Below are 53,165 nucleotides of genomic sequence, written 5' to 3' on the forward strand. Positions count from 1 at the left end.
TTCATGCTTCGTGGTGGGAACAACACATGCAGAGATCATCCGTTCACCTACTCTGCGTCTCACAAAGACACATCGGTTGGAATCAAAAAATCTCAAATTTGGACTCATCAGACAAAAAGACAGATTTCCACCAGTCTAATATACATTGATTCTGTTTCTTGGGCCAATCAAGTATCTTCTTGATATTGGTGTCCTTTAGTAGTGGTTTCTTTGAAGCAATTTGTCTATGAAGGCCTGATTCAAGCAGTCTCCTCTGAACTGTTGATGTTGAGATGTCTGTTACTTGAACTCTGAAGTGTTTATTTGGGCTGCAATATGAGGTGCAGTTAACTCTAATGAACGTATCCTCTGGAGTAGAGGTAACTCTGGGTCTTCCTTTCCTATGGCTGTCCTCATGAGAGCCAGTTTCATCATAGTCCTTGATGGTTTTGCGACTGCACAAGTTCAAAGTTCTTGAAATTTTACGACTTGACTGACCTTCATGTCTTAAAGTAATGATGGACTGTTGTTTCTCTTTGCTTATTTGAGCTGTTCTTGCCATAATATGGACTTGGTCTTTTACCAAATAGAGCTATCTTCTGTATACCACCCCTTCCATGTCACAACACAACTGATTGGTTGAAAAGCATTAAGAAGGAAAGTAATTCCACAAATGTACTGTTAACAAGGCACACATGTTAATTGAAATGCATTCCAGGTGAAGATGGTTGACAGAGTGTCCAAAGCTGTCATCAAGGCAAAGGGTGGCTACTTTAAAGAATCAAAAATCAAAAATATATTTTGATTAAACATTTGTTCTGTTATTTCATTGTTTTGATGTCTTCACTATTATTCTACAATGTAAAAATAGTAAACATAAAGAAAAACCCTGGAATGGGTAGGTGTGTCCACCGTTTTGACCCGGACTCAATATATAAGCAACATTTCTGCTGAGGTTTATTTCTGTCTGCAATAATCTATAGATTAGGGCATAATGAATTTATTTCAATTGACTGATTTCCTTCTATGAACTGTAACTCAGTTAAGTCTTAGCGTATATATTTTTGTTCATTATACCTGTATATGCTTTCCCATAGAATGAAGAAGGTATGATATGGAGCTAAGTTTATTTTGCAGAGTGCAGACTGTCATGTGAAGCTTTATATTTAGCTATCACCTCGTAAGTATGACTTTACATGCGTTGTTGTCTACTGCCTGTCAGCAACAGCACTACGCATTCGTCATCAACTTAACCACCCCCATAGTTCATCAGCGGATGCAGATTGGTCTGATGCAACTGTGATGGGAAAAGGCGGGATTAATGCTCACGCCTTTGCTGCCCTTCCAGACTGCAATCCTTGCAGCAACATTCCTGTAAGCTTGCGAGATCAGGCAGCTTAGCGAGGCTAGCTTTATTGTCCACTGTGTGAATTCTGGATTGACATGGAGGAGGTTCAAAAGGCCCTGCTGCCTGATTTCTCTGTGTGACTGGATGCCAGCCTTTTTGACTATACATAGAATGATTCATCTATGCAAATACTGATGTCATTATTAGACTGGTTACTGCAGAGAGAGAGATTAGAAACTGTGCAGATCAATTTTGTCATGTACTGTCATGTTGTGTCTTGTCTCTGTCCTTTCCCTTCACCCTGTCTCCCTCTGCTGGTCGTTGTTAGGTTACCTTTTCTCCCCCTCTTTCCCCCAGCTGTGCCTTGTCTCCTCCTAACCACCTCGTCACCCCTTTTCCCACCTGTTCCCTTTTTCCCTCTGATTAGGTCCCTATATCTCTCTCTGTTTCTGCTCCTGTCTTTGTCGGATTCTTGTTTGTTGTGTTTCATGCCTGAACCAGACTGTCGTCATGTTTGCTGTAACCTTGTCTTGTCCTGTCGGAATCTGCCGGTCCGTCTGAGCCTACCTATGTTTGGTAATTAAAGAAGCTCTGTTTAAGTTAATTCGCTTTTGGGTCCTCATTCACGCACCGTAACAGAAGAATCCGACCAAGAATGGACCCAGCGACTTCGGATCCTCTCCACTCAGCCGTCGGGATCCAGGGAGCGATGCTAGGCAGACACGAGCAGGAAGTGTCTGCTGCTCGACATGCCGTTGAGACCCTGGCCACCCAAGTCTCCAACCTCACAGAACAGGTTCACCATCTCCGCCTCGATCCACCGGCCACTTCCAGGGCTTTCGAATCTCCGGAGCCCAGAATCAATAACCCGCCGTGTTACTCTGGGGAGCCCACTGAATGCCGCTCGTTCCTCACCCAGTGTGATATTGTGTTTACTCTCCAGCCCAACACTTACTCCAGGAGCACTGCTCGTGTCGCCTACGTCATATCTCTCCTTATTGGACGGGCTCGTGAGTGGGGCACGGCAATCTGGGAGGCAAGGGCTGAGTGTACTAACCAGTATCAGGACTTTAAGGAGGAGATGATACGGGTTTTTGATCGATCTGTTTTTGGGGAGGAGGCTTCCAGGGCCCTGTCTTCCCTATGTCAAGATAATCGATCCATAACAGACTACTCTATTGAGTTTCGCACTTTTGCTGCCTCCAGTGGCTGGAACGAGCCGGCTTTGCTCGCTCGTTTTCTGGAGGGTCTCCGCGCAGAGGTAAAGGATGAGATTCTCTCCCGGGAGGTTCCTTCCAGCGTGGATTCCTTGATTGAACTCGCTATTCGCATTGAGCGACGGGTTGATCTTCGTCACCGAGCTCGTGGAAAGGAGCTCGCGTTCTCCGTTGCCCCCCTCTCCGCATCACTACCATCTTCCTCTGCCGGCTCGGGTGCTGAGCCCATGCAGCTGGGAGGTATCCGCATCTCGACTAAGGAGAGGGAACGGAGAATCACCAACCGCCTCTGTCTCTATTGCGGTTCCGCTGGTCATTTTGTCACTTCATGTCCAGTAAAAGGCCAGAGCTCGTCAGTAAGCGGAGGGCTACTGGTGAGCGCTACTACTCCTGTCTCTCCTTCAAGATCCTGCACTACCTTGTCGGTCCATCTACGCTGGACCGGTTCGTCAGCTTCCTGCAGTGCCTTAATAGACTCTGGGGCGGAGGGCTGTTTTATGGACGAGACCTGGGCTCGGGAACATGACATTCCTCTCAGACAGTTAAAGGAGCCCACGGCCTTGTTCGCCCTGGATGGTAGTCCTCTCCCCAGGATTCAGCGTGAGACGCTACCTTTAACCCTCACTGTTTCTGGTAATCATAGTGAAACCATTTATTTTTTAATTTTTCGTTCACCTTTTACACCTGTTGTTTTGGGCCATCCCTGGCTAGTTTGTCATAATCCTTCCATTAATTGGTCTAGTAATTCTATCCTCTCCTGGAACGTCTCTTGTCATGTGAAATGTTTAATGTCTGCTATCCCTCCTGTTTCCTCTGTCTCTTCTTCACAGGAGGAGCCTGGTGATTTGACAGGGGTGCCGGAGGAATATCACGATCTGCGCACGGTGTTCAGTCGGTCCAGGGCCACCTCTCTTCCTCCACACCGGTCGTATGATTGTAGTATTGATCTCCTTCCGGGAACCACCCCCCCCCCGGGGTAGACTATACTCTCTGTCGGCTCCCGAACGTAAGGCTCTCGAAGATTATTTGTCTGTAGCTCTTGACGCCGGTACCATAGTCCCCTCCTCCTCTCCCGCCGGAGCGGGGTTTTTTTTTTGTCAAGAAGAAGGACGGGTCTCTGCGCCCCTGCATAGATTATCGAGGGCTGAATGACATAACAGTGAAGAATCGTTATCCGCTTCCTCTTATGTCTTCAGCCTTCGAGATCCTGCAGGGAGCCAGGTTTTTCACTAAGTTGGACCTTCGTAACGCTTACCATCTCGTGCGCATCAGGGAGGGGGACGAGTGGAAGACGGCGTTTAACACTCCGTTAGGGCACTTTGAATACCGGGTTCTTCCTTTCGGCCTCGCTAACGCTCCAGCTGTCTTTCAGGCATTAGTCAATGATGTCCTGAGAGACATGCTGAACATCTTTGTTTTCGTTTACCTTGACGATATCCTGATTTTTTCACCGTCACTCCAGATTCATGTTCAGCACGTTCGACGTGTCCTCCAGCGCCTTTTAGAGAATTGTCTTTTTGTGAAGGCTGAGAAGTGCACTTTTCATGCCTCCTCCGTCACATTTCTCGGTTCTGTTATTTCCGCTGAAGGCATTAAGATGGATCCCGCTAAGGTCCAAGCTGTCATTGATTGGCCCGTCCCTAAGTCACGCGTCGAGCTGCAGCGCTTTCTCGGCTTCGCGAACTTCTATCGTCGTTTCATCCGTAATTTCGGTCAGGTGGCAGCTCCTCTCACAGCCCTTACTTCTGTCAAGACGTGCTTTAAGTGGTCCGTTTCCGCCCAGGGAGCTTTTGATCTCCTCAAGAATCGTTTTACATCCGCTCCTATCCTTGTTACACCTGACGTCTCTAGACAGTTCGTTGTCGAAGTTGACGCGTCAGAGGTGGGCGTGGGAGCCATTCTTTCTCAGCGCTCCCTCTCTGACGACAAGGTCCACCCATGCGCGTATTTTTCTCATCGCCTGTCGCCGTCGGAACGTAACTATGATGTGGGTAACCGCGAACTGCTCGCCATCCGGTTAGCCCTAGGCGAATGGTGACAGTGGTTGGAGGGGGCGACCGTTCCTTTTGTCGTTTGGACTGACCATAGGAACCTTGAGTACATCCGTTCTGCCAAACGACTTAATGCGCGTCAGGCGCGTTGGGCGCTGTTTTTCGCTCGTTTCGAGTTCGTGATTTCTTATCGTCCGGGCTCTAAGAACACCAAGCCTGATGCTTTGTCTCGTCTCTTCAGTTCTTCAGTAGCCTCCACTGACCCCGAGGGGATTCTCCCTGAGGGGCGTGTTGTCGGGTTGACTGTCTGGGGAATTGAGAGGCAGGTAAAGCAAGCGCTCACTCACACTCCGTCGCCGCGCGCTTGTCCTAGGAACCTTCTTTTCGTTCCCGTTCCTACTCGTCTGGCCGTTCTTCAGTGGGCTCACTCTGCCAAGTTAGCCGGCCACCCTGGCGTTCGGGGTACGCTTGCTTCCATTCGCCAGCGTTTTTGGTGGCCCACCCGGGAGCATGACACGCGTCGTTTCGTGGCTGCTTGTTCGGTCTGCGCGCAGACTAAGTCCGGTAACTCTCCTCCTGCCGGCCGTCTCAGGCCGCTTCCTATTCCCTCTCGACCGTGGTCTCACATCGCCTTAGATTTTGTCACCGGACTGCCTTCGTCAGCGGGGAAGACTGTTATTCTTACGGTTGTCGATAGGTTCTCTAAGGCGGCTCATTTCATTCCCCTTGCTAAGCTTCCTTCTGCTAAAGAGACGGCACAAATCATCATCGAGAATGTTTTCAGAATTCATGGCCTTCCGTCAGACGTCGTTTCGGACAGAGGTCCGCAATTCACGTCTCAATTTTGGAGGGAGTTTTGCCGTTTGATTGGGGCTTCCGTCAGTCTCTCTTCCGGCTTTCACCCCCAGTCTAACGGTCAAGCAGAACGGGCCAATCAGACTATTGGTCGCATCTTACGCAGTCTTTCTTTTCGCAACCCTGCGTCTTGGTCAGAACAGCTCCCCTGGGCAGAATACGCCCACAACTCGCTTCCTTCGTCTGCGACCGGGCTATCTCCTTTTCAGAGTAGCCTCGGGTACCAGCCTCCGCTGTTCTCATCTCAGTTCGCCGAGTCCAAACAGTATCATCAGTTACAAACAGTATCATACTCACTCATTCATCTTATACAACAATTAGATATAAACCTCATATCTGAGGCTATTATATAAACAGCGTTATGGTAATATGGCCACACCATCTCCCATGAGCTTCCCCAAGTTGTAACAAACGGACCAGTTCGTAGCTGGATTCTTCACCGATCTTTTATACTTTCTCCGGAACATGAAATTTGTTCGTACCTCAAGTTCTGTGAGGTGGACGAAATTCCTTTGTGCTCTATGAAAATTTACTCTGTCTCTTATACTATGTGGCCATGTGGCAGAGTCTTCTCTGGAATTTACAACCTCTCTCTGACCACAGCAGCCTAGTTGAATGCGACAAGGGAGAGGGGGATGGGGCCTGCTATACCCAAAGAGGGCAACGTCATGACAATTCATACCTGCTATTGGGTAAGGTTTACTTGTTACTTACTTATTACACTACCGTTCAAACGTTTGGGGTCACTTAGAAATGTCCTTGTTTTCCATGAAAACATACATGAAATGAGTTGCAAAATGAGTAGGAAATATAGTCAAGACATTGACAAGGTTATAAATAATGATTTTTTAATTGAAATAATAATTGTGTCCTTCAAACTTTGCTTTCGTCAAAGAATCCTCCATTTGCAGCAACTGCAGCAATTACAGCCTTGCAGACCTTCGTCATTCTAGTTGTCAATTTGTTGATGTAATCTGAAGAGATTTCACCCTATGCTTCCTGTAGCACCTCTCACAAATTGGATTAGCTTGATGGGCACTTCTTAAGTACCATACGATCAAGCTGCTCCCACAACAGCTCAATAGGGTTGAGATCCGGAGAATGTGCTGGCCACTCCATTATAGACAGAATACCAGCTGAGTGCTTCTTCCCTAAATAGTTCTTGTATCATTTGGAGTTGTGCTTTGGGTCATTGTCCTGTTGTAGGAGGAAATTGGCTCCAATTAAGCGCCGTTCACAGGGTATGGCATGGCGTTGCAAACTGGAGTGATAGCCTTCCTTCAAGATCCATTTTACCCTGTACAAACCTACCACGTTACCACCACCAAAGCACCCCCAGACCATCACATTGCCTCCACCTCTCACGGCCGTCCTCCTCTTCATCTGAAGAGGAGAGGCGAGATGGATCTGAGGACCAATACGCAGCGTGGTAAGTGTCCATGGTGAATCTTTAATAAAGAAAGACTGAACACTATGCAAAAGAGTAACGAAAACAATAAACCAAATACGACCGTGAAGCTACAAAATGAGACCTGTGCTGACACAAGCCACTAACATAGACAATCACCCACAAACAAACAGTGCAACCCAGGCTACCTAAGTATGATTCTCAATCAGAGACAACTAATGACACCTGCCTCTGATTGAGAACCATACTAGGCCGAAAACATAGAAATGCCCCAAAACATAGAAAAACAAACATAGACTGCCCACCCAACTCACGCCCTGACCATACTAAATAAATACAAAACAACGGAAATAAAGGTCAGAACGTGACAGTACCCCCCCCCAAAGGTGCGGACTCCGGCCGCAAAACCTTGACCTATAGGGGAGGGTCTGGGTGGGCGTCTGTCCGCGGTGGCGGCTCTGGCGCGGGACGCGGACCCCACCTCATCATTGTCTTAGTCCGCCTTATTGTCCGCCTCCGTGGCTTTCTCAGCATGACCACCCCTCTCAATGACCCCACTGGACAGAGGGGCAGCTCGGGACAGAGGGACAGCTGCTCGGGACAGAGAGACAGCTGCTCGGGACAGAGAGACAGCTGCTCGGGACAGAGAGACAGCTGCTCTGGGCAGAGGGGCTCCGGCAGCGGCGCCGGAAAGGCGGGGGGCTCCGGCAGCGGCGCCGGGCAGGCGGGGGGCTCCGGCAGCGGCGCCGGGCAGGCGGGAGGCTCCGGCAGCGGCGCCGGGCAGGCGGGAGGCTCCGGCAGCGGCGCCGGGCAGGCGGGAGGCTCCGGCAGCGGCGCCGGACAGGCGGGAGGCTCCGGCGCCGGACAGGCGGGAGGCTCCGGCAGCGGCGCCGGGCAGGCGGGAGGCTCCGGCAGCGGCGCCGGACAGGCGGGAGGCTCCGGCAGAGGCGCCGGACAGGCGGGAGGCTCCGGCAGAGGCGCCGGACAGGCGGGAGGCGGCGGGAGGCTCCGGCAGAGGCGCCGGACAGGCGGGAGGCTCCGGCAGAGGCGCCGGACAGGCGGGAGACTCCGGCAGAGGCGCCGGACAGGCGGGAGACTCCGGCAGAGGCGCCGGACAGGCGGGAGACTCCGGCAGAGGCGCCGGACAGGCGGGAGACTCCGGCAGAGGCGCCGGACAGGCGGGAGACTCCGGCAGAGGCGCCGGACAGGCGGGAGACTCCGGCAGAGGCGCCGGACAGGCGGGAGACTCCGGCAGAGGCGCCGGACAGGCGGGAGACTCCGGCAGCGGCGCCGGACAGGCGGGAGACTCCGGCAGCGGCGCCGGACAGGCGGGAGACTCCGGCAGCGGCGCCGGACAGGCGGGAGACTCCGGCAGCGGCGCCGGACAGGCGGGAGGCTCCGGCAGCGGCGCCGGACAGGCGGGAGGCTCCGGCAGAGGCGCCGGACAGGCGGGAGGCTCCGGCAGAGGCGCCGGACAGGCGGGAGGCTCCGGCAGAGGCGCCGGACAGGCGGGAGGCTCCGGCAGAGGCGCCGGACAGGCGGGAGGCTCCGGCAGAGGCGCCGGACAGGCGGGAGGCTCCGGCAGAGGCGCCGGACAGGCGGGAGGCTCCGGCAGAGGCGCCGGACAGGCGGGAGGCTCCGGCAGAGGCGCCGGACAGGCGGGAGGCTCCGGCAGAGGCGCCGGACAGGCGGGAGACTCCGGCAGAGGCGCCGGACAGGCGGGAGACTCCGGCAGAGGCGCCGGACAGGCGGGAGACTCCGGCAGCGGCGCCGGACAGGCGGGAGACTCCGGCAGCGGCGCCGGACAGGCGGGAGACTCCGGCAGCGGCGCCGGACAGGCGGGAGACTCCGGCAGCGGCGCCGGACAGGCGGGAGACTCCGGCAGCGGCTCCGGACAGGCGGGAGACTCCGGCAGCGGCGCCGGACAGACAGGACCACCTGCAGGGAGGAGACAGAGAGACAGCCTGGTGCGTGGGGCTGCCACAGGAACCACCAGGCTGGGAAGACCTTCAGGAGGCTTGGGGTTAAGAGGAGGCACCTGAAAGACCGGGCTGTGGGGGAGCACTGGAGCTCTGGTGCGCAACCTTGGCACCACTTCCCCAGGCTGGATAACCACTCTAGCCCGGACCGTCCAGAGTGCAGGCACAGGTTGAACCGGGCTGTGGGTAAGCACGGGAGATCTAGTGCTTACTACACGCACCTCTCCCTTCGGCTCCATTCCCACATTCGCCCGGCACGAGCGGAGCGCGGGCAGAGGACGCACTGCACCCTCCCAGCGCCCCGGAGACACAGCACGCAGAGCCGGCGCAGGATACCCTGGGCCAAAACTGCGTACCGGCGACCAGACCCGCTGAGCAGGCACCATACGCCCTGGCTCGATGCCCGCACTCGCATGACACTCTCGGGGGGCTGTCCTATAGCGCACCGGGCTATGGACACGTACTGGCGACACCGTGCGCTTAACCGCATAACACGGTGCCTGCCCAGTATCTCGCTGCTTATAATAAGCACGAGGAGTGAGCGCAGGTCTGCTACCTGGCTTAGCTCCACCCCTCGTGTGCCCCCCCCAAAAAAATGTTTGGGGCTGTCTCTCGTACCTGTCGCACTGCCGTGCTGCCTCCTCATATCGCCGCCGCTCAGCTTTCGCTGCCTCCAGCTCTGCTTTGGGGCGGCGATATTCCCCAGCCTGTGCCCAGGGTCCCTCTCCGTTCAGTATCTCCTCCCAAGTCCAGGAGTCCTGTGATACCGGCCGCTGTTGTTGTTGCTGCTGCTGCTGCTGTCGTCGCTGTTTTCTACCACGCCGCTTGGTCCTTGGTTGGTGGGTGATTCTGTCACGGCCGTCCTCCTCTTCATCTGAAGAGGAGAGGCGAGATGGATCTGAGGACCAATACGCAGCGTGGTAAGTGTCCATGGTGAATCTTTAATAAAGAAAGACTGAACACTATGCAAAAGAGTAACGAAAACAATAAACCAAATACGACCGTGAAGCTACAAAATGAGACCTGTGCTGACACAAGCCACTAACATAGACAATCACCCACAAACAAACAGTGCAACCCAGGCTACCTAAGTATGATTCTCAATCAGAGACAACTAATGACACCTGCCTCTGATTGAGAACCATACTAGGCCGAAAACATAGAAATGCCCCAAAACATAGAAAAACAAACATAGACTGCCCACCCAACTCACGCCCTGACCATACTAAATAAATACAAAACAACGGAAATAAAGGTCAGAACGTGACACCACCATGCTTGACAGATGGCGTCAAGCACTACTCCAGCATCTTTTCATTTTTTCTACATCTCACAAATGTTCTTCTTTGTGATCCGAATGCCTCAAACTTGGATTTGTCTGTCCATAACACTTTTTTCCAATCTTCCTCTGTCCAGTGTCTGTGTTCTTCTGCCCATCTAAATATTAAATTTTTATTGGTCTGAGATAAGTTTTTTTCTTTGCAACTCTGCCTTGAAGGCCAGCTTCCCGGAGTCGCCTCTTCACTGTTAAAGTTGAGACTAGTGTTTTGCGGGTACAATTTAATGAAGGTGCCAGTTGAGGACTTGTGAGGCGTCTATTTCTCAAACTAGACACTCTAATGTCATCTTGCTCACTCCTCTTCTATTCTGGTTAGAGCTGTTCTGTGAAGAGAGTAGTACACAACGTTGTACGAGATCTTCAGTTTCTTGGCAATTTCTCACATGGAATAGCCTTCATTTCTCAGGACAAGAATAGACTGACGAGTTTCAGAAGAAAGTCTTTGTTGCTTGCCATTTTGAGCCTGTAATCGAACCCACAAATGCTGATGCTCCAGATACTCAACTAGTCTAAAGAATGCCAGTTTTATTGCTTCTTTAATCAGGACAACCGTTTTCAGCTGTGCTAACATAATTGCAAAAGGGTTTTCTAATGATCAATTAGCCTTAAACTTGGATTAGCTAACACAAGGTGCCATTGGAACACAGGAGCGACGGTTGCTCATAATGGGCCGCTGTACGCCTATGTAGATATTCCATTAAAAAATCAGCTGTTTTCCAGCTACAATAGTCATTTACAACGTTAACAGTGTCGACGCTGTAATTCTGATACATTTGATGTTAGTATAATGGACAAAATGTTTTTATTTATTTCAATAACAAGGACATTTCTAAGTGACCCCAAACGTTTGAATGGTAGTGTATATGAAGAGTGCCTTGGTCCTCTTTTGTTTTTGATGACCAATTTACCCCTTTTACCAAAGAGCAACTTTTATCTACAAAGACCTACTATTGTGTACCCTAGCGGCACTTCCCTTTATTCTTTTTTCTATAAGGTTTTAAAGGTCCAATGCAGTCATTTTCATCTCAATATATTATTTCTGGGTAACAATTAAGTACCTTACTGTGATTGTTTTCAATTAAAATTGTAAAGCAATTTACAAAAATAGCTTTAAAGCAAAGAGCAATTTCTCAAGCAATAATTTTGTTAGGACTGTCTGGGAGTGATCTGAGCAGGGAGGGGAAAACTGGCTGTTGGTGGCAGAGAGAATTGGAACTCTTTCTTATTGGTCTATTAAATACACTGAACAAAAATATAAATGCAAGATGCAACAATTTATATGATTTTACTGAGTTACAGTTCATATAAAGCAATCAGTAATTTTAAATAAATAAATAATGTCCTAATCTATGGTATTCACATGACTGGGAATCCAGATATGCATGTGATGGTCACAGATACCTTAAAAAAAATAGGTAGGGGCGTAGATCAGAAAAACAGTCAGTATCTGGTGTGACCACCATTACCCTTATGCAGCGGGGGGCAGGTAGCCTAGCTGTTAAGAGTGTTGGGCCAGGAACCGAACGGTTGCTGGTTCAAATCCCAGATCTGTTGATGTGCCCTTTAGCCCTTAACCCTCTTGTAAGTCATTCTGGATAAGAGTCTCTGCTAAATTTACTAAAATGTACAGCTAAAACGCAGTGCGACATATCTCCTTCGCATAGCAAACCACTCACCTACACGATGCCATACACAGTGTCTGCCATCTGCCCGGTACAGTTGAAACCGGGATTCAAGAGCACACTTCTCCAGCGTGCCACTTGGTTATGACTCCGAACTGCAGTGAAGTCAAGACCCGGGTGAGGACGACAAGCACGCAGATGAGCTTCCCTGAGACTGTTTCTGACAGTTTGTGCAGAAATTCTTTAGTAGTGCAAACTCACAGTTTCATCAGCTATGGTGGCTGGTCTCAGATGATCCCACAGGTGAAGAAGCCGATGTGGAGGTCCTGGGCTGGCATGGTTACATGTGGTCTGCGGTTGTGAGGCCGGTTGGACGTACTGCCAAATTCTCTAAAACAACGTTGGAGGCAGTTTATGGTAGAGAAATGAATATTAAATTCTCTGACAACAGCTCTGGTTGACATTCCTGCAGTCAGTGTGCCAATTGCACACTCCTTCAAAACTTGAGATATCTGTGGCATTGTGTTGTGTGAGAAAAATTCACATTTTAGATTGGCCTTTTATTGTCCCCAGCACAAGGTGTGCCTGTGTAATGATCATGCTGTTTAATCAGCTTCTAATTTATTTTCAATAAACATTGTAAACGAAATACATGTTGTCAACAACCTAAGCCAACCCCGTCTGTTTTGCCCCACAGTTGTGCATGCGTCGGTTTTGTAACTAAACAACCAACACATCTATAGCGTGAAAATACATAAACTCAGCGAAAAAAGAAAAGTTCTCTCAGCGTCAACTGCTTTTATTTTCAAAAGTAACACTACTTATCTGGTGTGGCCACCAGCTGCATTAAGTACTGCAGTGCATCTCCTCCTCGTGGACTGCACTAGTTTTGCCAGTTCATGCTGCCCACTCTTCCACCAAGGCACCTGCAAGTTCTCGGGCATTTCTGGGAGGGAATGGCCCTAGCCCTCACCCTCCGATCTAACAGGTCCCAGACGTGCTCAATGGGATTGAGATGCAGGCTCTTCGCTGGCCATGGCAGAACACTGACTTCCTGTCTTGCAGGAAATCACACACAGAACGAGCAGTATGGCTGATGGCATTGTCATGCTGGAGGGTAATGTCAGGATGAGCCTGCAGGAAGGGTACCACATGAGGGAGGAGGATGTCTTCCCTGTAACACACAGCGTTGAGATTCCCTGCAATGACAACAAGCTCAGTCCGATGATGCTATGACACATCTCCCCAGACCATGACGGAACCTCCACCTCCAAATCGATCCCGCTCCAAAGTACAGGCGTAACGTGTAGCGCTCATTCCTTGGTGTAACGCTCATTCTTTGGATGATAATCGCGAATCCGACCATCACCCCCTGGTGAGACAAAACCGCAACACGTCAGTGAAGAGCATTTTTTGCCAGTCCTGTCTGGTCCAGCAATGGTGGGTTTGTGCCTATAGGCAACGCTGTTGCCGGTGATGTCTGGTGAGGACCTGCCTTACAACAGGCCTGCAAGCCCTCAGTCCAGCCTCTCTCAGCCTATTGCGGACAGTCTGAGCACTGATGGTGGGATTGTGCGTTCCTGGTGTAACTCGGGCAGTTGTTGTTGCCATCCTGTACCTGTCCCTCAGGTGTGATGTTCAGCTGTACCGATCCTGTGCAGGTGTTGTTACATGTGGTCTGACACTGAGAGGTTGATCAGCTGTCCGTCCTGTCTCCCTGTAGCGCTATCTTCGGCGTCTCACAGTACGGACATTGCAATTTATTGCCCTGGCCACATCTGCAGTCCTCACGCCTCCTTGCAGCATGCCTAAGGCACATACAGTGCCTTGCGAAAGTATTCGGCCCCCTTGAACTTTGCGACCTTTTGCCACATTTCAGGCTTCAAACATAAAGATATAAAACTGTATTTTTTTGTGAAGAATCAACAACAAGTGGGACACAATCATGAAGTGGAACGACATTTATTGGATATTTCAAACTTTTTTAACAAATCAAAAACTGAAAAATTGGGCATGCAAAATTATTCAGCCCCTTTACTTTCAGTGCAGCAAACTCTCTCCAGAAGTTCAGTGAGGATCTCTGAATGATCCAATGTTGACCTAAATGACTAATGATGATAAATACAATCCACCTGTGTGTAATCAAGTCTCCGTATAAATGCACCTGCACTGTGATAGTTTTAGAGGTCCGTTAAAAGCGCAGAGAGCATCATGAAGAACAAGGAACACACCAGGCAGGTCCGAGATACTGTTGTGAAGAAGTTTAAAGCCGGATTTGGATACAAAAAGATTTCCCAAGCTTTAAACATCCCATGGAGCACTGTGCAAGCGATAATATTGAAATGGAAGGAGTATCAGACCACTGCAAATCTACCAAGACCTGGCCGTCCCTCTAAACTTTCAGCTCATACAAGGAGAAGACTGATCAGAGATGCAGCCAAGAGGCCCATGATCACTCTGGATGAACTGCAGAGATCTACAGCTGAGGTGGGAGACTCTGTCCATAGGACAACAATCAGTCGTATATTGCACAAATCTGTCCTTTATGGAAGAGTGGCAAGAAGAAAGCCATTTCTTAAAGATATCCATAAAAAGTGTTGTTTAAAGTTTGCCACAAGCCACCTGGGAGACACACCAAACATGTGGAAGAAGGTGCTCTGGTCAGATGAAACCAAAATTGAACTTTTTGGCAACAATGCAAAACGTTATGTTTGGCGTAAAAGCAACACAGCTGAACACACCATCCCCACTGTCAAACATGGTGGTGGCAGCATCATGGTTTGGGCCTGCTTTTCTTCAGCAGGGACAGGGAAGATGGTTAAAATTGATGGGAAGATGGTTAAAATTGATGGGAAGATGGATGGAGCCAAATACAGGACCATTCTGGGAGAAAACCTGATGGAGTCTGCAAAAGACCTGAGACTGGGATGGAGATTTGTCTTCCAACAAGACAATGATCCAAAACATAAAGCAAAATCTACAATGGAATGGTTCAAAAATAAACATATCCAGGTGTTAGAATGGCCAAGTCAAAGTCCAGACCTGAATCCAATCGAGAATCTGTGGAAAGAACTGAAAACTGCTGTTCACAAATGCTCTCCTTCCAACCTCACTGAGCTCGAGCTGTTTTGCAAGGAGGAATGGGAAAAAATGTCAGTCTCTCGATGTGCAAAACTGATAGAGACATACCCCAAGCGACTTACAGCTGTAATCGCAGCAAAAGGTGGCGCTACAAAGTATTAACTTAAGGGGGCTGAATAATTTTGCACGCCCAATTTTTCAGTTTTTGATTTGTTAAAAAAGTTTGAAATATCCAATAAATGTCGTTCCACTTCATGATTGTGTCCCACTTGTTGTTGATTCTTCACAAAAAAAATACAGTTTTATATCTTTATGTTTGAAGCCTGAAATGTGGCAAAAGGTCGCAAAGTTCAAGGGGGCCGAATACTTTCGCAAGGCACTGTATATCCTCGTTATTATTTACATTTCTTGTTGCATTTTGATTAAACTTGTTTAGTCTTTAGTTTACTTAGTAAATATTTTATCAAATATATTTATTGAACTGCATTTGATTTCTAGTCAAGCATGCCTTTGTCTGATCTTCCCTGTTTTAGTTTTGCTCCACCATTTTGGTTTGCTTCCTGTCTTAAGTTTGGTGTGGGTTTTTATTTTTAATCTGCTTCTTCTTAGGCAAATTTAGTGGGTGCTCACGATGGGTGTCTTTCTAGGTTCCAGTTGTTGTTGCTACTCAACTTTCAGTGGACAACCCCGTGAGTGTCTTTCAGAACCCCTCCTAATACTCCACCTGTTTTTGTTGTCTGTGCCTCTTTGTACCTCTTAGCCTTTGTCCACGTGGGGACCTGGAGAATCTTCATCTCCATCTTCTACCTCTTTATGTTTGAAGCCTGAAATGTGGAAAAAGGTCGCAAAGTTCAAGGGGGCCGAATACTTTCGCAAGGCACTGTACATGAAGATGAGCAGGGAGCCTGGGCATCTTTCTTTTGGTGTTTTTTTAGAGTCAGTAGAAAGGCCTCTTTAGTGTTCTAAGTTTTCATAACTGTGACCTTAATTGCCTACCATCTGTAAACTGTTAATGTCTTAATGACCGTTCCAATGGTGAATGTTCATTAATTGTTTATGGTTCATTGTACAAGCATGGGAAACAGTGTTTAAACCCTTTCCAATGAAGATCTGTGAAGATATTTGGATTTTTTTTAATTATCTTTGAAAGACAAGGTCCTGGAAAAGGGACATTTTTATATCATATATATATATATATATATATATATATATTATTATATCACACAGGAAACTCAGTTCTATGTATCTAATTTCTATGTCCTTCCCATGCAGGTTGTCTGAAGGTGCAGCAGACGAGGGGCCGGTAGGAGCAGAGCAGATGCTCCAGCGACAGTGCGAGACTCCACTGTCGCTGGTTGTCCCGAGCCTCCCTCTAGCCAGGAGATGACTCATTGCTGTCCCCAGCCCACCTGGCAGTGCTGCTGCTCCAGTTTCAACTGTTCTGCCTGCGGCTATGGAACCCTGACCTGTTCACCGGATGTGTTACCTGTCCCAGACCTGCTGTTTTCAACTCTCTAAAGACAGCAGGAGCGGTAGAGATACTCTGAATGATCGGCTATGAAAAGCCAACTGACAATTACTCCTGAGGTGCTGACCTGTTGCAACCTCGACAACCACTGTGATTATTATTATTTGACCCTGCTGGTCATCTATGAACATATGAACATCTTGGCCATGTTCTGTTATAATCTCCACCTGGCACAGCCAGAAGAGGAATGGCCACCCCTCATAGCCTGGTTCCTCTCTAGGTTTCTTCCTAGGTTTTGGCCTTTCTAGGGAGTTTTTCCTAGCCACTGTGCTTCTACACCTGCATTGCTTGCTGTTTGGGGTTTTAGGCTGAGTTTCTGTACAACACTTGTGACATCAGCTGATGTAAGAAGGGCTTTATAAATAATTTTCATTTGATTTGCGCACATCCACTACCACACTCACTACCATACCTCAAATCTAAGGTAGCCTCCCTACCTCTCAGGTGTAGAGCTGGATCAAAGCTGTCTCCTTGAATTGTGTCTTTGTGAAACTAAGCTACTGCATGATTCGATAGAACATGTTGTAGGCCTTATTTACAGCACAACATAGTACAGTATGTGTTTGTAACTCAACGTCTTCTTACTCTGTACACTGTTTTTCTCCACTATAGAATTTATTTTGTCCTGAATTTGTGAAGATGATGAACGAGCCATGTGCTGCCTTAACTGTTCCTTCTTCAATAATGGTGAGACTCATTACATCAATGCGTTTCACACAGGCTACTGGAGCGAACTGATTAGAGAATGGTTGTGGAAGTGAGGGTTGTGTCAGTGGAATGGAATGGGTCCTTCCTCTCCTCTTCAGATCTTGGTTCAACCCGTATTTGCTTTTATTTGAATAATTTAGCTGTTCATACATACAGTTGAAGTTGGAAGTTTACATACACTTAGGTTGGAGTCATTAAAAATAATTTTTCAACCCCTCCACAAATTTCTTGTTAACAAACTATAGTTTTGGCAAGTCGGTTAGGACATCTACTTTGAGCATGACACAAGTCATTTTTCCAACAATTGTTTACATACAGATTATTTCACTTATCATTCACTGTATCACAATTCCAATGGGTAAGAAGTGTACATACTCCAAGTTGACTGTGCCTTTAAACAGCTTGGAAAATTCCAGAAAATGATGTCATGGCTTTAGAAGCTTCTGACACGCTTATTGACATACTTTGAGTCAATTGGAGGTGTACCTGTTGATTTATTTCAAGGCCTACCTTCAAACTCAGTGCCTCTTTGCTTGACATCATGGGAAAATCAAAAGAAATCAGCCAAGACCTCAGAAAAAAAGTCTGGTTCATACTTGGGAGCAATTTCCAAACATCTGAAGGTACCACGTTCATCTGTACAAACTATAGTACGCCAGTATAAACACCATGCTTTGCTGCAGGAGGGACTGGTGCACTTCACAAAATAGATGGCATCATGAGGAAAGAAAATTATGTGGATATATTGAAGCAACATCTCAAGACATCAGTCAGGAAGTTAAAGCTTGGTCGCAAATGGGTCTTCTAAATGGACAATGACCCCAAGCATACTTCCAAAGTTGTGGCAAAATGGCTAAAGGACAACAAAGTCAAGATATTGGAGTGGCCATCACAAAGCCCTGACCTCAATACAATAGAAAAGCTGTGGGCAGAACTGCAAAGCATGTGTGAGCAAGGAGGCCTACATACCTGACTCAGTTACACCAGCTCTGTCAGGAGGAATGGGCCAAAATTCACTCAACTTATTGTGGGAAGCTAGTGGAAGGCTATCTGAAACGTTTGACCCAAGTTAAACAATTTAAAGACAATGCTACCAAATACTAATTTAATGTACAGTGAGGGAATAAAGTATTTGATCCCCTGCTGATTTTGTACGCTCGCCCACTGACAAAGAAATGATCCATCTATAATTTTAATGGTTGTTTATTTGAAAAGTGAGAGACAGAATAACAACAAAAAAATCCAGAAAAACGCATGTCAAAAATATTATAAATTGATTTGCATTTTTATGAGGGAAATAAGTATTTGACCCCCTCTCAATCAGAAGGATTTCTGGCTCCCCGGTGTCTTTTATACAGGTAACGAGCTGAGATTAGGAGCACACTCTTAATGGTAGTGCTCCTAATCTCAGTTTGTTACCTGTATAAAAGACACATGTCCACAGAAGCAATCAATCAACCAGATTCCAAACTCTCCACCATGGCCAAGACCAAAGAGCTCTCCAAGGATGTCAGGAACAAAATTGTAGACCTACACAAGGCTGGAATGGGCTACAAGACCACTGCCAAGCAGCTTGGTGAGAAGGTGACAACAGTTGGTGCGATTATTCTCAAATGGAAGAAACACAAAAGAACTGTCAATCTCCCTCGGCCTGGGGCTTCATGCAAGATCTCACCTCGTGGAGTTGCAATGATCATGAGAATGGTGAGGAATCAGCCCAGAACTACACAGGAGTATCTTGTCAATGATCTAAAGGCAGCTGGGACCATAGTCACCAAGAAAACAATTGGTAACACACTACGTCGTGAAGGACTGAAGTCCTGCAGCGCCCGCAAGGTCCCCCTGCTCAAGAAAGCACATATACATGCCCGTCTGAAGTTTGCCAATGAACATCTGAATGATTCAGAGGACAACTGGGTTGTTCGATGGTTCGTTTGAGGGCATTGAGGGATTTCTATAAACGTCTGGATTAGTCTCCCGCTCCTTGAAAGCAGCAGCTCTAGCCTTTAGCTCGATGCGGATGTTGCCTGTAATCCATGGCTTCTGGTTGGGATATGTACGTACAGTCACTGTGGGGTCGACTTCGTCGTTGCACAAGGTGGTGTACCCCTCAATGCCATTGGATGAATCCAGGAACATATTCCAGTCTGTGCTAGCAAAACAGTCCTGTAGTGTAGCATCCGTGTCATCTGACCACTTCCGTATTGAGCGAGTCACTGGTACTCCCTGCTTTAGATTTTGCTTGTAAGCAGGAATCCGGAGGATATAATTATGGTCAGATTTGCCAAATGGAGGGCGGGGGAGAGCTTTGTATGCATCTCTGTGTGTGGAGTAAAGGTGGTCTAGGATTTGTTTTTCTCTGGTTGCTCATGTCACATGCTGCTAAGAATGTGGTAAAACTGATTTACGTTTGCCTGCATTTAAGACCCCGACCACTAGGAGCACCGCTTCTGGGTGAGAATTTTCACCATGGTTTATGGCCTTATAGAGTTGGTTGAGAGCGGATGCCATTTAGGACGTAGACTTTCTTTTGTGGATTCTCAAATCAACAGTCAACAAAACCTTTGTTTTAAAGGTAAATGTGATGTCAGCTGTATGAGATAAGATTCCATGGCAGCTCCATGGACACCTAGGAATGCTCACTGACTTTAATAGTATGTATATAAGCAAAATGATATAGTAAGTACACAATAATAAGGATCTTATTGCACGTCAACACATCTGCGTCATTTTTAAGAAACCTTTACTCCTCCCTTTCCCATATTATAGGATGTTAACATTATACGATGATCTATGAGAATGTATGAAATGCCTGTGTTTTATAAAGTGCCATATAAATGATTCTGCTGTCTACTGAGCTATAAAAAAAGAGGCGCTTATTAAAATAGGTTTGAATTGTAAGTGTAACGGATGTGAAACGGCTAGCTAGTTAGCGGTGGTGCGCGCTAAATACCGTTTCAATCGGTGACATCACTTGCTCTGAGACCTTGAAGTAGTGGTTCCCCGCGGCTTTTGTGGAGCGATGGGTAACGATGCTTCGTAGGTGACTGTTGTTGATGTGTGCAGAGGGTCCCTGGTTTGTGCCCGGGTATGGGCGAGGGGACGGTCTAAAGTTATACTGTTACATAAGGTATGTTAGATTCCAGCCATTTACAGCCATTTTGTTGGATAATGAATCAAACAGTGAGGGTCATATTAAAGTGGTCCAGTGTAAGCATTACCTCAGGTGACGGAGGGGCTCCATTCAGAACATGATGGAGTTGACACTTATACCCCATGATCTGCTGGTTCTCTGTGAACGTGTCTCCTACCAATACAAGGTCATGGGCCGGTCATCCTGCTAGGCTAACACGTCTGTCTGTTGTTTTGTCTGTTGCCCGTCTATTGCTGTAGCATCACCATGATGACAATTTCTACAGTTCTTGGTATGGGTATGATGCCTCTGGGTCTGTTCGTCTACACACACTCCTGTGTGGAGGCAGGCACCATCAGAATACCTTACTTTAATATTGGTAATGACCTTTTGGTTCTTTCACATTTCAATAAAAAAATATATTATTTTTTGCCACCTTGATGGTTTGAATCTTCTCTCTCTTCGGTCTCACTATTTACTTCTCTCTCTTTCTCTCACTCTCTTTCTCTCTCACGTTTTCCATCTGAATCTTTAACCTTTTAACATTGGAGAGCGCAGTGTGATAAACTCTGTAGGTCAGAAATCGTAAGAATCGTCAAATGCATTGGAATGGAATAAAAGTTCACCAGCAGCCTATGATTAGGGCTTGAAACGAGGGCTACATAAAATGTTGGAGATTTGGAGTCATACTTCTGGTCTGATGTTATTCAATATGTATTAGCTGCCATGTAGGCCTATGTATAAACATATTATTTTTTTAGGCATCACTTTGATCACCTTGGTAGTCCCTGTAGCATTGGGTGTATTTGTAAACTACAAGTGGCCCAAAGAAAGATCTTGGGGGTATGTCAAATCTGTCTACTTTTTAGTATCTTGTTATTGTCATGCTACAAATCCTCAGACACTGGTTTACTGGCATCCCTGTCTGTCTATTTCACGCTCTCTGTAGGTGGGTACTGTGGTTTGAAGTCTTCTCCTGATGGTAGTAGGAATTGAAGGGGCTGTTCTCTACCGAGGCTCATGACATACAGACACCTCCATTCATTTCATGAGTCATCTTCCTTGTGTTATACAACGAGTAGCCAGCAGTTGAAGCTTACATTTTCAGTAGAGCCTCTGTCTGGGTGGAAAGTTCACTTGAAAGGGCCATGCTTAAATTCATTAGGATGTCTACGATGTAATTATTTGCAAACAAGACACTCTAGTTTGACACTGAGAAATATGGTAAGAATGTCTATATCTCTCTCCATTATTTCCTGAAACTTCTATTTTGTGTGGGGTAGGGGTTTGCATACTTTTGTCTTGCCTAGGGCGGCAGAATGTCCAGGACCGGCCCTGTCTAGGACCTTTCTAGAGGAAGTATTTACGAGCAAACCCCGAATATCAAACCAATATCCAAACTAAAAAGAAATGTAATGCGGTGTATGTGTTTAATTTATAAGATGTACTTTTTTGAAGTAATAGATAACGCATGTATTATTTACTGTATCTTACAATGTTAACATGTTTCATATGATGACAACTGCGCTGAGCTGGAAGTCGACCACATCTCCCATAAAGCATTGCAAATTACAACATCTTTGCTAAAACGAATCGAATTGGTTATTTCTTCACTGCAAGAAATGCAATTGGATTGAAGTGTGCATGGATTTATACAAGCTGAGGTAACAGAAAAAAATACATTTGTTTCATGTAGATTGTCTCAAAGTGTCCATGTATTAAATGTGCAGCAAGGCTGGCATTAATTCGTTTCCTCCACATCTTGCATTAGTGATTTGATGTCAACAAGTTCAGGATATTGTCAGCTAGCAAGCTAACGTTGGCTAACTTTCCTTGTTGTTAGCTAGCAAAAATATACGGCAATAGCTAACTATTATTTTAAGTTTCCCATACTACTACGGACTTACTTGCACTGCAAAATAAGAGAGACGCAGACTTTTTGACATCTAACGTTAGACGCTTGCAACCTGTAAAGTTAGCTAGCCAATGAAGGTAACGTTTGCTAGCTAGTTTGCTCTAGCATCCTATTTACCTAGCTAGTATTAGCATGTTAGCTAGCGCAACAATAAACATAACTAGGTAAGCTTATTTGGTTAAACACATAAATATGGAGCAGGTGGATAGTTGGCTAGCTATGGTTTGGTTGGTTGCCAAAGACTAACTAGCATAGTAAGCAAGGTGTTGGTTGTCCAGAAGGTCAACTTTAGCTTCTCAATGCCATTTGTCCATAAGCCCTGAGACATGCTGTAATTGCTCTCTGGCCATGTGTCACTGAACATACGGTCATACTGTAACAACAGTGCTGTTTTTTTTTAACTTATTCAGTCTTCAACCTCATTCAGAGAGATATTTATTGTTCGATGGGTCAGGGTAACTTTAACACATGGCATTGGGACACATCTGCTTAGTAAAATCATGGTGGATGAGACTGGGCAGCCTAATTAACCTATTGCAGAGAGACTCACATAGAGAAACATGGCTCTAAAAACTGAAGATGTCCTTTTTCAGTTCTGGGAAGTAGATTAAGTAATTAGATATGACAAAAGTAGGTTGATATGGTGGCGTGTTTGCTTTGTGTGTGTCTCATCATGGCTACACATGTCACTTTGCACAGTGGAAATCCCTGATTCAAAGCTGGCACACTGTCAAACAGTTGGCAATGAGCCTTGTCTCTCTCTCTCACACACACACGGATAGAAAACCCCAACTGTTGGTGGACTGAATTTGAATAAGGGTATGGGTGCAGTGCACTTGCTTTCAACCCTAGTCAGTTAATTTACAGTACCAGTCAAAAGTTTGGACACACCTGCTCATTCAAGGGCTTTTCTTTATTTTTACTATTTTCTACATTGTAGAATGAAATGAAATAACACATGGAATCATGTCGTAATCAAAACTGTTAAACAAATCTATATATATTGTTAGATTTTAGATTTTTCTGAGTAGCCACCCTTTGCCTTGATGACAGCTTTGCACACTTGGCATTCTCTGAACCAGCTTTACCTGGAATGCTTTTCCAATAGTCTTGAAGGTGTTCCTATAAATGCTGAGCTTTTGTTGGCTGCTTTTCTTACACTCTGCGGTCCAACTCATCCCAATCCATCTCAATTGGGTTGAGGTTGGGTGATTGTGGAGGCCAGGTCATGTGATGCAGCACTCATCACTCTTGGTAAAATAGCCCTTACACAGCCTGGAGGTGTGTTGGGTCATTGTCCTGTTGAAAAACATATTCTAGTCCCACTAAGCGCAAACCAGATGGGATGGTGTATCCCTGCAGAATGCTGTGGTAGCCATGCTGGTTAATTGTGCCTTGAATTCAAAATAAATCACTGACAGTGTCACCAGCAAACCACCATCACACCACCTCCATGCTTCACGGTGGGAACCACACATGCAGTTCGTCTACTCTGTGTCTCACAAAGACACGGCGGTTGGAAGCAAAAATCTCACATTTTGACAGATTTCCACCGGTCTAATGTCCATTGCTTGTGTTTCTTGGCCCAAGCAAGTCTCTTCTTATCGGTGTCCTTTTTGTAGTGGTTTCTTTGCAGCAATTTGACCATGAAGGCCTCATTCACGCAGTCTCCTCTGAACAGTTGATGTTGAAATGTCTGTTACTTGAACTCTGAAGTGTTTATTTGGGCTGTAATCTGAGGCTGGTAACTCTAATAAACTTATCCTCTGTAGCAAAGGTAACTCTTCCTTTCCGGTGGTTGTCTTCATGAGAGCCAGTTTCATCATAGCGCTTGATGGTTTTTGCGACTGCACTTGAAGAAACTTACAAAGTTCTTGACATTTTCCGGATTGGCTTACCTTCATGTCTTAAAGTATTGATGGCCTGTTGTTTTTCTTTGCTTATTTGAGCTGTTCTTGACCTAATATGGACTTGTTTTTTTACCAAATAGATCAATCCTCTGTATATCACCCTGATTGGCTCAAATGCATTAAGAAGGAAATTCCACAAATTAACTTTTAACAGGGCACACCTGTTAATTGAAATGCATTCCAGGTGACTACCGCATGAAGCTGGTTGAGAGAATGCCAAATGTGTGCAAAGCTGTCATCAAGGCAAAGGGTGGCAACTCTCAAATATAAAATACTCTTTCTTTGGTTACTACTTTTTGCCTTATTATTATTCGACCATGCTGGTAATTTATGAACATTTGAACATCTTGGCCATGTTCTGTTATAATCTCCACCCGGCACAGCCAGAAGAGGACTGGCCACCCCACATAGCCTGGTTCCTCTCTAGGTTTCTTCCTAGGTTTTGGCCTTTCTAGGGAGTTTTTCCTAGCCACCGTGCTTCTACACCTGCATTGCTTGCTGTTTGGGGTTTTAGGCTGGGTTTCAGTACAGCACTTTGAGATATCAGCAGATGTACGAAGGGCTATATAAAATAAATTTGATTTGATTTACTACATGGTTCCATTAATTTTATTATATAATGTAGAAAATAGTAAAAAAAAAAAAAAAAATAGCCCTTGAATGAGTTGGTGTCCATACTTTTGACTGGTACTGTATGTAATTTTCAATACACTCATTGCCTACAGTTTTATCAGTATATGTCTTTTAGACAGACTTAGATGGGATGGTTTCTAGATTTAACGAGTTGTCAAGGAAATAAAGAGCCTTTACATTTTTATTTTATTTAACTAGGCAAGTCAGTTAAGAACACGTACTTATTTATAATGACGGCTTACACCAGCCAAACCCGGATGACGCTGGGCCAATTGTGCACCGCCCTATGGGACTTCCAATCACGGCCGGTTGTGATACAGCCTTGATTCATACCAGGGTGTCTGTAGTGACACATTTAGCGCTGAGATGCAGTGCCTTAGACCACTCTGCCACTCGGGTGCCCTTTGACCACATTATCTCTGCAGTATATGTCTTCTGCCCTTTGAGCTCGGTAGAATACTGAGGCTTTGTGTTGCTGAGGTGTTGTCACATGGAATCTATTCAGTGCTAGAAAGCTCACTAGAGGCCACATAATCTGTCAAGTGTGGGTGGAAATGTGTTCTCGTTTGTGATGCTCCATTTTCAAGCTGTGCCATATTTGTTTGGCAGGAGAGAGACCTCCACACTTGGCTGGGGCTCAATGGCATCTGTCCTACATCTCTCTATTGCCAACAGTGTCATCATACATTGAGCCTCCTGTGAGAATTAGCCTGACCTCTTTTTCCATTGAGTGTGCACTTGTGAGGGAGAGAACAGAATAGACTCAACTTGAGCATTTGGTTGGCTGTAGGCCAAATGTACTGTTCTAAAGTCCTCTACCTTCTCACAAGCTTCCTGAATTGTCCTGATAGGGCAATTCGATAGTAACAGAATTGTGCTGAGACTCAGATTGTTCACTTTTAAAATGTATGCCAAACAAAAACTATTGATTTCAAAGTTCAACAAACCATACAACTCCATGCACAAGGACTACTTTTAACAATTCACATTTTACAAAAACACATTTACTGGAAAAACTGTGTAATGCAAAATGTGCTAACACAATTTCTGTAAAATCTCTCTCTGACCACGTTTTCCAATTAAAGATTCAACAATGTCTGCAGAAATAATGGGGTGTCAGCCAGGATGTCAGTTAGCCGGCAATTTAGCCTGCAATTTGTCATCTTTCGGACTGTTTAAATAAAACTGTTGCCGGCCAAAAGTACTGGGAGGAAAGAAAATACTATTGCAAAATAATGCTTTTTATTCATTAATAGAAAACCAGTTGACTTAAATACCATCATGTTTATTGTTCTAATTTGCATAATTTAGTGGAGTTAAATTGGTCTGTGTATTTTTGTTAGTCATCATGTCCCATTCAAGTCCATGCAACAAGCTATTAGTGCGTCACCCACCACTACAATGTGAGCTGGAGGCAGTATGCATTTTGAGATCATTCTTAATTGTTTGAAACTTGAATGTTTTATTTAATGGTATGAGGCATGTCTTACCTTGCTTCAAAGTAGCTTGTAGGCAAAATCCAACCATGGAAAATATTTTTATTTTCATAAAGACTTCATAAGCTGTTCTGCGTGCCAGTTATTCTTTTCATAAGCACATTTTCATGGAACAGTTTAATTTCAATAATAATTGTTTTTATTTCTCAATCATTGTCATATGGGTAATAATAAAAATCGGAATTAAAATGGTAATCTGAAAGTCTAATGCGGGATCACCAGCCTCTACCATATGGACACATCGATACACTGGTCCATTGGCAGCTAAAGATATGAGCGCATGGAACTCGTAGCCATTGCTCATTCACACCGAGGATTAGAGATTATCGAGGTGGAGCCAGAAGCATACCACCCTGCATCCCACTGCTGGCTTGCCTGGGAAGCTAAGCAGGGTTGGTCCTGGTCTGGCCCTGGATGGGAGATCAGATGCTACTGGAAGTGGTGTCGGAGGACCAGTAGGAGGAACTATATCCTCCGGTCTAAAACAAATATCCCAATCCCCCAGGGCAGTGATTGGGGACATTGACCTGTTTTGGGTGCCGTCTTTTGGATGGGATGTTAAACGAGTGTCCTGGCTCTCTGTGTGATCTTTAGTGACCATGGTTCTTATTGTAAAAGTAGGGGTGCTAACCCCGGTGTCCTGGCTAAATTCCCAATCTGGGCCTCATACCATCATGGCCACCTAAACATTTATTTTTTGTATTTTTATTTATTTAACCATTTATTTTACTAGGCAAGTCAGTTAAGGACTAATTTGTATTTACAATGACGGCCTACAGTGGGTTAACTGCCTTTTTCTGGGGCAGAACAACATTTTTTTTTTACCTTTTCAGCTCGGGGATTTGATCCAGCAACCTTTTGGGTTACTGGCCCAACGCTCTGTTAGGTTCTAATTCTCAGAGTAAAAACTCAACGGGCACATTGAAAGCTCAACCCAAGTTTATTCTTCCCAGAGGGTCAATACAGCTGCATTAGACAAAGACATGGTTTCACCCGTGAAAGTATACAAATGCCACTTTGGGTGGAGTTTCCTCTTTATCGCTAAACATTGCATCATTATTGCTAGGGAGGGGGCTGAGTGTTAACGGTTCCTCCCCTTATCAGTATTGCCACGTGACCATTTTCCCTGCACTCAGCCCCTCCCAAGCTTCATTATGGCACCCCTAATGTCTCTTTTATAACTATTGATTAGGGATGCATGATATATCGGAATCGTCCGACATTAGCTAGAAATGCCAACATCGGTATCGGCCGACGTTGTCTAGTTTATTAACGCCGATGTGCAAAACCGATGTGAAAGCTGACGTGCATACCTAAACTCAGAAAAAAAAACCATCCCTTTTTCAGGACCCTGTATTTCACAGATATTTTGTAAAAATCCAAATAACTTCACAGATCTTCATTGTAAAGGGTTTAAACACTGTTTCTCATGCTTGTTCATTGAACCATAACAATTAATGAACATGCACCTGTTGAACGGTCGTGAAGACACTAACAACTTACAGACGGTAAGCAATTAAGGTCACAGTTATGAAAACTTAGGACACTAGAGAGGCCTTTCTACTGAATGAAAGACACCAAAAGAAAGATGCCCAGGGTCCCTGCTCATCTGCGTGAACGTGCCTTAGGCATGCTGCAAGGAGGTATCAGGACTGCAGATGTGGCCAGGGCAAGAAATTGCAATGTCCATACTGAGACTCCTAAGACAGCGCTATAGGGAGACAGGACACAGCTGATCATCCTCGCAGTGGCAGACCACATGGAACAACACCTGCACAGGATCGGTACATCTGAACATCACACCTGCGGGACAAGTACAGGATGGCAACAACAACTGTCCGAGTTACACCAGGAACGCACAATCCCTCCATCAGTGCTCAGACTGTCCGCAATAGGCTGAGAGAGGCTGGACTGAGGGCTTGTAGGCCTGTTGTAAGGCAGGTCTTCACCAGACATCACCGGCAACAACGTCGCCTATGGGCACAAATCCAACTCCACTGGACAGCACTGTCAAAAAGTGCTCTTGACTGACGAGTCAAGTTTTTGTCTCACCAGGGGTTATGGTCTGATTTGCGTTTTTCGTCGAAGGAATGAGCGTTACACCGAGGCCTGTACTCTGGAGCGGGATCGATTTGGAGGTGAAGGGTACGTCATGGTCTGGGGTGTCTGGGGTGGTGTGTCTAATCATCGGACTGAGCTCGTTGTCACTGCAGGCAATCTCAACGCTGTGCCTTCCCCAGAAATGTCCGGGAACTGGCAGGTGCCTTGGTGGAAGAGTGTGGTAACATCTCACAGCAAGAACTGGCAAATCTGGTGCAATCCATCAGGAGGAGATGCACTGCAGTACTTAATGCAGCAGATACTGACGGTTACTTTTGATTTTGCCCCCCCCTTTGTTCAGGGACACTTTATTCCATTTCTGTTCGTCACATGACTGTGGAACTTGTTCAGTTTGTCTCAGTTGTTGAATCTTGTTATGTTCATACAAAATTCAAATATTTACCAATGTTAATTTTGCTGAAAACTTAGGAAAATAGGATGTTTCTATTAACGTACAGTAGCAAGAAAAGGTATGTGAACCATTTGGAAATACCTAGATTTCTACATCAATTGGTATTAAAATTTGATCTGAACTTCATCTAGGTCACAACAATAGACAAACACAGTCTGCTTCAACTAATGACACTAATTAAACACTGAAGGTGCTGGAGGAAACGGGTACAAAATTATCTCTAGATAATATCTAATAATATCATCAACCATGTGTAGTTAACTAGTGATTATGATTGATTGTTTTTTATAAGATAAGTTTAATGCTAGCTAGCAACTTAACTTGGCTTACTGCATTCGCGTAACAGGCAGTCTCCTTGTTGAGTGCAACGAGAGAGAGGCAGGTCGTTATTGCTTTGGACTAGTTAACATGTAGCAAGATTGGATCCCCCAAGCTGACAAGGGGAAAATCTGTCGTTCTGCCCCTGAACGAGGCAATTAACCTCTTGAAGCTAGCTATTTTAATTTTTGGAAAAATAACGTTCCCAGAGAAAATGGCCTATTCCTCAGGACCAGATGCTAGAATTTGCATATAATTCTGTCGTAACCGGCCGCGACCGGGAGGTCCGTGAGGCGACGCACAATTGGCCTAGCGTCGTCCGGGTTAAGGGAGGGCTTGGTCGGTAGGGATGTCCTTGTCTCATCGCGCACCAGCGACTCCTGTGGCGGGCCGGGCGCAGTGCGCGCTAACCAAGGTTGCCAGGTGCACGGTGTAGCCTCCGACACATTGGTGCGGCAGGCTTCCGGGTTGGATGCGCGCTGTGTTAAGAAGCAGTGCGGCTGGTTGGGTTGTGTATCGGAGGACGCATGACTTTCAACCTTCGTCTCTCCCGAGCCCGTACGGGAGTTTTAGCGATGAGACAAGATAGTAGCTACTACAACAATTGGATACCACGAAATTGGGGAGAAAAAGGGGTAAAAAAAAAGTAAAAAGAAAGAAAAAAAAAAAAGAATATGCATATAATTGACAGCTTGGGATAGAAAACACTTTAAAGTTTCCAAAACTGTAAAAATATTGTCTGTGAGTATAACAGAACTGATAGTGCAGGCGAAAGCCTAAGAAAAATCCAATCAGGAAGTGACTCATGTTTTGTAACTGTTGTATTCCTATGCACCCCTATTGGCCATTGAAAGGGATATCAACCAGATTCCTTTTTCTACGTATTCCCTAAAGTGTCTACAGCATTTTGACGTAGTTTCAAGCCTTTATGTTGAAGAATGAGTGTAAACGACTACATTGTGTAAGTGGCCAGCTGAGGGCTCTATTTAATCTAATAACAATTAAACAGATAATGATTTGATAAATAGCATTCATCACATTAATGATAGTCAAGTCACGACAGTGCTCATGGGTCCTTTAACATGTAAATGACAGATTTATTGTTTGAGAGCATTTTTTATCTCCCATTCTTTTTGACCTCTCTTCCCTAGGTTTGGCTCCCTGTAGACGGTGATGGCCCCAGGTGATATGGTGCCGGAACATGCCAAGCAGCATAAGCTCAAGCAGGAGAAGGAGAAGCTTCAGAGCACCACCAGGCCTGATGGAGACTCTGAGCCAGATGGATCTTTTGTCTTTGAGGCCCACGAGGCATGGAAGGACTTCCACAACTCTTTGCGCCAGTTCTACGAATTGGGGGAGCTCTGTGATGTTACACTGAAGGTAGGCAAAGTATGGCCCTGTTGTCACAATACTCTTCATACTAAGTTAGCCATATCATGGTAGGAAAAGTAAGTAAACATGAAACCGAAGTGTCATTTTTGACGACAAAGCCTTTTCATGTCTGTTTTTGTGAAGTTTAATGGAGACCAGTTAGGCCTATTGAATCAAATTAGTTTGAATCGTTGAATAGTTGGTGAAAGCCCTCGTCTCTTTTTTTTTTTTTTTTAAAGGCTCAATTGAACCAACTGAAGCTTGTGGAATGAATAGCTCAGGGAATTAATAACTTTTGAGCTGACATTAACTTGTTTCTGCCCTTTCTCCCTCCCTCTCCCTGTCTTTCTCTCTGTTCTCACCGTGTTCAGGTGGGAAGCAGGCTGATACCATGCCACAAGCTGGTGCTGGCCTGTGTCATCCCTTACTTCAGGGCCATGTTCTTGTCTGAGATGTCAGAGGCCAAACAGGACCTGATAGAGATCAAGGACTTTGACGGAGATGCCATCCACGACCTGGTGCGTTTTGCCTACTCCTCCCGCCTGACCCTGACAGTGGACAACGTGCAGCCTCTTCTCTATGCAGCCTGTATTCTGCAGGTGGAGCTGGTCGCCAGGGCCTGCTGTGAGTACATGAAGGCACACTTCCACCCCTCCAACTGTTTGGCTGTCCGCACCTTTGCCGAGAGCCACAACCGCGTCGACCTGATGGACATGGCGGACCGTTATGCTTGCGAGCACTTCCGGGAGGTGGTGAACTGTGAGGACTTCATGTGCGTGTCGCCTCAGCACCTGAGAACCCTGCTGTCCTCCAGCGAACTGAACATCCACTCTGAGACACAGGTTTACAATGCTGCTGTCAAGTGGCTGAAGGCCAACCCCCAGCACCATGAGGCCTGGCTGGACCAGATCATGACTCAGGTCCGATAGTAGTCGCACACATCTCAGTCTTTGCATTTTAATGAATTCTCAGATGTAGGTATGTTTGTTGGTGCTTATGTGTTTCTGTGTGTACATTGACTTTGTTGTCTGTTTATGGAGTTTTTGCATTACTCCTGTGTGTGGTGTTTGAATCTGTGCTGTGTTACCCGGCTGCCCTGCAGGTGCTTCTGTGTTTTATGTCCGAGTGTATGTTAACTCTGTGGTATATATGCGTGTCCTGTAGGTGCGCCTCCCCCTGCTCCCAGTAGACTTCCTGACAGGCACGGTGGCCAAGGAGGAGATGATCAAAAGAAATCTGAGCTGCCGGGATCTGCTGGATGAGGCCAGGAACTATCACCTGCACCTCAGCAACAAGATGGTGCCTGACTTTGAGTACTCAGTCCGCACCACACCTAGGAAACATACTGCAGGTAACAGACTGGTTGCCTGTCCAACTATTAAGCAATCAACTACGTAATAGGGTTGAGCTTGTACAATGCAGAACAATGATCAAGAAAAAGCTGGAATTCCTGCAATTCTTCTTGTCACAAATAACAAAACCTTCGGTCTTTTGATTCCTCTGAGTGTGTATTTATATGTTGAGCTGGCATTGCAGTGTTGTTTTTTTCACTGGTCCTGCTCTGACCTTTGCCCCCCAACTCTCCTCAGGTGTATTGTTCTGTGTTGGTGGCCGGGGAGGTTCTGGTGACCCGTTCCGCAGCATCGAGTGTTACTCCATCAGCAAGAACAGTTGGTTCTTCGGGCCTGAGATGAACAGCAGGAGACGCCATGTTGGAGTAATTTCTGTAGGAGGTGAGAGATGGAGGGATGAGAAGGTGAAAGGAGAGATGGTGAATAGATGGATATAGGATTCTAGTGGCCAAAAGCCTGTTTTAGCATGGGTAGCGCCATTGAGGACTTTCATCATTTTGAAGGAGTCAACAGGGTGGGACTTCCAATGGGTTAAGGAAGGATCAAATGACTCCAACTGGGTCATCAAGAGGGATCAGCCAATTAATTACACTTGTGAAGAAGAAAATTGGAGATGGCCTCAATGGCATTGTCCATACTCTGACGCCTTAATTAGACGGATACAGTGATGCGATGTCTATGGTGTTGGGAGAACATGGATGCAGCGACTCACCGATACACATCGGTCCCCAGTTCAATTGTTTAAGATGCAAGCGCATCAGTATGCGGAAGCCAAAACCGATCCAAATGACAACCGATTACAATGTTACGAATTGCTGGTTCACTAATGTTTTTTACTCATTCTTTTTTTTCTGCCTTATTCCAAAAATACTTATTTTTGAATTGAAGCGTCCTCCTTCAGCTTTTTGAACTTTTATGCATGTAACTGCGTATGACATTGATCTACAAGTCAGATAACAACTGTTTGTACAGTGTGGGAGATGCAGCTGCTCATGCCAACAAGAGGTAGGCCTACCCTATCCCTTTTTCAAATATTCGTAGGCTATGTCTGCGCGGCACCTTTAGCATTGATGTTTTTAAAATGGCTTTTGCAATATTAAATCATGGGCTTTATTAATTGAGGGATAACCCATGTAATTTGCTGAGTCATTGTTACCAATATGCTGTGTAGGCTACCGGAGTGGACACATCTCACATCTTGCTGATTGTACCTCTAGCTGCTGATTGGGACTTTTTGACTGCCAGATTATCCATATGAAATGTTTTTGGTAGTTCTCCTTTAAACAGTCATTTTTACATGAACAGGGTAAAGGTGTAATTTCATAACAAGGACAGCAATCATTTTTGCAAGCCGTACTGGTCGGAACCGGAAAAGACAGCAGCTCTCCTCTGTAAAGTTCCAAACGGTCAAAACCATTTGCTTTTGAGACAGAGGTGAAATCTGAAGCTGTTATAAAAATTGTTATTTAACAGTCAAAAGTTTGGACACACCTACTCCATTCAGTTTTTTTTACTGTTTTCTACATTGTAGAATAATTGTGAAGACAAACTAAGAAATGACATGTATAGGAATCATGTAGTAACCAAAAAAGTGTTAAACAAATCAAAATATATTTGAGATTCTTCGAAGTAGCCAGCCTTTGCCTTGATGACAGCTTTGCAAACAATTGGCATTCTCTCAACCAGCTTCATGAGGTAGTCACCTGGAATGCATTTCAAATAACAGGTGTGCCTTGTTAAAAGTACATTTGTGGAAAGTACACACTTTTTCATTTCCCCGCTGTATCAGACCAAAAAAAAAAACATATCAGTATGGCTCTAGTCATAATTTCTCAAGGTAAGTGTTGACATATTACTAGGTCAAAATTGTTTTATCTGCTACATGACAAGTTAATCAGTGGGTGATGAGGATTTCAGATAAAAAGTGGGGGGATGAAAACAACTTTCCCATCTTATAGTGGTAGATGGTCAGTCTACACTATTGCATCATACATGCAGGCGCAGCATATGTTTTACTATTGTTACAGGCTTTGGTTTTTCAATTATGTTTTGAGGTTGGACTTTAGCACGTATGGCTCGTTATCACTTAGGGCGCACCGATTGGCTTCACCTCGTTAGTCATTATGTGGTTGCATCTTTGAAGCCTATTCTTGCTTTTGACAAACCTTTCAGCAGGGTTCTGGTGGATTGCGTTGGTCCTTTGCCCAAAGCCAAGACGGGTGGTAACCAGTTTCTCTTAACCATTATGTGTGCTGCCACTTGTTTCCCTGAGGCCATTCCACTGAGGAAAATCTCAGACTCCCAGTATCGTTAAGGCCCTGGTGAAATTATTTTCAACGTTTGAACTTTGTACTCTTTGCAGCGTAGGAAGTTGTTCAGGGATCTCTTGGTTTTAGTCCGAATGAACTTGTTTGGACATCATGTCAGACTTTCAGCACGCTTATAGGAAAGGACATTCAACATTTACAGCACTTACACAAGTGACTGACGATTGGTTGAGAGAAATTGATGATTAAAAGATTGTGGGAGCTGTTTTGTTAGACTTCAGTGTGGCTTTTGAAATTATCGAGAGTCTGCTGATGGAAGAACGTATGTGTTACGGGTTTAGACCCCCTGCTTTATTGTGGATAAAGAGCTACTTGTCTAACAGAATACAGAGGGTGTTCTTTAATGGAAGCCTCAAACATAATCCAGGTAGAATCAGGAATTCCCCAGGGCAGCTGTCTAGGTCCCTTACGTTTTTCAATCTTTACCAATGACATGCCACTGGCTTTGAGTAAAGCCAATGTCGTGACTTTACTTTCATTAATCCAATGACTGTTATTTATCGAATCAGCAAACTATTTTAAAATAGTAATGTAATAATTAACTCATTACGAATTTGGGGCACCACGAGAGCGGTTGTTTAGAGTTACAATCTCCTGAATTCTCTGAATGTCTTTACTTATTACATCCATAAAAAACGTATTAATCATATTCTGAACAGTCGTAAACTCCTGCATCTGCAAAATCCCCAGCCTTACTTATGATTCAGTACTACACAAATTGGTTTAATTATGAACTAAATGATAACACAGAATAAACATACACATTAGGAGAAGGTCCCTGGCAGACTGACACAACATATGGCAACTTGCTACACAACGACATGACGAGGGAGGGAGCTTAACTTCTTATGGCTGCAATCCCGTTAACGGGAGCGATATGACAACAGCCAGTCAAAGTGTAGGGTGCCATTTTCAAAACATCAAAAATCTCATAATTAAAATTCCTCAAACATTCATGTATCTCATACAATTTTAAAGCTATTCTCGTATTCTCATTGTGTCCGATTTCAAATATGCTTTGCAGCAAAAGAACCACAAACGATTGTTAGTTCACCACATAGCCACAGATAAACACAGCCATTTTTTTTCCCCAGCCGAAGAGAGGAGTTTCAAAAAGCACAAATAGAGATAAAATTAATCACTAACCTTTGATGACCTTCATCAGATGACACTAATATGACTTCATGTTACACAATACATGTATGTTTTGTTTGATAAAGTTCATATTTATCAAAATATGAGTTTACATTGGCGCATTACATTCACTAGTTCCAAAAACATCCAGTGATTTTGCATAGCCACATCATTCAACAGAAATACTCATCATAAATGTAGATGATAATACACATGGAATTATAGATGGAACGCAAGTGGGTACCATGAGGAATAAGCGTGATCAGAAAATGGCCGCTTGATAGACACCTGATGCATTCTGCTCTCATTCACTCCCACAACACCATAGAAGTCTCATTAAAATGTATATTATTGGTTGACATCTAGTGGAACCCCAAGGCAGTGCAACATCAATATCTCAAGGGGATTTCATTGGGGACTCTGAATACATACAAAGCTCAGATTTATCACTTCCTGTTTTGATTTCAACTCAGGATTTTGCCTGCCATATGAGTTCTGTTACACTCTCACAGACATCATTCAAACAGTTTTAGAAACTTTAGAGTTTTCTATCCAATACTAATATGCATATATATGCATATAATAGCAACTGAGACTGAGGAGCAGGCCGTTTACTTTGGGCAACTTATTCATCCAAGCTACTCAATACTGCCCCCTGCCATAAGAAGTTAACAGAGCTGCACTTAGTTCCATAATGGATGGCAAGGAATAAGTCGTAAATATTTCAAAAACTAAAAGCATTGTATTTGGGACATATCATTCACTAAACCTCATAAATCTTGTAATAAATAATGTGGAAGTTGAGCAAGTTGAGGAGTAACCCTGGATTGTAAAACTGTCAGTGTAGACATTGTTAAAAATACCTAAAGTTGTATTACAAAAGTAGTTTGAAATGTTTTGGCAAAGTTTACAGGTAACTTTTGAGATATTTTGTAGTCACGTTGCACAAATTGGAAGCTGTTTTTTTTCTGGCTCAAACGCGCCAAATAAATTGACATTTTGGATATATATGGACGGAATTAATCGAACAAAAGGACCACTTGTGATGTTTATGGGACATATTGGAGTGCCCACAAAAGAAGCTCGTCAAAGGTAAGGCATGATTTTATATTTTATTTCTGCGTTTTGTGTGGTAACTGCAGGGTTGAAATATGCTATTGTCTCTTTGTTTACGCTTGTGCTATCATCAGACAATAGCTTCTTATGCTTTCGCCGAAAAGCCTTTTTGAAATCTGACATGTTGGCTGGATTCACCATGAGTGTAGCTTTAATTTGGTTGTGTGATTTAATGAAAGGTCGAATTTTATAAAAAAAAATTTTATTTGGCGCTCTGCATTTTTCCTGGCAATTGGCCAGGTGAGACATTTGCATCCCGCCTATCCCAGAGAGGTTAATGTTGTAAATGACTATTGTAGCTGGAAACAGCAGATTTTTTATGTAATATCTACATAGGCGTACAGAGGCCCATTATCAGCAACCATCACTCCTGTGTTCCAATGGCACATTGTTAGCTAATCCAAGTGTATAATTTTAAAAGGCTAATTGATCATTAGAAAACCCTTTTGCAATTATGTTAGCACAGCTGAAAACTGTTGTTCTGACTAACGAAGCAATAAAACTGGCCTTCTTTAGACCAGTTGAGTATCTGGAGCAATATCATTTGTGGGTTCAATTAGTCTCAAAATGGCCAGAAACAAAGACTTTTCTTCTGAAACTTGTCAGTCTATTCTTGTTCTGAGAAGTGAAGGCTATTCCATGCGAAAAATCGGCAAGAATCTGAAATTCTCGTACAATACTGTGTACTTCTCCCTTCACAGAACAGCTCAAACTGGCTCTAACCAGAATAGTGGTGAATAGGAGTGTGAGGCCCCGGTGCACAACTGAGCAAGAGTACAAGTACATTAGTGTCTAGTTTGAGGAACAGGCTCCTCACAAGTCCTCAACTGGCAGCTTCATTATAAATAGTACCGGCAAAACACCAGTCTCAACGTCGACAGTGAAGAGGTGAGTGGCCTTTCAGACCGCTTTTTTCCACAGTTTGTTACGTTACAGCATTATTCTAAAATTTATTACGTATTTTGTTTTCCCTGAATCTATGCACAATCCACCATAATGACAAATTAAAAATGATTTTAAAGATTTTTTGCAAATGTTTTAAAAATAAAAACAAATGCCTTATGCAGATAAGACTCAAAATTGAGCTCAGGTGCATCCTGTTTCCATTGATCGTCCTTGATATTTCTACTACTTGTTTGGAGTCTAGCTGTGGTAAATTCAATTGATTGCACATGATTTGGAAAGGCACACACTTGTCTATATAAGGTCACACAGTTGACAGTGCAGGTCAGCAAAAACCAAGCCATGAGGTCGAAGAAATTGTTCCTATAACTCCGAGACAGAATTGGGTCGATGCACAGACCTGCGGAAGGGCGCCAAAACATTTCTACAGCATTGAAGGTCCCCAAGAACACAGGGGCCTCCGTCATTCTTAAATGGAGGAGGTTTGGTACCACCAAGACTCTTCCTAGAGCTGGCCGCCCGGCCAAACTGGGCAATCGGGGGAGAAGGGCCTCGGTCAGGGAGGTTACCAAGAACCTCATAGTCACTCTGACAAAGCTCCAGAGTTCCTCTGTGGAGATGGGAGAACCTTCCAGAAAGACAACTATCTCTGCAGCACTCCACCAAATCAGGCTTTTATGGTAGAGTGGTCAGACTGAAGCCACGCCTCAGGCACATGACAGCCCACTTGAAGTTTGCCAAAAGGCACCTAAAGACTCTCAGGCCATGAGAAACAAGATTCTCTGGTCTACTTAAACCAATATAGAATATAGATCATGAATTCCATGCATCACGTCTGGAGGAAACCTGGCACCATCTCTACGGTGAAGCATGGTGGTGGCAGCATGTTGTGGGGAAGTTTTTCAGCGGCAGGGGCTGAGACTAGTCATGATCGAGGGAAAGATGAACAGCGCAAAGTACATAGACTGGGGAGAACGTTCACCTTTCAAGACAATGACCCTAAGCACACAGCCAAGACAACACTGGAGTGGCTTCGGGTCTCAATGTCTCAACTCCAGAGCCCAGAGTTGAACCCGAAATAATTCTCTGGAAACCTGGAAATACCTGTGCAGTGACGCTCCCCATCCAACCTGACAGAGCTTGAGAGGATCTGCAGAGAAGAATGGAAGAAACTGCACAAATACAGGTGTGCCAAGCTTGTAGCGTCATACCCAAGACGACTCGAGGCTGTGATTGCTGCCTAGTGATTGCTCCCCAAGCCATAAGACTGCTGAACAACTAATCAAATGCCACCCGGACTATCTATATTGACCCCCCCCCCTTTGTTTTTACACTGCTGCTACTCGCTGTTTATCTATGCATTGTCACTTTACAAATTACCTTGACTATCCTGTACCCCTGCACATTGACTCTGTACCCCCTATATATGTATATACAGTGCCTTGCGAAAGTATTCGGCCCCCTTGAACTTTGCGACCTTTTGCCACATTTCAGGCTTCAAACATAAAGACAAATCAACAACAAGTGGGACACAATCATGAAGTGGAACGACATTTATTGGATATTTCAAACTTTTTTAACAAATCAAAAACTGAAAAATTGGGCATGAAAAATTATTCAGCCCCTTTACTTTCAGTGCAGCAAACTCTCTCCAGAAGTTCAGTGAGGATCTCTGAATGATCCAATGTTGACCTAAATGACTAATGATGATAAATACAATCCACCTGTGTGTAATCAAGTCTCCGTATAAATGCACCTGCACTGTGATAGTTTTAGAGGTCCGTTAAAAGCGCAGAGAGCATCATGAAGAACAAGGAACACACCAGGCAGGTCCGAGATACTGTTGTGAAGAAGTTTAAAGCCGGATTTGGATACAAAAAGATTTCCCAAGCTTTAAACATCCCATGGAGCACTGTGCAAGCGATAATATTGAAATGGAAGGAGTATCAGACCACTGCAAATCTACCAAGACCTGGCCGTCCCTCTAAACTTTCAGCTCATACAAGGAGAAGACTGATCAGAGATGCAGCCAAGAGGCCCATGATCACTCTGGATGAACTGCAGAGATCTACAGCTGAGGTGGGAGACTCTGTCCATAGGACAACAATCAGTCGTATATTGCACAAATCTGTCCTTTATGGAAGAGTGGCAAGAAGAAAGCCATTTCTTAAAGATATCCATAAAAAGTGTTGTTTAAAGTTTGCCACAAGCCACCTGGGAGACACACCAAACATGTGGAAGAAGGTGCTCTGGTCAGATGAAACCAAAATTGAACTTTTTGGCAACAATGCAAAACGTTATGTTTGGCGTAAAAGCAACACAGCTGAACACACCATCCCCACTGTCAAACATGGTGGTGGCAGCATCATGGTTTGGGCCTGCTTTTCTTCAGCAGGGACAGGGAAGATGGTTAAAATTGATGGGAAGATGGATGGAGCCAAATACAGGACCATTCTGGGAGAAAACCTGATGGAGTCTGCAAAAGACCTGAGACTGGGATGGAGATTTGTCTTCCAACAAGACAATGATCCAAAACATAAAGCAAAATCTACAATGGAATGGTTCAAAAATAAACATATCCAGGTGTTAGAATGGCCAAGTCAAAGTCCAGACCTGAATCCAATCGAGAATCTGTGGAAAGAACTGAAAACTGCTGTTCACAAATGCTCTCCTTCCAACCTCACTGAGCTCGAGCTGTTTTGCAAGGAGGAATGGGAAAAAATTTCAGTCTCTCGATGTGCAAAACTGATAGAGACATACCCCAAGCGACTTACAGCTGTAATCGCAGCAAAAGGTGGCGCTACAAAGTATTAACTTAAGGGGGCTGAATAATTTTGCACGCCCAATTTTTCAGTTTTTGATTTGTTAAAAAAGTTTGAAATATCCAATAAATGTCGTTCCACTTCATGATTGTGTCCCACTTGTTGTTGATTCGTCTTTATGTTTGAAGCCTGAAATGTGGCAAAAGGTCGCAAAGTTCAAGGGGGCCGAATACTTTCGCAAGGCACTGTATATCCTCGTTATTATTTACATTTCTTGTTGCATTTTGATTAAACTTGTTTAGTCTTTAGTTTACTTAGTAAATATTTTATCAAATATATTTATTGAACTGCATTTGATTTCTAGTCAAGCATGCCTTTGTCTGATCTTCCCTGTTTTAGTTTTGCTCCACCATTTTGGTTTGCTTCCTGTCTTAAGTTTGGTGTGGGTTTTTATTTTTAATCTGCTTCTTCTTAGGCAAATTTAGTGGGTGCTCACGATGGGTGTCTTTCTAGGTTCCAGTTGTTGTTGCTACTCAACTTTCAGTGGACAACCCCGTGAGTGTCTTTCAGAACCCCTCCTAATACTCCACCTGTTTTTGTTGTCTGTGCCTCTTTGTACCTCCTAGCCTTTGTCCACGTGGGGACCTGGAGAATCTTCCTTGTTTTCGTATCCTTCTGGGGATTTTCAATACTCACGAGGATAGTATACAAGTGCGCACAAGCTCAGAGAATTCAGCTCAGACAGACATCAGTATCAGATATTAATTTGGAATGTGTTTGCATCTAATCAAACCGAATTGCATCAATTTGTTCCACTAATCAAATCGCACCGAATGGTTTCAAACTAAAAATATTGTTCCTGTATTGTATCAGAGCCCATGTACAGTATCTAGATGTGTATCGAATTGTGCTTGTATGGCGAGATGCACATCCCTAGAGAATAGCCTTCATATGATGGATACATGTTGGTTCAGTTCAGTAGTGTGTTTTCTCATAGGTCTCTTTTCTTCATTAGGTTTGGAGTGCATTATAGAATCTCCCAGGGATGGTCTGAGCACAGAGACTGATAGTTCAGCTTGCTTCCACTCTAAAAAGCCTATTCGCTTGAAATAAACTAGCTTCAGGCTATGAACAAAACAGGAGAAAAGCATCTACAGCTCTTCTTTTGTTTCATTCCACACTAGAAGCTTTTCTTAAACACTTTCAGGGAAGTCTGATTTTTTTTTTTACTATATCCTTCCTCAGGTAAAGTGTATGCAGTAGGGGGCCATGATGGTAGTGAACACCTGGGCAACATGGAGATGTTTGATCCTCTCACCAACAAGTGGATGATGAAAGCTTCCATGAACACTAAAAGGTATGTAATGTCTGGCAAAAGGCAAATTAAGTAGAAATGTAGTTTTACAGCCAAAAAATACCTAATTATACTCACACTCATACTACTCATACTGAACTATTTTCATTGCTGTGTGAAGGAGAGGCATAGCTCTGGCAGCTCTGGAAGGTCCTATCTACGCCATCGGTGGTCTCGATGACAACTCCTGTTTCAACGATGTAGAGAGATATGACATCGAGAGCGACCACTGGAGTGCTGTGGCACCCATGAACACGCCCAGAGGTGGAGTGGGCTCTGTGGCCTTAGGGGTGAGAACAGGACACTCTAGACACCTGGCTAGACTGATCATATACTAAACTCAGCAAATAAAGAAACGTCCCTTTTTCAGGACCCTGTCTTTCAAAGATAATTAATACAAATCCAAATAACTTCACAGATCTTCACTGTAAAGGGTTTATTAAACTGTTGCTCATGCTTGTTCATTGAACCATAAACAATTAATGAACATGCATCTGTGGAACGGTCGTGAAGACACTGACAGCTTACAGATAGTAAGCAATTAAGGTCACAGTTATGAAAACTTGGGACACTAGAGAGGCCTTTCTACGGACTCTGAAAAACAGCAAAATAAAGATGCCCAGGGTCCATGCTCATCTGCGTGAACGTGCCTTAGGCATGCTGCAAGGAGGCATGAGGACTGCAGATGTGGCCAGGGCAAGAAATTGCAATGTCCATACTGAGACTCCTAAGACAGTGCTATAGGGAGACAGGACACAGCTGATCATCCTCGCAGTGGCAGACCACCACCAGGAGTGATGGTCGGATTTGCGTTTATTGTCGAAGGAATGAGCGTTACACCGAGGCCTGTACTCTGGAGCGGAATCAATTTGGAGGTGGAGGGTCCGTCATGGTCTGGGGCGGTGTGTCACAGCATCATCAGACTGAGCTTGTTGTCATTGCAGGCAATCTCAACGCTGTGCGTTACAGGGAAGACATCCTCCTCCCTCATGTGGTACCCTTCCGGCAGGCTCATCCTGACATGACCCTCCAGCATGACAACGCCACCAGCCATACTGCTCGTCTTGTGCGTGATTTCCTGCAAGACAGGAATGTCAGTGTTCTGCCATGGCCAGCGAAGAACCCGGATCTCAATCCCATTGTGCACGTCTGGGACCTGTTGGATCGGAGGTTGTGGACTAGGGCCATTCCCCCCAGAAATATCCGGGAACTTGCAGGTGCCTTGGTGGAAGAGTATGGTAACATTTCACAGCAAGAACTGGCATATCTGGTGCAGTCCATGAGTAGGAGATGCACTGCAGTACTTAATGCTGTAACAGATACTGACTGTTACTTTTGATTTTGCCCCCCCCCCATCCCCCCCTTTGTCCAGAGACACATTATTCAATTTCTGTTTGTCACATGTCTGTGGGACTTTGTCTCAGTTGTTGAATGTTGTTATGTTCATACAAATATTTACACGTTAAGTTTGCTGAAAACAAACGCAGTTGACAGTGAGAGGACGTTTCTTTTTTTGCTGAGTATATTATGGATCAAGTGTTCATTAGGGCACACCATAGCAACATTTTTCAAAACATTGTGCAGCAGAAAACAAGTGTCTTTCATTCCGATAGTTCTTCCCTGTTTTGTGCCTAGTTGACACGACCCAGGTGTTACATCACATTTATACAAACACTCATCACACATGACATCCTCAGATGCTTTTATAACAATTTTTTTTATCATTGACATCGAGTAAAGAGATTTTATCCCCCGAGCTGTTTGTGATTTGAAGTCTGTGTTCGTGTGCATAATAACAGGCCATAATAACAGTTAGCCCTATCAGTCCAGAGACCCCAGCAAAAATCTGCTTTCCATTTATCTGACTTTCATTTAACTGCATGTCATGCCCTTTTTACTCTATTTAGCCTCACAATGAAGAGTTTTACCATTTTCTTTTCAGGTCAACCAGGGCTCAAGTAGAACACAAAACAAGTTGACATAAACAGTTGCATTCATGAGTTTGACCAATGTCAATAAACAAATAAGGTCCACCCTGATAGATGAAGGTACAGAAATTGTTTGCTCAGTGGGAAATTAATATACAACTAGTCAGTGACAAGTTTGTGGAGTTTGACATCAACTATGTGATCTTATTACAGTATTTTAGACTATGTCCTTGGATTTCCTATGATCTTTTATGTAGATGAACCCATTAACGACTCTTGTGTAGCTTGTGAGCATCATTAGTTACATGAGCATGTTTGTGCATCTTTTCGTAGTTTTTAATGTGTAGCTCAAACCGTTCTGACCTGGCCCCAGGTCCTTGTCTCACAAACGCCACTCTAGCTCAGCCCTAGTTAATCACACATACTAATGGATGCAGCAGAAATAAATTAATCCAATGGTACAACCCAGAAGTCTGTAGCTCAAACACACCATGTTTAAAAGGGGTTAGAAGTCCAAATCACACTGATGTCGTGGTGGAACTCAATGGGTTAATCCTCTCCTCCCCTGTCAGAGTTAGACCTTTATGTTAACACTCTCCTGTCCTGTCAGAATCACGTGTATGCTGTGGGGGGTAACGACGGTGTGGCCTCTCTATCCAGTGTGGAGAGGTTTGACCCACATCTCAACAAGTGGACAGAGGTCAGGGAGATGGGCCAGAGACGGGCAGGGAACGGAGTCGGCGAGCTCAACGGGTGTCTCTATGTAGTGGGTAAGAACACAGCTCAGCACCCCTGCAATTACATTTTAGTAATCGTGGGGGGGGATGGGGACTATGGATCTGTCTCTGAATGTACGTTAGTCACGCAATATCTGGCACCAGCTGGCCCGATTTCTTTCTCTTTTTTTTTTATGAAACTTGAGTGAATGATACATCATGCAGTAGAGAGCTGGCATTTACAAAATTGCACTGATTTGTCCAAGGGGGGGACGCTAGAGTAATCGACTTGAATTCTGTACTTTGAACAAGCACTTCTCCTGTCCTGTTCAATAATTGTCACTAATTGGCCCATCTGCCTGAGAGGGCGCTGCATCATTTGTGGGGGATGACATGTTTACTGTTTAGCAAATGGTCATATCCAGAGTGACTTACAATTAGAGGTCGACCGACTATGATTTTTCAACGCCGATACTGATTATTGGAGGACCAAAAAAGCCGAAACCGATTAATCGGCCGATTTTTAAAAATAAATAAAAAGGTATTTATTTATTTGTAATAATGACAATTACAACAATACTGAATGAACACTTATTTTAACTTAATATATTAACTTAATACATCAATAAAATCAATTTAGCCTCAAATAAATAATGAAACATGTTCAATTTGGTTTAAATAATGCAAAAACAAAGTGTTGGAGAAGATAGTAAAAGTGCAATATGTGCCATGTAAGAAAGCTAACGTTTCAGTTCCTTGCTCAGAACATGAGAACATATGAAAGCTGGTGGTTCCTTTTTAACAGGAGTCTTCAATATTCCCAGCGAAGATGTTTTAGGTTGTAATTATTATAGGAATTATTGGACTATTTCCCTCTATACCATTTGTATTTCATTAACCTTTGACTATTGGATGTTCTTATAGGCACTTTAGTATTGCCAGTGTAACAGTATAGCTTCCGTCCCTCTCCTCGCTCCTCCCTGGGCTCGAACCAGGAACACAACGACAACAGCCACCCTCGAAGCAGCGTTACCCATGCAGAGCAAGGGGAACAACCACTCCAAGTCTCAGAGTGAGTGATGTTTGAAATGCGATTAGCGCACATCCCGCTAACTAGCTAGCCATTTCACATCGGTTACACCAGCTTCATCTCGGGAGTTGATAGGCTTGAAGTCATAAACAGTGCAATGCTTGACGCACAACGAAGAGCTGCTGGCAAAACACACGAAAGTGCTGTTTGAATGAATGCTTACGAGCCTGCTGCTGCCTACCACCACCCAGTCAGATACTTGTATGCTTGTATGCTCAGTCAGACTATATGCAACGCAGGACACGCTAGATAAACTAGTAATATCATCAACCATGTGTAGTTAACTAGTGATTATGATTGATTGATGGATTGTTTTTTATAAGTTTAATGCTAGCTAGCAACTTACCTTGGCTTACTGCATTCGCGTAACAAGCAGTCTCGAGAGGCAGGTGGTTATAGCGTCGGGCTAGTTAACTGTAAGGTTGCAAGATTGGATCCCCCGAGCTGACAAGGTGAAAATCTGTCGTTCTGCCCCTGAACAAGGCAGTTAACCCACCGTTCCTAGGCCGTCATTGAAACTAAGAATGTGTTCATAACTGACTTGCCTAGTTAAATAAAGATTAAATAAAGGTGTAAAAAAAAAAAAACGGCCAAATCGGTGAGAACTTGAAATCGGCCCTAATTAATCAGCCATTCCGATTAATTGGTCGACCTCTACTACAATCCGTGCATTCAATCAAAGTAGGTAAAACGACCACATTTCGATTCACCACATCATTGGAAATGAAACCTTCTCATACTTCACATCATTCCACTGGCTGCTTATTGCTATGGGGCACATGCTCCCCCCCACTCGCACACATGAACATGAAACAGGAGGGAGAAAAGTTATTGTTTTGTCAAGTTGGTTGCTAATTAAAAGCGATCCATGTGGATGGGGTAATTTTATTGTGTTGCTGAATTTGAAGAATCATCTAAAGCTGTTTCAGAGCTCTGGCCTGACTTTTAGCTGACCCTAGTTTGCATGAGTCAGCATTGGTGTGTTTGGAGGAGGAAAAGCTACTGATAACCTCAGTCTATACATTGACCTCAGTGGATGGAGTAGCTCTTTATTGAATGTCTGCAGCTTCACTGACTGCATAATGCTATTCAAGACTTAAACAAGATATCACACTGTGGATTGATATGTGACTTAGACTCTGTTATTCAAAGCAATTTACAGTGAGTGCATAGATTAGTATGTTTGTGATCCCTGTGGGAATTCAACCCACAACCTTGGCGTTTCTAGCACCACACTCTTACCAGCTTGAGCCAGATTTTCAAGAGTACAACTTAGACTTGTATTTGATTCTGTCTTTCGGTCTGTCTGCTCTGTCAGGTGGTTTTGATGACAACTCCCCGCTGAGTTCTGTGGAGCGTTTTGACCCCCGTCTGAGTCGCTGGGACTACATCTCTGAGCTGACCACGCCCCGGGGCGGAGTGGGTGTGGCCACGGTTATGGGTTGCGTGTTTGCGGTCGGAGGTCACAACGGGAACATCTACCTCAACACAGTGGAAGCCTTTGACCCCCGTATGAACAGGTGAGCTGGAGCTGGATGGGAAGTGGTTCTGTTCAGGTGAGACATGGGTTGTATCGGGTCAGCTAAATCAAGCGAACCCATTTTATAAAAGAGTATCTCTGGCCTACTAGACCAGCACCTGTACACTGGACACCGTTTATAGTATCCTGTTTGTTTTTTACAGTTGAAAGGAAATTCTACATTTTAGAGCAGTTAGTCTGATGTTGACGTTTATATTGATCTGTGTGTCTCAGATGGCAGCTGGTGGGGTCGGTGTCTCACTGTCGGGCCGGCGCAGGAGTGGCTGTCTGCTCCTCTCACATCAGCCAGATCAGGGACGTGGGCCAGGGCTCCAGCAACGTGGTGGACTGCATGTGACCTGTGATCCCTGAGCTGACCACACCGACCAACTGCACGAGCAGACCAACCCAACCCAAGCACTCAACCACACTGTCACTGAACAGGAGCACTAGTGGTTGTTCCTTTAAGCACTGACTGGAGGGTTCTCCCCAAAGATTGTAAGAGGAGCGCTGCACCACCTTGTGAACTAGCTGCGCCACTTTGAGAAATAAAATACTTAACAATTAAAGTTATCATATAAGGCAACTGTTTTTGCTCTAGATTGCAGGAAATGGCACTTACAGGTGTTCAAAAACCTTTATCAAGTGAAAATGGTTGATAGTTGAGCTTTAGACATCATATTAAACAGGCCTTGAATATCAACTTGTATTTTAAGAGCAACAAGTTAGTACTTACAATGCATTCGGAAAGTATTCAGACCCCTTGACTTTTTCCACATTTTGTTACATTACAGCCTTATTCTAAAATTGATTAAATAGTTTCCCCCCCTCATCAAGCTACACACCATACCCGATAATGACAAAGCAAACCATTTTTGGAAATATCACATTTACATAAGTATTCAGACCCTTTGCTCAGTACTTTATTGAAGCATCTTTTGCAGCGATTACAGCATTGAGTCTTCTTGGCACACCTGTATTTGGGGAGTTTCTCCCATTCTTCTCTGCAGATACTCTCAAGCTCTATCAGGTTGGATGGGGATCGTCGCTGCACAGCTATTTTCAAGTCTCTCCAGAGATGATCCGATCAGGTTCAAGTCCGGGCTCTGGCTGGGCCTCTCAAGGACATTCAGAGACTTGTCCCGTAACCACTCCTTCGTTGTCTTGGCTGTGTGCTTAGGGTCGTTGTCCTGTTGGAAGGTGAACCTTCGCCTCTGAGGTCCTGAGCACTCTGGAGCAGGTTTTCATCAAGGATCTCTGTACTTTTCTCTGTTCATCTTTCCCTCGATCCTGACTAGTCTCCCAGTCCCTGCCGCTGATGGTGCCAGGTTTCCTCCAGATGTGACGCTTGGCATGCTGGTCAAAGAGTTAAATCTTGGTTTCATCAGAACTGAGAATCTTGCTTCCATCTGGCCACTCTACTGTAAAGGCCTGATTTGGTGGAGTGCTGCACAGATGGGAGAACCTTCCAGAAGGACAACCATCTCCACAGAAGGACTCTGGAGCTCTGTCAGAGTAACCATCGGGTACTTGGTCACCTCCCTAACCAAGGCCATTCTCCCCCGATTGCTCAGTTTGGCCGGGCGGCCAGCTCTAGGAAGAGTCTTGATGGTTCCAAGCTTCTTCGATTTTTAAGAAAGAATGGCCACTGTTCTTGGGGACCTTCAATGCTGCAGAATGGTTTTGGTACCCTTCCCCTAGTCCTTGCCGCGACACGGACAATTCCTTCGACCTCATGGCTTGGTTTTTGCTCTGACTTGCACTGTCAATTGTGGGACCTTTATATAGAGGTATGTGTGCCTTTTTTAAAATCATGTCCAATCAATTGAATTTACCATAGGTGGACTCCAATCAAGTTGTAGAAACATCTCAATGATGATCAATGGAAACAGGATGCACCTGAGCTCAATTTCGAGTCTCATAGCAAAGGGTCTGAATACTTATGTAAATACGGTATTTTTGTTTTTATAAAATTTCTTAACCTGTTTTCGCTTTGTCATTATGGGGTATTGTGTGTAGATTGAGGTAATCAATTAATTTCATACATTTTACAATAAGGCTATAACATAATAAAATGTGGAAAAGTCGACCTCAATTTTACATTCATCACTGTCTGGTAGATAAACTGAGCTCTTCATAGGTTCCCAGCAGTCTCATATAAAACAGAGGGAGTGGATTGTGACGCTGTTTAGTAAAGACTCAGTAAACAGAACCGTGTTTAGGATAGAAATCAGTTGACATTCTTTCGATTCCAGTTAAACCACAGACTATGCTTTTATTTTTAGTTAGTTGTTTTATTTCGGGGCTTTCGATCAGTGCCATCTGCATAGGCTCAGTGATGCTAAAACCTCTTCAGTATTAGCTAGCTGTAACCTTTTTGCGTTTGAACAATCATTCCTGACAGACTGAGTCTCATTGGGGTATATAAAACTATGGAAGTCTTTTGCAGAGTTAGATTAACTTGTGCTGCAATAAAATAGGTTTTTGAAATGGCTGAGGGACTAGAGCTACCTGTACAGACAGTCTGGGGTCTTAGCAGAGTGCTACCCCTACTCTCTATGTTCTTCTCGAAGATAGCCGGGCTGTCAGTAAACAATTGTGCTTTCAGACGTGTTAAGATTAATCTTCTATCTGCCAAATGGTTAATATATATTTTAATATATGGAGTTGTGTATTATGAAACCTGTGTATCTTTTGTGTTATTTACCAGGTATCTTTAATGTATTGTTGTGCACTACTTTCCTGCAATAGTCAGGGGTTTGAACATACAGTATTTTGTCCTATGGCAATTTTGATGCTATTTTCAAAATGTTTTGACAGTGTCTGCTCTTTTTTGAGGCGTTGAGTTTGAAGCTTTTTCCTCACCCTTATTTTCAGGTATATCCTCCTGGTCATGTTAAAGCATTTCAGGTAATTCTGGATTTTATTGTAAAACTGCTATTGGTCAAAACATTGACTGAAGATTTAGATTTTTAAAGCAAAAATGTTTGAAGAGATGAAGTATACAAAACATTAAGAACACCTGATCTTTCCATGGTAGACTGACCAGGTTTATCTAGGTGAAAGCTATGAACCCGTATTGATGTCACTTGTTAAATCCACTTCGATCAGTGTAGAGATTAAGGATTTTTAAGCCTTGAGACAATTGAGACATGGATTGTGTATGTGTGCCATTCAGAGGGTAAATGGGCAAGACAAAAGATTTGTGCCTTTGAACGGGGTTTGGTAGTATGGGGCCAGGCGCAACGGTTTGTGTCAAGAACTGCAACGCTGCTAAGTTTTCCATGTGTGTATCAATATTGGTCCACCACCCAAAAGGATATCCAGCGAACTTGACACAACTGTGGGAAGCATTGGTCAACATGGGCCATCATCCCTGTGGAACGCTTTCGACACTTTGTAAAGTCTATGACCCCATGAATTGAGACTGTTCTGAGGGCAAAAGGGGGGGCTGCAACACAATATTAGGAGGGTGTTTCTAATGTTTGGTGTATTTGCTCTTGTACCCTCCATTAAGGGAATTTTGAATTGTTGCACCATTGGTTTGCTATATTCTACAATTCAACTGTAAATGCTGCCTCTAATCATACATTACACCAGGGATGTATACTGACTTGCCAACCATAACATAGAATGTGAAAGATCGTGCTTTTTTTTGAACTTTTTTTTTACTGGTTCAGCTGTATGCTGTCTCATCATTTCCTCCCCTTTTTTTTACAGCTTGAATCTTAATTTACTGTTCATTTAGTTGGTATTACTATAATAAAGCTGTCAATGTATAGATTTTAATAATTTTATTGCACATTTATTGAGAATGAAATACAGAAATGTCTAATTGAATGAATTTGAAAGATGAATTTGTCTTCCAGTGTTGTTGGAAAGCACACTGAAGCAGGTTTTTCTCTAGGATTTTCCTGTGCGTAGCTCAAGCATACCCATTACATGAGCAAGCCACTACCATGCTTGAAAATTAAGTGGTACTCAGTGATGTTGTGTTGGATTTGCACCAAACATTACTCTTTGTATTCAGGACAAAGTTTTTAAAAATGCCAAGTTTTTTGCAGTTTTTTACTATTATTTAGCGATTAAAATAGTCAGAGTTGAATGGCTTTAGTCTCCATTGGCCTCATGGTGAAATACCTGAGTGGTTTCCTTCCTATCCAGCAACTGAGTTAGGAAGGACAAATGTATGTTTTTAAAAATACATTATAAGTGACCCATACACTGAGAAGACCTTATCTGTTTTATAGGCTTACTGCAAGTAGGCTAAACACAGACAAGACAGAAAGATAAATGCGGTAAGAGACCCACTAAAGCAGCACCGCCCCCTAAAGATTTTGAGCCTGTCTTGCAGGGTTGGTCTTACAAATCCAAAGCCCCTGGATTGGTGAGCATAATATACAAGGAATTTCTCAGAGCTGCTAAAGAGAACATTGACGACCTTGCACCTAGCGGTGGGAATTCCGGTGAGGTGCCCACACCCAGGTAGTGACAGTACTGGCAACACTAGCTGCAGTAACCCATGGGGCGGGGGTCATACAGTCAGAGAGGGGGCAAATTATTGTGGCCCTGATAGCACAAAATAATCAAAGAACTGCACAGAAATGCTTGGGAAAATGGTCACATCAGGAGACGTGTATGGTGTGTATCAGATCTCCATCAGCTAGGACTTGACATTGGTTAATGAAATATCCCCATTATTGCAAAATCTTGCATGACTCTCAAACTGCTACAACTGTAAATGCATTCGCACATCAAGTCCTTTCTTGAGTTGGACTCAGGAATGGAACAACTTGAACATCTGAGCTTGTGGTTGTTTCTGGGGGAAGGGTGGGGAGTGTGTGTGTATTCCACATCGGTTGCTGTGGAGTAATGATGTTAAGGACAAAATAGGATGAATCACAATAACTGTTTGCCAAAATAATTGCTTGCCAAAAATGTAATTGTTGTAATGGCAATCCTGGTTACAGGTAACAATCCTTAGCATGAACTGCCTACATTATTATGCAGATTTTTTTATTGTGGAAATAAATTAAGATATGCAATATTTGTATCTTATAACTGTATATAATACAATCGAGGTGAGTGCGTTGGCAAGGATTTTGGTGGTTGATCTGCTACTGTTCTGTGGGTGGAATTGTGTGCTCTTTTCAAAGGATGGGTCCCAATCTTTCAAAGGCCCTAGGATCCAGGCACCTCATTTATAAAAATAAAAAAAATCTTAGATTTATACTTGAACTTAGTTGTAAGCTCATTTCCGACAGTGTGCTTACGTTTGATTCATAAGATACTGAGCTTACGCAGGTTCTAAGAAGCCCATTTGTAACTTATGTACCTGTGATATATCAATCTCAAATTAATTTAAGATTGACGGCACCTGAACGTGCCTTACAATCAGCGATTCCTCTTATAGAATGCTAACACAAATGAGGATTTAGTCAGGAATCGCCATGGACCACATGAGAAAAGCAAGCTTTTTGGAAGACGAGATCACAGCGACCGTAGATGAGATTGAAGTTAGGCAACACGTATTATTCGGAGGACAAAATAGTGAGTTGACAAACAAAGCCAAACGGGTAGCTTGGGTGTGTGTCACCACTGCAGTGAACAAGGTGGGGCAGCAAGGCTGATGGGGGGGAAAAAAAGGATAGCTATACATAACCAGCAGGAAAATCACTTACGTGAAGTCTAGACTTTTCGTAGAGATAAGATCATTTCCACTACAAAGTAAGGTTTTATAAATAACTACTTACACGTGGTTTTCTGCGTAAATCGTACTTAAGATCAAAATTGATCATAAGTCTGTTTTTATAAATGAGGCCCCAGAGGGACAGGGGAAGTTTTAGCAGGTGGAATAGTGGAGAACTATCGGCGGTTTTACTTGCAGCAATGCAAATATCAAGGTACAGCTATATGGACACTCAATCATACTTTTGAATGGTAAGTTTACAAACATGTTATAATAAATATAATTGAAACTTGTATCCCATTATGGTGAAACAGATTTGGCTCATTAATCTATACGGTCCAAATAATGGTGATCCACGCTTCTTTGGAAATATATACAGCACCAATCAAAAATTTGGACACCTACTTATTCCTGGGCTTTTCTTTATTTTTTACTATTTTCTATATTGTTGAATAATAGTGAAGACATCAAATATTATGAAATAATAAATATGGAATCATGTAGTAACCAAAAAAGTATTAAACAAATCAAAGTAGCCACCCTTTGACTTGACAGCTTTGCACACTCTTGGCATTCTCTGAACTAGCTTCATGAGGTAGTCACCTGGAATTAATTTCAAGTAACTGTTGTGCCTTGTTAAAAGTGAATCTGTGGAATTTCTTTCCTTAACTTCTTATGGTATAGGGGACGATTGCGTCCCACTTGGGCAAAAAAAACGGAAAATGCAGCGCTGCAATTGTTTTTAAATTATATAAAAATCTAACTTTCATTAAATCACACATGTAAAATACTCAATTAAAGCTACACTCGTTGTGAATCCAGCCAACGTGTCATATTTTAAAAAGGCTTTTTGGCGAAAGCATAAGAAGCTATTATCTGATGATAGCACAATAGTAAACAAAGAGGGTAGCATATTTCAACCCTGCAGGCAC

General features: G+C 44.1%; 1 protein-coding gene across 4 annotated transcripts; it reads left to right on the top strand.

Moving 5' to 3' along the window:
• The first annotated feature begins 21,261 nt into the window (after positions 1-21,261).
• LOC110523976 (kelch-like family member 8) lies at positions 21,262-50,333 on the top strand. Of its 4 annotated transcripts, none has more exons than XR_016496097.1 (11): positions 21,760-21,852; positions 30,124-30,352; positions 30,715-31,263; positions 31,508-31,694; positions 31,933-32,076; positions 41,183-41,294; positions 41,413-41,581; positions 43,830-43,989; positions 44,931-45,007; positions 46,344-46,545; positions 46,779-50,333. XR_016496097.1 is itself a non-coding variant. In XM_036977724.2 (10 exons), the coding sequence occupies exons 2-10, from the start codon at positions 30,146-30,148 to the stop codon at positions 46,900-46,902; spliced, it is 1,854 nt and encodes a 617-aa protein (XP_036833619.1). In that variant the 5' UTR covers positions 21,262-21,412; positions 30,124-30,145; the 3' UTR covers positions 46,903-50,333. The 4 variants fall into 4 exon arrangements, 2 of the variants coding, with proteins under 2 accessions (XP_036833619.1, XP_021458868.1); XR_016496098.1 differs by having other exon boundaries at positions 44,860-45,007; positions 46,779-47,114; XM_036977724.2 differs by lacking the exons at positions 21,760-21,852; positions 44,931-45,007 and adding an exon at positions 21,262-21,412.
• Positions 50,334-53,165: the final 2,832 nt, after the last annotated feature.

The sequence above is a fragment of the Oncorhynchus mykiss genome, chromosome 5, assembly GCF_057628025.1.
Source record: "Oncorhynchus mykiss isolate SJ-2025 chromosome 5, ASM5762802v1, whole genome shotgun sequence".
Lineage (NCBI taxonomy): Eukaryota > Metazoa > Chordata > Actinopteri > Salmoniformes > Salmonidae > Oncorhynchus > Oncorhynchus mykiss.

Coding starts and splice junctions, on each gene's coding strand:
- LOC110523976 (XM_036977724.2), top strand. CDS start 30,146: ATGGCCCCAGGTGATATGGTGCCGGAACATGCCAAGCAGCATAAGCTC. Junction 41,582..43,829: donor TGGGCTCTGTGGCCTTAGGG/GTGAGAACAGGA, acceptor CTGTCCTGTCAG/AATCACGTGTATGCTGTGGG. Junction 46,546..46,778: donor TTTGACCCCCGTATGAACAG/GTGAGCTGGAGC, acceptor TGTGTGTCTCAG/ATGGCAGCTGGTGGGGTCGG.